The sequence below is a fragment of the Ranitomeya variabilis genome, chromosome 1, assembly GCF_051348905.1.
Source record: "Ranitomeya variabilis isolate aRanVar5 chromosome 1, aRanVar5.hap1, whole genome shotgun sequence".
Lineage (NCBI taxonomy): Eukaryota > Metazoa > Chordata > Amphibia > Anura > Dendrobatidae > Ranitomeya > Ranitomeya variabilis.
The window spans coordinates 175,816,992-175,889,080 of NC_135232.1; positions in this window are offsets into that span (position 1 = coordinate 175,816,992).

The following is a 72,089-nucleotide window of genomic DNA, read 5'->3' on the forward strand; positions in this document are numbered from 1 at the left end:
GACGGGATTATGTGTGTTAATGTGGTGGAGGGCGGGATTATGTGTGGTAATGTGGTGGGGGGCAGGATTATGTGTGGTAATGTGGTGGGGGATGGGATTATGTGTGGTAAAGTGGTGGGGGGCAGGATTATGTATTGTAATGTGGTTGGGGGCGGGATTATGTGTGGGAATGTGGTGGGCGGGCGGGACTATGTGTGTTAATGTGGTGGGGGGCGGGATTATTTGTAGTAATGTGGTCGGGGGCGGGATTATATGTGGTAATGTGGTGGGGGCGGGATTATTTGTGGTAATGTGGTGGGGGGGCAGGATTATGTGTGGTAATGTGGTGGGGGGCGGGATTATTTGTGTTTATGTGGTGGGCGGGATTATGTGTGTTAATGTGGTGGGGGGCATGATTATGTGTGGTAATGTGGTGGGGGCAGGATTTTGTGTGGTAATGTGGTGGGGTGGGATTATGTGTGGTTATATGGTGGGGGGGGCGGGATTATGTGTGGTAATGTGGTGGGGTGGGCGGCTTTATGTGTGGTAATGTGGTGGTGGGGCGGGATTAAGTGTGGTAATGTGGTGGGGGGTTTATGTGTGGTAATGTTGTGGAGGGCGGGATTATGTGTGGTAATGTGATGGGGGGCGGGATTATGCGTGGTAATGTGGTGGGGGTGGGGTAACGTGTGGTTATGTGGTGGGGGCAGGATTACGTGTGGTAATGTGGTGGGGGGTGGGATTATGTGTGGTAATGTGATGGGGGATGGGATTACGTGTGGAAATGTGGTGGGGTGGTGGGATTATGTGTGGTAATGTTGTGGGGGCGGGATTATGTGTGGTAATGTGGTGGGGGGGCGGGATTATGTGTGGTAATGTGTTGGGGGTGGGATTATGTGTGGCAATGTGGTGGGGGGGCGGGATTATGTGTGGTGATGAGGTGGGGGTGGAGCTACTGTGCAGGGGGCAGGACTACATGTGGTAATGTGGTGGGGGCAGGATTATGTGTGGTAATGTGGTGGGGGCAGGATTATGTGTGGTAATGTGGTGGGGGGCGGGATTATGTGAGGTAATGTGGTGGGGGAGCGGGATTATGTGTGGTAATGTGGTGGGGGGCGGGATTATGTGTTAATGTGGTGGGCGGGTGGGATTATGTGTGTTAATGTGGTGGGGGGCGGGATTATGTGTGGTAATGTGGTTGGGGGTGGGATTATGTGTGGTAAAGTGGAGGGGTGGGATTATGTGTGGTAATGTGGTGGGGGGGCGGGATTATGTGTGGTAATGTGGTGGGGGTGAGGTTATGTGTGGTACTGTGGTAAGGGGGCGAGATTATGTGTGATAATGTGTTGGGGGCGGGATTATGTTTGGCAATGTGGTGGGGGGCGGGATTATGTGTGGTAATGTGGTGGGGGGTGGGATTATGTGTGGTAATGTGGCGGGGGGCAGGATTACGTGTGATAATGTGGTGGGGGGCGGGATTACATGTGGTAATGTGGTGGGGGGCAGGATAACGTGTGGAAATGTGGTGGGTGGTGGGATTATGTGTGGTAATGTGGTGGGGGCGGGATTATATTTGGTAATGTGGTGGGGGGCGGGATTATGTGTGGTAATGTGGTGGGAGTGGGATTATGTGTGGTAATGAGGTGGGGGGCGGGATTATGTGTGGTGATGGGCTGGGGGCGGAGCTACTGTGCAGGGGACAGGATTATGTGTGGTAATGTGGTGGGGGGCCGGATTATGTGTGGTAATGTGGGGGGTTGGGAATATGTGTGGTAATGTGGTGGTGGGGCGGGATTAAGTGTGGTAATGTGGTGGGGGGTTTATGTGTGGTAATGTTGTGGAGGGCGGGATTATGTGTGGTAATGTGATGGGGGGCGGGATTATGCGTGGTAATGTGGTGGGGGTGGGGTAACGTGTGGTTATGTGGTGGGGGCAGGATTACGTGTGGTAATGTGGTGGGGGGGTGGGATTATGTGTGGTAATGTGATGGGGGATGGGATTACGTGTGGAAATGTGGTGGGGTGGTGGGATTATGTGTGGTAATGTTGTGGGGGCGGGATTATGTGTGGTAATGTGGTGGGGGGGCGGGATTATGTGTGGTAATGTGTTGGGGGTGGGATTATGTGTGGCAATGTGGTGGGGGGGCGGGATTATGTGTGGTGATGAGGTGGGGGTGGAGCTACTGTGCAGGGGGCAGGACTACATGTGGTAATGTGGTGGGGGCAGGATTATGTGTGGTAATGTGGTGGGGGCAGGATTATGTGTGGTAATGTGGTGGGGGGCGGGATTATGTGAGGTAATGTGGTGGGGGGGGCGGGATTATGTGTGGTAATGTGGTGGGGGGCGGGATTATGTGTTAATGTGGTGGGCGGGTGGGATTATGTGTGTTAATGTGGTGGGGGGCGGGATTATGTGTGGTAATGTGGTTGGGGGTGGGATTATGTGTGGTAAAGTGGAGGGGTGGGATTATGTGTGGTAATGTGGTGGGGGGGCGGGATTATGTGTGGTAATGTGGTGGGGGTGAGATTATGTGTGGTACTGTGGTAAGGGGGCGAGATTATGTGTGATGATGTGTTGGGGGCGGGATTATGTTTGGCAATGTGGTGGGGGGCGGGATTATGTGTGGTAATGTGGTGGGGGGTGGGATTATGTGTGGTAATGTGGCGGGGGGCAGGATTACGTGTGATAATGTGGTGGGGGGCGGGATTATGTGTGGTAATGTGGAGGGGGGCAGGATTTTGTGTGGTAATGTGGTGGGGGGCGGGATTATGTGTGGTAATGTGGGGGGGCGGGATTATGTGTTTTAATCTTGTGGGGGCGAGATTATGTGTGGTAATGTGGTGGGGGGTAAAATTATGTGTGATAATGTGGTGGAGGGCGGGATTATGTGTGGTAATGTGGTGGGGGCGGGATTATGTGTGGTAATGAGGTGGGGGCGGGATTATATGTGGTAAAGTGGTGGGGGGGCGCGATTATGTGTTGAAATGTGGTGGGGGCGGGATTATGTGTGGTAATGTGGTGGGGGCGGGATTATGTGTGGTAATGTGGTGGGGGGTGGGATTATGTGTGGTAATGTGGTGGGGGGCGGGATTATGTGTGGTAATGTTGTGGGGGGCGGGATTATGTGTGGTAAGGTGGTGGGGGAAGGGATTATGTGTTGTAATGTGGTGGGGGGCAGGATTATGTGTGGTATTGTGGTGGGGGGTGGTGGGGGGGCGGGATTATGTGTGGTAATATTGTGGGCGGTGGGATAATGTGTGGTAATGTGGTGGGGGGACGGGATTATGTGTGTTAATGTGGTGGAGGGCGGGATTATGTGTGGTAATGTGGTGGGGGGCAGGATTATGTGTGGTAATGTGGTGGGGGATGGGATTATGTGTGGTAAAGTGGTGGGGGGCAGGATTATGTATTGTAATGTGGTTGGGGGCGGGATTATGTGTGGGAATGTGGTGGGCGGGCGGGACTATGTGTGTTAATGTGGTGGGGGGCGGGATTATTTGTAGTAATGTGGTCGGGGGCGGGATTATATGTGGTAATGTGGTGGGGGCGGGATTATTTGTGGTAATGTGGTGGGGGGGCAGGATTATGTGTGGTAATGTGGTGGGGGGCGGGATTATTTGTGTTTATGTGGTGGGCGGGCGGGATTATGTGTGTTAATGTGGTGGGGGGCATGATTATGTGTGGTAATGTGGTGGGGGCAGGATTTTGTGTGGTAATGTGGTGGGGTGGGATTATGTGTGGTTATATGGTGGGGGGGGCGGGATTATGTGTGGTAATGTGGTGGGGTGGGCGGCTTTATGTGTGGTAATGTGGTGGTGGGGCGGGATTAAGTGTGGTAATGTGGTGGGGGGTTTATGTGTGGTAATGTTGTGGAGGGCGGGATTATGTGTGGTAATGTGATGGGGGGCGGGATTATGCGTGGTAATGTGGTGGGGGTGGGGTAACGTGTGGTTATGTGGTGGGGGCAGGATTACGTGTGGTAATGTGGTGGGGGGTGGGATTATGTGTGGTAATGTGATGGGGGATGGGATTACGTGTGGAAATGTGGTGGGGTGGTGGGATTATGTGTGGTAATGTTGTGGGGGCGGGATTATGTGTGGTAATGTGGTGGGGGGGCGGGATTATGTGTGGTAATGTGTTGGGGGTGGGATTATGTGTGGCAATGTGGTGGGGGGGCGGGATTATGTGTGGTGATGAGGTGGGGGTGGAGCTACTGTGCAGGGGGCAGGACTACATGTGGTAATGTGGTGGGGGCAGGATTATGTGTGGTAATGTGGTGGTGGCAGGATTATGTGTGGTAATGTGGTGGGGGGCGGGATTATGTGAGGTAATGTGGTGGGGGAGCGGGATTATGTGTGGTAATGTGGTGGGGGGCGGGATTATGTGTTAATGTGGTGGGCGGGTGGGATTATTTGTGTTAATGTGGTGGGGGGCGGGATTATGTGTGGTAATGTGGTTGGGGGTGGGATTATGTGTGGTAAAGTGGAGGGGTGGGATTATGTGTGGTAATGTGGTGGGGGGGCGGGATTATGTGTGGTAATGTGGTGGGGGTGAGATTATGTGTGGTACTGTGGTAAGGGGGCGAGATTATGTGTGATAATGTGTTGGGGGTGGGATTATGTTTGGCAATGTGGTGGGGGGCGGGATTATGTGTGGTAATGTGGTGGGGGGTGGGATTATGTGTGGTAATGTGGCGGGGGGCAGGATTACGTGTGATAATGTGGTGGGGGGCGGGATTACATGTGGTAATGTGGTGGGGGGCAGGATAACGTGTGGAAATGTGGTGGGTGGTGGGATTATGTGTGGTAATGTGGTGGGGGCGGGATTATATTTGGTAATGTGGTGGGGGGCGGGATTATGTGTGGTAATGTGGTGGGAGTGGGATTATGTGTGGTAATGAGGTGGGGGGCGGGATTATGTGTGGTGATGGGCTGGGGGCGGAGCTACTGTGCAGGGGACAGGATTATGTGTGGTAATGTGGTGGGGGGCCGGATTATGTGTGGTAATGTGGGGGGTTGGGAATATGTGTGGTAATGTGGTGGTGGGGCGGGATTAAGTGTGGTAATGTGGTGGGGGGTTTATGTGTGGTAATGTTGTGGAGGGCGGGATTATGTGTGGTAATGTGATGGGGGGCGGGATTATGCGTGGTAATGTGGTGGGGGTGGGGTAACGTGTGGTTATGTGGTGGGGGCAGGATTACGTGTGGTAATGTGGTGGGGGGGTGGGATTATGTGTGGTAATGTGATGGGGGATGGGATTACGTGTGGAAATGTGGTGGGGTGGTGGGATTATGTGTGGTAATGTTGTGGGGGCGGGATTATGTGTGGTAATGTGGTGGGGGGCGGGATTATGTGTGGTAATGTGTTGGGGGTGGGATTATGTGTGGCAATGTGGTGGGGGGGCGGGATTATGTGTGGTGATGAGGTGGGGGTGGAGCTACTGTGCAGGGGGCAGGACTACATGTGGTAATGTGGTGGGGGCAGGATTATGTGTGGTAATGTGGTGGGGGCAGGATTATGTGTGGTAATGTGGTGGGGGGCGGGATTATGTGAGGTAATGTGGTGGGGGGGGCGGGATTATGTGTGGTAATGTGGTGGGGGGCGGGATTATGTGTTAATGTGGTGGGCGGGTGGGATTATGTGTGTTAATGTGGTGGGGGGCGGGATTATGTGTGGTAATGTGGTTGGGGGTGGGATTATGTGTGGTAAAGTGGAGGGGTGGGATTATGTGTGGTAATGTGGTGGGGGGGCGGGATTATGTGTGGTAATGTGGTGGGGGTGAGATTATGTGTGGTACTGTGGTAAGGGGGCGAGATTATGTGTGATGATGTGTTGGGGGCGGGATTATGTTTGGCAATGTGGTGGGGGGCGGGATTATGTGTGGTAATGTGGTGGGGGGTGGGATTATGTGTGGTAATGTGGCGGGGGGCAGGATTACGTGTGATAATGTGGTGGGGGGCGGGATTACATGTGGTAATGTGGTGGGGGGGCAGGATAACGTGTGGAAATGTGGTGGGTGGTGGGATTATGTGTGGTAATGTGGTGGGGGCGGGATTATGTTTGGTAATGTGGTGGGGGGCGGGATTATGTGTGGTAATGTGGTGGGAGTGGGATTATGTGTGGTAATGAGGTGGGGGGCGGGATTATGTGTGGTGATGGGCTGGGGGCGGAGCTACTGTGCAGGGGACAGGATTATGTGTGGTAATGTGGTGGGGGGCCGGATTATGTGTGGTAATGTGGGGGGGTGGGAATATGTGTGGTAATGTGGTGGGGGGGCGAGATTGTGTGGTAATGTGGTGGGGGGCAGGATTATGTGTGGTAATGTGGGGGGGCGGGAATATGTGTAATAATGTGGTGGATGAACGAAATTATGTGTGGTAATGTGGTGGGGGGCGGGATTATGTATGGTAATGTGGTGGGGGGGATTATGTGTGGTAATGTGGTGGGGGCAGGATTATGTGTGGAAATGTGTTGGGGAGCGGGATTATATGTGGCAATGTGGTGGGGGGCGGGATTATGTGTGGTAATGTAGTGGGGGGCGGGATTATGTATGGTAATGTGGTGGGGGGGATTATGTGTGGTAATGTGGTGGGGGGTGGGATTATGTGTGGAAATGTGTTGGGGAGCGGGATTATATGTGGCAATGTGGTGGGGGGCGGGATTATGTGTGATAATGTAGTGGGGGGCGGGATTATGTGTGGTAATGTGGTGGGGGGCGGGATTATGTGTGGTAATGTGGTGGGGATGAGATTATGTGTGGTACTGTGGTAAGGGGGCGAGATTATGTGTGATAATGTGTTGGGGGCGGGATTATGTTTGGCAATGTGGTGGGGGGCGGGATTATGTGTGGTAATGTGGTGGGGGGTGGGATTATGTGTGGTAATGTGGCGGGGGGCAGGATTACGTGTGATAATGTGGTGGGGGGCGGGATTACATGTGGTAATGTGGTGGGGGGGCAGGATAACGTGTGGAAATGTGGTGGGTGGTGGGATTATGTGTGGTAATGTGGTGGGGGCGGGATTATGTTTGGTAATGTGGTGGGGGGCGGGATTATGTGTGGTAATGTGGTGGGAGTGGGATTATGTGTGGTAATGAGGTGGGGGGCGGGATTATGTGTGGTGATGGGCTGGGGGCGGAGCTACTGTGCAGGGGACAGGATTATGTGTGGTAATGTGGTGGGGGGCCGGATTATGTGTGGTAATGTGGGGGGGTGGGAATATGTGTGGTAATGTGGTGGGGGGGCGAGATTGTGTGGTAATGTGGTGGGGGGCAGGATTATGTGTGGTAATGTGGGGGGGCGGGAATATGTGTAATAATGTGGTGGATGAACGAAATTATGTGTGGTAATGTGGTGGGGGGATTATGTGTGGTAATGTGGTGGGGGCAGGATTATGTGTGGAAATGTGTTGGGGAGCGGGATTATATGTGGCAATGTGGTGGGGGGCGGGATTATGTGTGGTAATGTAGTGGGGGGCGGGATTATGTATGGTAATGTGGTGGGGGGGATTATGTGTGGTAATGTGGTGGGGGGTGGGATTATGTGTGGAAATGTGTTGGGGAGCGGGATTATATGTGGCAATGTGGTGGGGGGCGGGATTATGTGTGGTAATGTAGTGGGGGGCGGGATTATGTGTGGTAATGTGGTGGGGGGCGGGATTATGTGTGGTAATGTGGTGGGGATGAGATTATGTGTGATACTGTGGTAAGGGGGCGAGATTATGTGTGATAATGTGTTGGGGGCGGGATTATGTTTGGCAATGTGGTGGGGGGCGGGATTATGTGTGGTAATGTGGTGGGGGGTGGGATTATGTGTGGTAATGTGGCGGGGGGCAGGATTACGTGTGATAATGTGGTGGGGGGCGGGATTACATGTGGTAATGTGGTGGGGGGGCAGGATAACGTGTGGAAATGTGGTGGGTGGTGGGATTATGTGTGGTAATGTGGTGGGGGCGGGATTATGTTTGGTAATGTGGTGGGGGGCGGGATTATGTGTGGTAATGTGGTGGGAGTGGGATTATGTGTGGTAATGAGGTGGGGGGCGGGATTATGTGTGGTGATGGGCTGGGGGCGGAGCTACTGTGCAGGGGACAGGATTATGTGTGGTAATGTGGTGGGGGGCCGGATTATGTGTGGTAATGTGGGGGTTGGGAATATGTGTGGTAATGTGGTGGGGGGGCGAGATTGTGTGGTAATGTGGTGGGGGGCAGGATTATGTGTGGTAATGTGGGGGGGCGGGAATATGTGTAATAATGTGGTGGATGAACGAAATTATGTGTGGTAATGTGGTGGGGGGCGGGATTATGTATGGTAATGTGGTGGGGGGGATTATGTGTGGTAATGTGGTGGGGGGTGGGATTATGTGTGGAAATGTGTTGGGGAGCGGGATTATATGTGGCAATGTGGTGGGGGGCGGGATTATGTGTGGTAATGTAGTGGGGGGCGGGATTATGTATGGTAATGTGGTGGGGGGATTATGTGTGGTAATGTGGTGGGGGGTGGGATTATGTGTGGAAATGTGTTGGGGAGCGGGATTATATGTGGCAATGTGGTGGGGGGCGGGATTATGTGTGGTAATGTAGTGGGGGGCGGGATTATGTGTGGTAATGTGGTGGGGGGCGGGATTATGTGTGGTAATGTGGTGGGAGTGGGATTATGTGTGGTAATGAGGTGGGGGGCGGGATTATGTGTGGTGATGGGCTGGGGGCGGAGCTACTGTGCAGGGGACAGGATTATGTGTGGTAATGTGGTGGGGGGGCCGGATTATGTGTGGTAATGTGGGGGGGTGGGAATATGTGTGGTAATGTGGTGGGGGGGCGAGATTGTGTGGTAATGTGGTGGGGGGCAGGATTATGTGTGGTAATGTGGGGGGGCGGGAATATGTGTAATAATGTGGTGGATGAACGAAATTATGTGTGGTAATGTGGTGGGGGGCGGGATTATGTATGGTAATGTGGTGGGGGGGATTATGTGTGGTAATGTGGTGGGGGGTGGGATTATGTGTGGAAATGTGTTGGGGAGCGGGATTATATGTGGCAATGTGGTGGGGGGCGGGATTATGTGTGGTAATGTAGTGGGGGGCGGGATTATGTGTGGTAATGTGGTGGGGGGGCGAGATTACGTGTGGTAATGTGGTGGGGGGGCAAGATTACATGTGGTAATGTGGTGGGGGCAGGATTGCGTGTGGTAATGTGGTGGGGGGGCGGGATTATGTGTGGTAATGTGGTGGGGGGGCGGGATTATGTGTGGTAATGTGTTGGGGGTGGGATTATGTGTGGCAATGTGGTGGGGGGGCGGGATTATGTGTGGTGATGAGGTGGGGGTGGAGCTACTGTGCAGGGGGCAGGACTACATGTGGTAATGTGGTGGGGGCAGGATTATGTGTGGTAATGTGGTGGGGGCAGGATTATGTGTGGTAATGTGGTGGGGGGCGGGATTATGTGAGGTAATGTGGTGGGGGGGCGGGATTATGTGTGGTAATGTGGTGGGGGGCGGGATTATGTGTTAATGTGGTGGGCGGGTGGGATTATGTGTGTTAATGTGGTGGGGGGCGGGATTATGTGTGGTAATGTGGTGGGGGGCGGGATTATGTGTGGTAATGTGGTGGGGGTGAGATTATGTGTGGTACTGTGGTAAGGGGGCGAGATTATGTGTGATAATGTGTTGGGGGCGGGATTATGTTTGGCAATGTGGTGGGGGGGCGGGATTATGTGTGGTGATGAGGTGGGGGTGGAGCTACTGTGTAGGGGGCAGGACTACATGTGGTAATGTGGTGGGGGCAGGATTATGTGTGGTAATGTGGTGGGGGCAGGATTATGTGTGGTAATGTAGTGGGGGGCGGGATTATGTGAGGTAATGTGGTGGGGGGGCGGGATTATGTGTGGTAATGTGGTGGGGGGCGGGATTATGTGTTAATGTGGTGGGCGGGTGGGATTATGTGTGTTAATGTGGTGGGGGGCGGGATTATGTGTGGTAATGTGGTGGGGGGCGGGATTATGTGTGGTAATGTGGTGGGGGTGAGATTATGTGTGGTACTGTGGTAAGGGGGCGAGATTATGTGTGATAATGTGTTGGGGGCGGGATTATGTTTGGCAATGTGGTGGGGGGCGGGATTATGTGTGGTAATGTGGTGGGGGGTGGGATTATGTGTGGTAATGTGGCGGGGGGCAGGATTACGTGTGATAATGTGGTGGGGGGCGGGATTACATGTGGTAATGTGGTGGGGGGCAGGATAACGTGTGGAAATGTGGTGGGTGGTGGGATTATGTGTGGTAATGTGGTGGGGGCGGGATTATATTTGGTAATGTGGTGGGGGGCGGGATTATGTGTGGTAATGTGGTGGGAGTGGGATTATGTGTGGTAATGAGGTGGGGGGCGGGATTATGTGTGGTGATGGGCTGGGGGCGGAGCTACTGTGCAGGGGACAGGATTATGTGTGGTAATGTGGTGGGGGGCCGGATTATGTGTGGTAATGTGGGGGGTTGGGAATATGTGTGGTAATGTGGTGGTGGGGCGGGATTAAGTGTGGTAATGTGGTGGGGGGTTTATGTGTGGTAATGTTGTGGAGGGCGGGATTATGTGTGGTAATGTGATGGGGGGCGGGATTATGCGTGGTAATGTGGTGGGGGTGGGGTAACGTGTGGTTATGTGGTGGGGGCAGGATTACGTGTGGTAATGTGGTGGGGGGGTGGGATTATGTGTGGTAATGTGATGGGGGATGGGATTACATGTGGAAATGTGGTGGGGTGGTGGGATTATGTGTGGTAATGTTGTGGGGGCGGGATTATGTGTGGTAATGTGGTGGGGGGGCGGGATTATGTGTGGTAATGTGTTGGGGGTGGGATTATGTGTGGCAATGTGGTGGGGGGGCGGGATTATGTGTGGTGATGAGGTGGGGGTGGAGCTACTGTGCAGGGGGCAGGACTACATGTGGTAATGTGGTGGGGGCAGGATTATGTGTGGTAATGTGGTGGGGGCAGGATTATGTGTGGTAATGTTGTGGGGGGCGGGATTATGTGAGGTAATGTGGTGGGGGGGCGGGATTATGTGTGGTAATGTGGTGGGGGGCGGGATTATGTGTTAATGTGGTGGGCGGGTGGGATTATGTGTGTTAATGTGGTGGGGGGCGGGATTATGTGTGGTAATGTGGTTGGGGGTGGGATTATGTGTGGTAAAGTGGAGGGGTGGGATTATGTGTGGTAATGTGGTGGGGGGGCGGGATTATGTGTGGTAATGTGGTGGGGGTGAGATTATGTGTGGTACTGTGGTAAGGGGGCGAGATTATGTGTGATAATGTGTTGGGGGCGGGATTATGTTTGGCAATGTGGTGGGGGGCGGGATTATGTGTGGTAATGTGGTGGGGGGTGGGATTATGTGTGGTAATGTGGCGGGGGGCAGGATTACGTGTGATAATGTGGTGGGGGGCGGGATTACATGTGGTAATGTGGTGGGGGGGCAGGATAACGTGTGGAAATGTGGTGGGTGGTGGGATTATGTGTGGTAATGTGGTGGGGGCGGGATTATGTTTGGTAATGTGGTGGGGGGCGGGATTATGTGTGGTAATGTGGTGGGAGTGGGATTATGTGTGGTAATGAGGTGGGGGGCGGGATTATGTGTGGTGATGGGCTGGGGGCGGAGCTACTGTGCAGGGGACAGGATTATGTGTGGTAATGTGGTGGGGGGCCGGATTATGTGTGGTAATGTGGGGGGGTGGGAATATGTGTGGTAATGTGGTGGGGGGGCGAGATTGTGTGGTAATGTGGTGGGGGGCAGGATTATGTGTGGTAATGTGGGGGGGCGGGAATATGTGTAATAATGTGGTGGATGAACGAAATTATGTGTGGTAATGTGGTGGGGGGCGGGATTATGTATGGTAATGTGGTGGGGGGGATTATGTGTGGTAATGTGGTGGGGGCAGGATTATGTGTGGAAATGTGTTGGGGAGCGGGATTATATGTGGCAATGTGGTGGGGGGCGGGATTATGTGTGGTAATGTAGTGGGGGGCGGGATTATGTATGGTAATGTGGTGGGGGGGATTATGTGTGGTAATGTGGTGGGGGGTGGGATTATGTGTGGAAATGTGTTGGGGAGCGGGATTATATGTGGCAATGTGGTGGGGGGCGGGATTATGTGTGATAATGTAGTGGGGGGTGGGATTATGTGTGGTAATGTGGTGGGGGGCGGGATTATGTGTGGTAATGTGGTGGGGATGAGATTATGTGTGGTACTGTGGTAAGGGGGCGAGATTATGTGTGATAATGTGTTGGGGGCGGGATTATGTTTGGCAATGTGGTGGGGGGCGGGATTATGTGTGGTAATGTGGTGGGGGGTGGGATTATGTGTGGTAATGTGGCGGGGGGCAGGATTACGTGTGATAATGTGGTGGGGGGCGGGATTACATGTGGTAATGTGGTGGGGGGGCAGGATAACGTGTGGAAATGTGGTGGGTGGTGGGATTATGTGTGGTAATGTGGTGGGGGCGGGATTATGTTTGGTAATGTGGTGGGGGGCGGGATTATGTGTGGTAATGTGGTGGGAGTGGGATTATGTGTGGTAATGAGGTGGGGGGCGGGATTATGTGTGGTGATGGGCTGGGGGCGGAGCTACTGTGCAGGGGACAGGATTATGTGTGGTAATGTGGTGGGGGGCCGGATTATGTGTGGTAATGTGGGGGGGTGGGAATATGTGTGGTAATGTGGTGGATGAACGAAATTATGTGTGGTAATGTGGTGGGGGGGATTATGTGTGGTAATGTGGTGGGGGCAGGATTATGTGTGGAAATGTGTTGGGGAGCGGGATTATATGTGGCAATGTGGTGGGGGGCGGGATTATGTGTGGTAATGTAGTGGGGGGCGGGATTATGTATGGTAATGTGGTGGGGGGGATTATGTGTGGTAATGTGGTGGGGGGTGGGATTATGTGTGGAAATGTGTTGGGGAGCGGGATTATATGTGGCAATGTGGTGGGGGGCGGGATTATGTGTGGTAATGTAGTGGGGGGCGGGATTATGTGTGGTAATGTGGTGGGGGGCGGGATTATGTGTGGTAATGTGGTGGGGATGAGATTATGTGTGATACTGTGGTAAGGGGGCGAGATTATGTGTGATAATGTGTTGGGGGCGGGATTATGTTTGGCAATGTGGTGGGGGGCGGGATTATGTGTGGTAATGTGGTGGGGGGTGGGATTATGTGTGGTAATGTGGCGGGGGGCAGGATTACGTGTGATAATGTGGTGGGGGGCGGGATTACATGTGGTAATGTGGTGGGGGGGCAGGATAACGTGTGGAAATGTGGTGGGTGGTGGGATTATGTGTGGTAATGTGGTGGGGGCGGGATTATGTTTGGTAATGTGGTGGGGGGCGGGATTATGTGTGGTAATGTGGTGGGAGTGGGATTATGTGTGGTAATGAGGTGGGGGGCGGGATTATGTGTGGTGATGGGCTGGGGGCGGAGCTACTGTGCAGGGGACAGGATTATGTGTGGTAATGTGGTGGGGGGCCGGATTATGTGTGGTAATGTGGGGGTTGGGAATATGTGTGGTAATGTGGTGGGGGGGCGAGATTGTGTGGTAATGTGGTGGGGGGCAGGATTATGTGTGGTAATGTGGGGGGGCGGGAATATGTGTAATAATGTGGTGGATGAACGAAATTATGTGTGGTAATGTGGTGGGGGGCGGGATTATGTATGGTAATGTGGTGGGGGGGATTATGTGTGGTAATGTGGTGGGGGGTGGGATTATGTGTGGAAATGTGTTGGGGAGCGGGATTATATGTGGCAATGTGGTGGGGGGCGGGATTATGTGTGGTAATGTAGTGGGGGGCGGGATTATGTATGGTAATGTGGTGGGGGGGATTATGTGTGGTAATGTGGTGGGGGGTGGGATTATGTGTGGAAATGTGTTGGGGAGCGGGATTATATGTGGCAATGTGGTGGGGGGCGGGATTATGTGTGGTAATGTAGTGGGGGGCGGGATTATGTGTGGTAATGTGGTGGGGGGCGGGATTATGTGTGGTAATGTGGTGGGAGTGGGATTATGTGTGGTAATGAGGTGGGGGGCGGGATTATGTGTGGTGATGGGCTGGGGGCGGAGCTACTGTGCAGGGAACAGGATTATGTGTGGTAATGTGGTGGGGGGGCCGGATTATGTGTGGTAATGTGGGGGGGTGGGAATATGTGTGGTAATGTGGTGGGGGGGCGAGATTGTGTGGTAATGTGGTGGGGGGCAGGATTATGTGTGGTAATGTGGGGGGGCGGGAATATGTGTAATAATGTGGTGGATGAACGAAATTATGTGTGGTAATGTGGTGGGGGGCGGGATTATGTATGGTAATGTGGTGGGGGGGATTATGTGTGGTAATGTGGTGGGGGGTGGGATTATGTGTGGAAATGTGTTGGGGAGCGGGATTATATGTGGCAATGTGGTGGGGGGCGGGATTATGTGTGGTAATGTAGTGGGGGGCGGGATTATGTATGGTAATGTGGTGGGGGGGATTATGTGTGGTAATGTGGTGGGGGGTGGGATTATGTGTGGAAATGTGTTGGGGAGCGGGATTATATGTGGCAATGTGGTGGGGGGCGGGATTATGTGTGGTAATGTAGTGGGGGGCGGGATTATGTGTGGTAATGTGGTGGGGGGCGGGATTATGTGTGGTAATGTGGTGGGAGTGGGATTATGTGTGGTAATGAGGTGGGGGGCGGGATTATGTGTGGTGATGGGCTGGGGGCGGAGCTACTGTGCAGGGGACAGGATTATGTGTGGTAATGTGGTGGGGGGGCCGGATTATGTGTGGTAATGTGGGGGGGTGGGAATATGTGTGGTAATGTGGTGGGGGGGCGAGATTGTGTGGTAATGTGGTGGGGGGCAGGATTATGTGTGGTAATGTGGGGGGGCGGGAATATGTGTAATAATGTGGTGGATGAACGAAATTATGTGTGGTAATGTGGTGGGGGGCGGGATTATGTATGGTAATGTGGTGGGGGGGATTATGTGTGGTAATGTGGTGGGGGGTGGGATTATGTGTGGAAATGTGTTGGGGAGCGGGATTATATGTGGCAATGTGGTGGGGGGCGGGATTATGTGTGGTAATGTAGTGGGGGGCGGGATTATGTGTGGTAATGTGGTGGGGGGGCGAGATTACGTGTGGTAATGTGGTGGGGGGGCAAGATTACATGTGGTAATGTGGTGGGGGCAGGATTGCGTGTGGTAATGTGGTGGGGGGGCGGGATTATGTGTGGTAATGTGGTGGGGGGGCGGGATTATGTGTGGTAATGTGTTGGGGGTGGGATTATGTGTGGCAATGTGGTGGGGGGGCGGGATTATGTGTGGTGATGAGGTGGGGGTGGAGCTACTGTGCAGGGGGCAGGACTACATGTGGTAATGTGGTGGGGGCAGGATTATGTGTGGTAATGTGGTGGGGGCAGGATTATGTGTGGTAATGTGGTGGGGGGCGGGATTATGTGAGGTAATGTGGTGGGGGGGCGGGATTATGTGTGGTAATGTGGTGGGGGGCGGGATTATGTGTTAATGTGGTGGGCGGGTGGGATTATGTGTGTTAATGTGGTGGGGGGCGGGATTATGTGTGGTAATGTGGTTGGGGGTGGGATTATGTGTGGTAAAGTGGAGGGGTGGGATTATGTGTGGTAATGTGGTGGGGGGGCGGGATTATGTGTGGTAATGTGGTGGGGGTGAGATTATGTGTGGTACTGTGGTAAGGGGGCGAGATTATGTGTGATAATGTGTTGGGGGTGGGATTATGTTTGGCAATGTGGTGGGGGGCGGGATTATGTGTGGTAATGTGGTGGGGGGTGGGATTATGTGTGGTAATGTGGCAGGGGGCAGGATTACGTGTGATAATGTGGTGGGGGGCGGGATTACATGTGGTAATGTGGTGGGGGGGCAGGATAACGTGTGGAAATGTGGTGGGTGGTGGGATTATGTGTGGTAATGTGGTGGGGGCGGGATTATGTTTGGTAATGTGGTGGGGGGCGGGATTATGTGTGGTAATGTGGTGGGAGTGGGATTATGTGTGGTAATGAGGTGGGGGCGGGATTATGTGTGGTGATGGGTTGGGGGCGGAGCTACTGTGCAGGGGACAGGATTATGTGTGGTAATGTGGTGGGGGGCCGGATTATGTGTGGTAATGTGGGGGGGTGGGAATATGTGTGGTAATGTGGTGGTGGGGCGGGATTAAGTGTGGTAATGTGGTGGGGGGTTTATGTGTGGTAATGTTGTGGAGGGCGGGATTATGTGTGGTAATGTGATGGGGCGGGATTATGCGTGGTAATGTGGTGGGGGTGGGGTAACGTGTGGTTATGTGGTGGGGGCAGGATTACGTGTGGTAATGTGGTGGGGGGGTGGGATTATGTGTGGTAATGTGATGGGGGATGGGATTACGTGTGGAAATGTGGTGGGGTGGTGGGATTATGTGTGGTAATGCTGTGGGGGCGGGATTATGTGTGGTAATGTGGTGGGGGGGCGGGATTATGTGTGGTAATGTGTTGGGGGTGAGATTATGTGTGGCAATGTGGTGGGGGGGCGGGATTATGTGTGGTGATGAGGTGGGGGTGGAGCTACTGTGCAGGGGGCAGGACTACATGTGGTAATGTGGTGGGGGCAGGATTATGTGTGGTAATGTGGTGGGGGCAGGATTATGTGTGGTAATGTGGTGGGGGGCGGGATTATGTGTGGAAATGTGTTGGGGAGCGGGATTATATGTGGCAATGTGGTGGGGGGCGGGATTATGTGTGGTAATGTAGTGGGGGGCGGGATTATGTATGGTAATGTGGTGGGGGGGATTATGTGTGGTAATGTGGTGGGGGGTGGGATTATGTGTGGAAATGTGTTGGGGAGCGGGATTATATGTGGCAATGTGGTGGGGGGCGGGATTATGTGTGGTAATGTAGTGGGGGGCGGGATTATGTATGGTAATGTGGTGGGGGGGATTATGTGTGGTAATGTGGTGGGGGGTGGGATTATGTGTGGAAATGTGTTGGGGAGCGGGATTATATGTGGCAATGTGGTGGGGGGCGGGATTATGTGTGGTAATGTAGTGGGGGGCGGGATTATGTGTGGTAATGTGGTGGGGGGTGGGATTATGTGTGGTAATGTGGTGGGGATGAGATTATGTGTGGTACTGTGGTAAGGGGGCGAGATTATGTGTGATAATGTGTTGGGGGCGGGATTATGTTTGGCAATGTGGTGGGGGGCGGGATTATGTGTGGTAATGTGGTGGGGGGTGGGATTATGTGTGGTAATGTGGCGGGGGCAGGATTACGTGTGATAATGTGGTGGGGGGCGGGATTACATGTGGTAATGTGGTGGGGGGGCAGGATAACGTGTGGAAATGTGGTGGGTGGTGGGATTATGTGTGGTAATGTGGTGGGGGCGGGATTATGTTTGGTAATGTGGTGGGGGGGCGGGATTATGTGTGGTAATGTGGTGGGAGTGGGATTATGTGTGGTAATGAGGTGGGGGGCGGGATTATGTGTGGTGATGGGCTGGGGGCGGAGCTACTGTGCAGGGGACAGGATTATGTGTGGTAATGTGGTGGGGGGCCGGATTATGTGTGGTAATGTGGGGGGGCGGGAATATGTGTAATAATGTGGTGGATGAACGAAATTATGTGTGGTAATGTGGTGGGGGGCGGGATTATGTATGGTAATGTGGTGGGGGGGATTATGTGTGGTAATGTGGTGGGGGGTGGGATTATGTGTGGAAATGTGTTGGGGAGCGGGATTATATGTGGCAATGTGGTGGGGGGCGGGATTATGTGTGGTAATGTAGTGGGGGGCGGGATTATGTATGGTAATGTGGTGGGGGGGATTATGTGTGGTAATGTGGTGGGGGGTGGGATTATGTGTGGAAATGTGTTGGGGAGCGGGATTATATGTGGCAATGTGGTGGGGGGCGGGATTATGTGTGGTAATGTAGTGGGGGGCGGGATTATGTGTGGTAATGTGGTGGGGGGCGGGATTATGTGTGGTAATGTGGTGGGAGTGGGATTATGTGTGGTAATGAGGTGGGGGCGGGATTATGTGTGGTGATGGGCTGGGGGCGGAGCTACTGTGCAGGGGACAGGATTATGTGTGGTAATGTGGTGGGGGGGCCGGATTATGTGTGGTAATGTGGGGGGGTGGGAATATGTGTGGTAATGTGGTGGGGGGGCGAGATTGTGTGGTAATGTGGTGGGGGGCAGGATTATGTGTGGTAATGTGGGGGGGCGGGAATATGTGTAATAATGTGGTGGATGAACGAAATTATGTGTGGTAATGTGGTGGGGGGCGGGATTATGTATGGTAATGTGGTGGGGGGGATTATGTGTGGTAATGTGGTGGGGGGTGGGATTATGTGTGGAAATGTGTTGGGGAGCGGGATTATATGTGGCAATGTGGTGGGGGGCGGGATTATGTGTGGTAATGTGGTGGGGGGGGCAAGATTACATGTGGTAATGTGGTGGGGGCAGGATTGCGTGTGGTAATGTGGTGGGGGGGCAGGATTACGTGTGGTAATGTGGTGGGGGGGGCAAGATTACATGTGGTAATGTGGTGGGGGCAGGATTGCGTGTGGTAATGTGGTGGGGGGGCAGGATTACGTGTGGTCATGTGGTGGGGGGCAGGATTACATGTGGAAATGTGGTGGGGCGGGATTACGTGTGGTCATGTGGTGGGGGGTGGGATTACGTGTGGTAATGTGGTGGGGGGCAGGATTATGTGTGTAATGTGGTGGGGGGCGGGATTATGTGTGGTGATGGTGTGGGGGCGGAGCTACTGTGCAGGGGGCAGGATTATGTGTGGTAATGTGGTGGTGGAGGATTATGTGTGGTAATGTGGTGGGGGGGCGGGATTATGTGTGGTAATGTGGTGGGGGGTGGGATTATGTGTGGTAATTTGGTGGGGGGGCAGGATTATGTGTGGTAATGTGGTGTGGGGCGGGATTACTTGTGGAAATGTGGTGGGGGGCGGGATTACCTGTGGAAATGTGGTGGGGGGCGGGATTATGTGTGGTAATGTGGTGGGTGGCGGGATTATGTGTGCTAATGTGGTGGGGGGTGGGATTATGTGTGGTAATGTGGTGGGGGGCGGGATTATGTGTGCTAATGTGGTGAGGGGCGGGATTATGTGTGGTAATGTGGTGGGGGTGGGATTGTGTGTGGTAATGCTGTGGGGGGCGGGATTATGTGTGGTAATGTGGGGGGTGGGATTATGTGTGGTAATGTGGTGGGGGGCGGGATTATGTGTGGTAATGTGGTGGGGGCGGGATTATGTGTGGTAATGTGTGGGGCGGGATTATGTGTGGTAATGTGGTGGGGGGGCGGGATTATGTGTGATAATGTGTTGGGGCGGGATTATGTGTGATAATGTGTTGGGGCGGGATTATGTGTGATAATGTGTTGGGGCGGGATTATGTGTGGCAATGTGGTGGGGGGCAGGATTATGTGTGGTAATGTAGTGGCGGGGCGGGATTATGTGTGGTGATGTGGTGGGGGGACGGGATTACATGTGGTAATGTGGTGGGGGGCATATGGTGTGTTTGGTTGGGCCTACTAATGGTGTCTGCCGCTGCTTGTTGTTCTACTTCACTGAACAAAGCTGAGCCTCAATTTTCATCCTGTTTCAGATATTAAACTGCATTTGGCCTGCTTGTTTGGTTGGGCCTACTAACAGTGTCTGCCGCTCCTTGCTTTTCTCCTCCACTGAACAAAGCTGAGCCTCAATTTTCATCCTGTTTCGAATATTAAACTGCATTTGGCCTACTTGTTTGGTTGGGCCTACTAACGGCGTCTGCCGCTGCTTGTTGTTCTCCTTCACTGAACAAAGCTGAGCCTCAATTTTCATCCTGTTTTGGATATTAAACTGCATTTTGCCTACTTGCTTGGTTGGGCCTACTAACGGTGTCTGCCGCTCTTTGCTTTTCTCCTCCACTGAACAAAGCTGAGCCTCAATATTCATCCTGTTTTGAATATTAAACTGCATTTGGCCTACTTGTTTGGTTGGGCCTACTAAAGGCGTCTGCCGCTGCTTGTTGTTCTCCTCCACTGAACAAAGCTGAGCCTCAATTTTTTATCCTGTTTTGGATATTAAACTGCATTTGGCCTACTTGTTTGGTTGGGCCTACTAATGGTGTCTGCCGCTCCTTGCTTTTCTCCTCCACTGATCAAAGCTGAGCCTCAATTTTCATCCTGTTTTGAATATTAAACTGCATTTGGCCTACTTGTTTGGTTGGGCCTACTAATGGTGTCTGCCACTGCTTGTTGTTCTCCACTGAACAAAGCTGAGCCTCAATTTTCATCCTGTTTCGGATATTAAACTGCATTTGGCCTACTTGTTTGGTTGGGCCTACTAACGGTGTCTGTCGCTGCTTGTTGTTCTCCTCCACTGAACAAAGCAGTGCCGCCTGTTTACTCCTGTTACCAATTTTGAACTGCATTTAGCCTACTTTATTATTTGGGCCTGCTAACTGTGTTTCCTTCTCATCCTGCCCATCCTTCTCATCTAGCAGTTGCCCAGCCACTGCTAGATGAGTCTGCTGGTACATTGACCCAGAGCACTACATTCCCCTTGCACTCTACACAGCCAGAATCTGACCCTGCTGAAAGTCAAGTTCCCCTTCCCGCATACTATACCACCTTACACTGGGACAAAGAGGAAGGTGCAGATGAAAGTGCAGGTTCCTTCATCAGGTGGGGGGGGCATACTCATTGGCGACATCACTGGCACAGGGCCCCTCATAGTACACAAAAGTGTCTCTGCCGGTGGGAGGTGCCCCCGCCATCAAACACACAGCTGTACATTGAGGGGCCCTGTGCCAGTGTCAATGCCAACGAGTGCCCCCCCTGCTTGCTCAGGATCACAGCACTTGCAAAGTTTAAATACTGACCTCACCATGCTCCACCGCCACGATGTAGTCTGCGTTTCCTGGGCCCACAAAAAACTTGAACCAGCCCTACCCCCCCCACAACTTTAGCCAAATGACCCACAATTTTCAATGACTAACTATTATTATAAGGTAAATTAAGATTGACAAGCTTAAGTAACAAGAATTGATGTTTTTGGCATTAAAATGGGCACTGTAGGTGTTTTCCTGTCCTCCACTCACTGCCGACTTTGATTCCCCATTGACTTGCATTGGGTTTTGTGTTTCGGTCAGCCCCCGACTTTACGCAATAATCGGCCGATTTCACCCAACGCGAAACCCGACTTTCTCAAAAGTCGGGTTTCGCGAAACCCGACTCGATCCTAAAAAAGTAAAAGTCGCTCAACTCTAGTGCTAATTGTTTCTATGAATGGTGTGGTAACCAACGGCAACTGGTCAGAAGAGGACCAGAGTGTTTAGTTGCAGCAAATGGAAAATGCAATCCAATGATACAGTGTGTAAAGGACTATTTGTAAGCCGGTGATTTGTAACCTGGCTTACGGTGCGGTTCATGACTTGAAAATAAACCGTATGGACTGATTTGTGTTGAAAAATTTGTGCCCGTGTGCTTGAATCCCATGCCAAGCGAGTAATCTCCTACCCTTTAGTGAGTGCAATCTCACACTATATTTCTATCTATCTATCTATCTATCTATCTATCTATCTATCTATCTATCTATCTATCTATCTATCTGTCTGTCTGTCTGTCTGTCTATCTGTCTATCTATCTATCTGTGTGTGTAATGGAGTGTGGGTTGGACAAATGTAAAAGAGGAAGTTGCACAAGAAATGACATCACAATTTATTTTTGCTCAATAATACATCTTAAGGCTATGTGCACATGTTGCAGATTAGCCTCTGGAATTTTTTGTGCGGTTTCTGCATCTCTTGGCAGAAAACGCAGGTGCGGATTTGATGCCTTTTTTTATGCGGATTTTGTGTGAATTTGCTGCGGATTTACTGCGGATTTCTTGCATTTTAACCCCTGCGGATTTCTTTAATAGAATGGGTACAAAAACGCTGCAGATCCGCACAAAAGAAGTGACATGCTACTTATTTTAATCTGCAGCGTTTCTGCGTGGAAATTTCCACACCATTAGCACAGCATTTTTTTTCCATTGATTTACATTGTACTGTAAATCACTTGCAGATCTGCAGTGTTTCTGCACGGTAAAAAATGCTGCGGATCTGCAGGAAATCCGCAACATGTGCAAATAGCCTCATTTAGCTTTCAAAAACGCATACAAAAAAAGCATCAAAAGACACATAAAAAACGCGCAAAAAACGCATCAAAAATGCACCTGCATTTTCTGCCAAGAGCTGCGGAGTTAATGCAGAAAAATCCGCAGGCAAATCTGCAACATGTGCACATACAATAAAAGTTTCTCATGGCCGCGCGGCCATGCGCTAGTGTAAACCTGTTAACATGTGTGTGTGGATGTATGCCTATCAATCTATGAAAGCTCCGAATCATTCCCCTTCCTAGAGTTGTTGACTGCTGGCGAATGGTGGAGCTACCTAGCACCTGACAGTGCGATCCTGCACAATTAACAAAAGAGACAGTGTCTATTAGCAGCGACTGCCAGTGCGGCGCCCTGCGCAAATAGTGCGCTTTCCTGGCCCAAGTAAGGGTGATTAGTGGCGTCCGCCAGAGCGGCGCTGCATGCACTCTTGTGTGGTAAATCTTGAGTTCAGTTTATTCCCTGACACCACTGTAGCGGTGTTGAGCGCAAGAGGTCTAGAGGGAATCTTACCCTGAGTCTTGGGGCTGAGTTCTGTGACTTCTTGTTGCGCTCTCTGTGCGGTATTGCGGTCTTGTGATGCAACAGGGTTCACTACCTTCATACCAGGAGAAGCTAACCCGTGTGCGTCTTCTCTTAATACCGCCATATAGTCCATCATTACCAAGTAGCAGGGGACTTTTCTGCATGGTGGACCCTGGACTGCGAACATATCTTATATCACCTCTAATTAATATTTGGTGAATTCCGCCAGTCCTAACACATATAATGCTGCTGTGATTAAAAAAATTGACATACTCGCCTCTCATCGCTGCCCGCTGCTCCTCAGCATCGCCGGCTCTCTGTAGTGACTGTTCAGGCAGAGGGCACGCACTAGCCACGTCATCACGCCTTCTGATCTGAACTTCACAGCCAGAGGACCCAGAAGGCACAGAACGGCAGTGGAATGGGGACAGGTGAATATCACATGGCTCACCTTCCCCCAGTCCTACTCACCCTCCTGATGCTGCATGTCAGTCCCGGCATCTTGGGCGTTGGCATCTCTCTTCCGGTCTTCCTTCCTGTGCTGAGCAGTCAGTGATACCGCTCATTAAAGTAATGAATATGTGCTCCACCACTATAAGAGTGGGGACACGTGCATATTCATTACTTTAATGAGCGGTTTCACGTGACCGCTCAGCACAGGAAGGAAGACCGGAAGAGAGATCACCGTGCCCGAGATGCAGGGACTTATATGCAGCGATGACACCAGGAGGGTGAGTATGATGTCATTTGCTCCCCCACGTCCCTCCCCCGCTGGCAACGGCTCGTGTCTAAACTGAGAGGGGCGTTTTCATCAGAAAAAAAGTGCTGAAAATCTCAGCTTATACACGATTATATAAGGTAATTTGAATGTTCTTCATGACATTGTATCATAAATCTTAAATTCAGCAATTTAACACCCCATGCATTGGCATTTTCACTTAGATAATTTCCTGTGTATACATGTGTCCTGCTCCAGCTGACTTTTCTGTGTATATTTGGTTGGTTTGAGGCACCTTGTCTATGTTTTATTCATGTATTTATATGTATTTTAGCTGTTTACAATAAAGACATTTGTTTTTAAAATATCTATTGTGAACACTTCTTAATCTGACCATAGTGTATATAACTGTGGGATTAGTATGCTGCACTGTAAAAATAAGATATATATTACTGATTTTAGAGTTTGTAATTTATGTTATATCAAAAGATTTCTTCCTCTAAAAATTAATTTCCCTGTAGTAAAAGTTTAGAGGAATCCTTTTTTTATTACATTAATCAGTTAAAATCCATTCTTAGTTACAGAAAAAGATATGTTTTAGATCATCTCAATTTAGACATTGCTTTATAATCTGCTTTCCAAATAATAAACATTTCATTTGTCATAAACATTACATTATGAATAACATTAAAAGAAACAAGAGCGGTATTAACTTACAGATTGCTTGCAGGATTACTCAGTGTGAATATAGCACATTTTAATCTTTAGAAGACAATTGTTTTGTTGCTTTCTATTCTCAAATTCAAATCCAAATGCCCTAATTCATCATTTGCATTTTTTCAGTCACTTTCCTTTTTTGTCTTGTAGAATAAGCTGCTGTTTTGAGGCTTAAAATAAATCTATAAAAAATCTAAAAATTTTTTTGAGAAATAATAATGAGGAAAGGTACAATGCACTAAAATGCCTTTATTACATAAATATGTATTTATACAGGGCAACAATAGGCAACTCAAAAGTGTGCCTGTAACTGGAGGACAAAATGGTAAAATTAAACAGCAAAAATAGCACCAATATTGTAACGGACACCGAGAAGGCAGAATATAAAAGAGAAAAAGTTCATACATATATGTAAGAAAGTATAAAAACATATATATATGTATATATTATGTATATAAATAACAAATTTAGTAAAAAATCTGTATATAAAAAGATGGCCGTAAAAAAGGGGGGGAGGGGAGATATAAACACTGAGCAAAGCTGAATAAGATACGATCATAAAATATATATATGTGCAAAGACGTGTATAGTAAACACATACTACATATAAGGTGCACACAATGAGTAATAAGGTGCAAATGAAAGTGCAAAGTGTAATGCAAGCTGGTTGAAACAAAAAATATATATATATATAAAACAAAATGAGTGATAAGATACAATTGAACACACAAAGTGTTAAAGTGGTGAGGGATAAACCCTAAATCACGAAACTTGCTCAATGTGAAAATTACATACGGCCACAAAAAATATATATATATTTACCAATGCCCGCTAAGTGTCCAGGTCCAGGTCCAGGTCCAGGTCCTCCAGATACCGTGTGCGGTATCTGGAGGACCTGGACACTTAGCGGGCATTGGTAAATATATATATATTTTTTGTGGCCGTATGTAATTTTCACATTGAGCAAGTTTCGTGATTTAGGGTTTATCCCTCACCACTTTAACACTTTGTGTGTTCAATTGTATCTTATCACTCATTTTGTTTTATATATATATATATTTTTTGTTTCAACCAGCTTGCATTACACTTTGCACTTTCATTTGCACCTTATTACTCATTGTGTGCACCTTATATGTAGTATATGTTTACTATACACGTCTTTGCACATATATATATTTTATGATCGTATCTTATTCAGCTTTGCTCAGTGTTTATATCTCCCCTCCCCCCCTTTTTTACGGCCATCTTTTTATATACAGATTTTTTACTAAATTTGTTATTTATATACATAATATATACATATATATATGTTTTTATACTTTCTTACATATATGTATGAACTTTTTCTCTTTTATATTCTGCCTTCTCGGTGTCCGTTACAATATTGGTGCTATTTTTGCTGTTTAATTTTACCATTTTGTCCTCCAGTTACAGGCACACTTTTGAGTTGCCTATTGTTGCCCTGTATAAATACATATTTATGTAATAAAGGCATTTTAGTGCATTGTACCTTTCCTCATTATTATTTCTCAAAAAAATTTTTAGATTTTTTATAGATTTATTTTAAGTTTTATTATTTTTATATCTTGGATTCCATAGTTTTAGGATCTTTGTTTTACTCTTACACCGAATGGTTTGCCATTCATCTAATAAGTAGTGGTCTTCTTGTAATTGTACAATTTTACACAAATTATCATTGCAGCCCAATTGTGGCTTTATTATTTTTAGTTATTTGATTGACCACCACTTTTGTCCTGCTGTTTTGAGGGCCAAATTTTTCAAAATGGAGCACACGATTGATGACTTAGGCGCAAAGTCAAAAATGGTCATTTTTCTGTGCTAACCTGTTTTTGTGACATTTTGGCCCCAATAGTGATAAATTACACTGAATGGTACACAAATTGCATTACAATACTGAAATCCTCAAAAATTCACGAGGCGAGAACTGGAATGGGGTCTGCCAGATTTTACAACTTTGTAAAAACTTGATGAGCAGCAGTCAAATTGTCAAATTTATACTATATTGGTACAAAAAAATTGGCTTGCCCTATAAAAAGTAATATTTCATTCAGCTCCTATGATTAAAAATGAAAATGTTACAGGTCTCGGAAAACGGCAACACAATAAAATATATATTTTTTAACAAATTGCAAAAAACTTTTCTGATCACTAAAATTACAAAAAGAAAACCTTTTGGGCATCACTGTAATAATTCTGACCTGGAGATTCATTATACCAGGTAATTTTTACAGTACAATGTCAACATTTCAGTGTTTTTTTTTTTTTTTTGCAATTTCACCATATTTAGATTTTTTCCATTTGCCAATATACTATGAGGCAGATTTATGACACAAAAACTGTCTTTGTTGCCCATAGCAATTAATCAGAGCACAGGTTTAATTTTTCAATGATTTTTCAGCATGAAAGGCCTGTAAGCGTCATGGGTTTGCAGTAAGATGGCCATGGGATATTCCCTTAAAGGGGTTTTCAGAGCTTTAACATTCATCCGACACCCCCGTTGATCAGCTGTTCCTGATGTCGTCTATGGTGGTTGAAATTGCTCAGTTACAGAGTCAAACAATACAGCTACGTCAATGAAATATTGGTTACGGCCAGGTACTGCTCATTTGCTTGAAATTGACTTGAATTGGGGCTGATGTACAGTACTCGGCTGAGGCCACTCTACATCTGAGGGAGTTGTGCGGTGCAGCTCCATAACTGAACAATTCCAGTTACTACCAACATCCGGTACAAATTATCATCAGGGTTGCCGGGTGTTGCACCCCCATATAGCAGACATTGAGGACCTCTCCTAAGAATAAATGAAGGGAGGAAAAAAAAGGGGAGCGGATGCAGCAAGAAGGAGACAAGCCATATCTAACCAGGGTAAAAACCTTTTATTTCCCTATGATTTTCTTAGCCTGAGGATTGGCCACCAAGTTTAAAGTCCTGAACAACCCTTTTAATGTTCATATTGACACAGCCACTCGAAAGTACTTGAGGTTATTTCTAGTAGTTAATTTCAAGTGAAAATAGTTTGGTACAAAAGTAGGCTGTTAATTTACACTTACATAAAGCCCCTTTAAAGTTTTTTTTATCTCAACATTAATGGATTTTCCATAGTTCAGTCATAAATATCTGATATGCTCACAAACCTTCGATCTGCCAAACTAGGCAGCCAAAAAACTTGAAGAGATCCAGAGTACAATTAAAACAAGGCTTTATTAGTGGAAAACATATCCAGTGCCACAGTGCACAAGCACCTAAACAAGAGGTGGGGGACCACCACATATATCATGCTAAAAAGCATATCCTGCAATATGGAGCAGAATAACGCTGTATACACTTCAGGTACATAACACTAACTATTGCCTAAGCATATATATAGTGAAACTATTACAGTATAAGTACCAAATATAAAACAGCAATCACCATATCTACCTGTGGCTGGTCCAGCGTCCCACCTCAACCCCCTGATATATGTGGTGGTCCCCCACCTCTTGTTTAGGTGCTTGTGCACTGTGGCACTGGATATGTTTTCCACTAATAAAGCCTTGTTTTAATTGTACTCTGGATCTCTTCAAGTTTTTCGGCTGCCTAGTTTGGCAGATCGAAGGTTTGTGAGCATATGTTTTGGAAGTGCCAGTTATATAGTGGGGACAGTTGTTTAAAATATATATCTGATAGATGAGGGCCCTAATTTGGGGAATTACACCTATCTCTGGAACATAGTCCCATTTCACTTCTATGGGAGTTCTGAACATATCCTAGCAGGAGTGCACACCCACGCTTTTCTGGAACTTTTAGCTATCATATCCTTGGGATCATGGGATGTGCCACAAAAGGCTAAGAATGAAAATGAAGCTCCTTTAAAAGAATTGTGACATCTGTCTGTACCCTACACTAGATATTCTTGATTCAATTTTTTTATACATTGCAGTTTTTCTGTTTCTTGACATAGTGTATGTAATAAATATTTTGTTCAGTTTGTTTTAGTTGTGCCTTTTTTTACAAAACCTTAATAGAAGATAAAAGCAGAAGAGATATTAAGAGCTATTAAGTCAGCTTCTGTTTACATTTTAATCTAAACCTTCATAAGCTGCTTAACGTTTCACTTTGTACAAAATCGTTAATCAGGCTGATAACCCTTCCCTTGTTATAATACTAAAGAAACGATATTGTGTCTCATAAGCGTGGTGCAGTACACTAGTAATCATTGATTTATGTGATTGAAACCAACATTGTTTCTCAGTATGCTGTAATATATACAGTTGATCAGGTACTGCTGTTTTGTGTCATAATTAATGTTGAGACAGAAGTAAAAAAAAGTCCCCTCCTTTTTGAATAGCTTCAAAGAGAATGTGACTACAAAATAAAATGCAATAACTACACAGGGTGTATACATGAAACGATAGTCTATATCTTTGGAGCCGATGCCTAGAAAAATTATACTCTGTGTGCCTTTAGATATTTTCCCATAAAGTTGATAGAAAAAAAATATAATTATTTTTGTAATAACTTTCATTTTTAGATCAAACATGTGGAACACTATAAGAAATCACAGCAGGGAATGCAACAGAAACAGAGGCAATGAGAAAATGATATTCGAATTAAGGAAAAGTGATAAAAGTCATTAACTCATTTATCAGTATGATCAGTGTTATTAATAATATTCAACCGAAGCTGCAATATTTGGAAAATCATTTTTGAAAATGTTCATGCCGTTCAAGGCAAATCTAATATACTGCTGTGAGGAGCGAGCCTGGTTCTAAAGACTACTGGACCAATCCACGTAGAGCGGAATCCACGGCTGCAGACTTTTTCCAGCATGGAGCACTGGTTACATCGAACTCATTGTGTTTTATTGAAAATTTGCTTGCTGTGTTTTATTAGAAATTTGCTTGCTCATCATCAGTTTGAGTGCATCAATTTCAACTGGAAAGTGTTCAGCCTCTGGAATCAATGTTTTTATTCAGTGAAAGTAAGCATATGAAGACAAGGGGTCTGAATCATATCTATACATAAGATAAAGGTAAAGGTAAAAACAATAATTCCATCACTCTTGATAGTGTCTCAGTTTCATATGAGAATGTACGTTGATTCTGGTTGTATGTTAATTTGTGAATGCATGCTGATTAAGTATTGCATCAGACCACTCCAGTTTGGTAACCTACACATATAAATATTCAGATAATTTGAACAATCAAAAAATGAAGGATCACCTCCCCACACCTTTCTCCAATACTGTGGAAGAATGTCCTGAGTGGAAGCTGTGGATATAAAAATTTTCTGGTTCCCTCTGCACAGGGACCCTTTTCAGGAACAGCCCAAGGAACAATGGCTCCAAAATGTGGATTACCGGTCTGCTTTTCTGCCCATCACTGAACCTACAAAGACATTTGGAAAACCCCAGTTAAGAATGTGGTTGGTGGCTGCAGCTTGATACATGTGCTATGGTCGTGATATCTAACCTCTGGATGTGAGTGTCACGCTCGCGCCCAGACTGGTTGGCGCGGGCGTGCGGGGGTGTCGCCCCACTGGCCACAGACCAAACTTCCCTGGAAGGGGCGTAACTAAGTAGCTTCCTAGGTGTTCGCTGGAGCCTCTGATGGTGAGGTCAGACTTGTGCAATAGGAAGCTACCAGGTACCACTCCAGGGTGGTGTCTCGCTGTGGCTGCTGATCCCACCGGGGAACGGAACATAGACAGGTGAGCGGGCACAGCTGGCACTCAGGCAGACAGGCGGGCATGGCTGGGACACAGGCAGGCAGACGGGTACAACAGAGACACTGGCAGGCCGGCGGGCACGGCTGGCTCTCTGGTAGGCAGGCAGGTACGACTGGCTCTCTGGCAGGACAGGCGGACAAGACTGGAACACTGGAAGAACTGTTAGGGACCGGTCTGCAGGCAGGCATGTAAAACAGGTAAGAACCTGTTTAGACAGGAGGACTTAAGAATAGGTAGATAAAGACCGCAAGAGCAGATGCAGCGCGAAAGCACAGGAGCTAGAGCCAAGAACAGAAACGCAGGAGGCGGAGCCAAGAGCTGGAAGGGGAGCCAAGTGCAGAAACGCAGGAGGTGGAGCCAAGAGTGGGAGAAGTAGAACTGCAAGGAGCGGAGCCAGGTAGGACCGCAAGGAGCAGAGCCAGGTAGAACTGCAAGGAGCGGAGCCGCAGAGCGAGAGCTGAGCGGAGCCACAGGGCAGGACCACAGAGTGCAGAGCAAAGTCAGAGTACAGAGCAAAGTGCAGAGCAAAGCTACAGAGAGCAGAGCTGAGAGCAAAGCCATGGAGTGTGGAGCTGAGAGCAGAGCAAAGTCAGAGTGCAGAGCAAGACTCAGTGCAGAGCCGAGAGCAAAACCACAGAGTGCAGAGCAAGGTCACAGAATGCAGAGCAAGGAGCAAAGCAAGGTTGCAGAGAGCGGAGCCGAAAGCAGAGTAAAGCAAGACACAGAGGGCAGAGCAGGGCAAAGCAAGACACAGAGTACGCACAGCAGGGAAATGAAACCAAGGCAGGGATATAAATGGACATAGGAGCAAGACTAGGCTAAGACAAAGTCAGGAACTGGACAAGACACAAAGACATGGACACAAGCCAGGGTACTACACCCCTCTGGGTGGCAGACATAGGCAAGGGTACAAAGCCCCGCTGGGTGGCTACACAAGGACATAGACCAGGGTACTAAGCCCTCTGGGTGGCTACACAGGACACAGAGTTAACGAGACAGGGTCTGGCACCTCAGCAGCAAAGAACTGACTGAGGGAGTAAGTTGCACAGGCCCCCACCAATGGGTGGGGATGTCTTAAATACAGGAAGCCTCATGGCGATTGACCAGGGACACCTTAGCAAGGTGCACACAGTCTCTATAAGAAACAGGAGTTGCCGGCGCCGCCCCCCTATGCACACAGACAGAGCATGCACAGAGCAAACAGCAGACATGAGGCACACAGCATGGAGCTGGCAGCAGAGAGAAGTCACAACAAGGCCCAGAGAAGTGAGTTTGAGTGTAATGCAGGTGGGGGATGGGAGGCCATGCAGTGATGCCAGCAGAGTTGTTACAGTGAGAAACTTTCTTAAGGACTGTTGTTGCCGGATGGAACTTCATACATGTGCTACAGTCGTGATATCTATTGTCTGACTGTGGGGAACTATCTTAAGGACTGTTGTTGCCAGCTGGCACGGGAGACATATGCAACAGTCGTGATATGAAGCATGGACTGTGACAATAGACTATACTGGGATGACATACAAAAGCTGTGGGCCAACCAAACGTTGGGAGACTGTGGGTATCGCCTGGTACACGGGAAGTAGAACTATCAACCACAGGATGGGATCTTGCAGACTGGGGACATTGCTTCTAAACTGCATGCTCACAAATGCCAGAAACCTGACAAACAAGATGGAAGAACTAGAAGCAGAAATATCTACAGGTAGCTATGACATAGTGGGAATAACCGAGACATGGTTAGATGAAAGTTATGGCTTGGCAGTTAACTTACAGGGTTACAGTCTGTTTAGAAAGGATTGTAAAAATCAGAGAGGAAAAAGGGGTTTGCCTTTATGTAAAGTCTTGTCTAAAATCCACTTTATGGGAGGATATTAGTGAAGCGAATGAGGATGTCGAGTCCATTTGGGTTGAAATACATGGAGGGAAAAATAGTAACAAAATTCTCATTGAGGTCTGTTACAAACCCCCAAATATTGCTCCTTCCTTCCACCAGATCATATTGCTTTCAGGGTCCAGTGTATCCGCACTTGATGGGGGAGGATTTTATAAACATTCATACAATACCCTACTATGTCGACATATCTGAGGACCATGTACAATTTGTCCCCAAGGTTTGGCTCCCAACACGTTTCACTTGGCTAGGGTGATATACCATTCCTTTTAAGCACAGAAGTATTGAAGCAAGCATATTATAGGTGTATATATATCTCTCTCTCAATGGCGTATCTCCTATATAGAACTGAATCAAATATGCAGAAAGGGACTAATAAGGATCAGCTGGAAAGATACACAACAACAAAACACAAGAACAACAGCCATAATGATCCTATATATATATAATTTTATTAGAACAACATTAAAATACCAACCATGAACAGGTAAAAAAGCATAGGAGAGATGACACCCAGGCCACGGCCGGGCCACAATCACAGGACCAGCTGTCCACACACGAACCAGGTCAACAGCAAAGGTACAGCAAAATACCTAATCATGTGTAGCGCACGCCAATTTGGATAACATGACCATGATTACTAATAGATATTGGTATCATACATGGTGCACTACTACAAACAATTGTCATATTAAAAATGTACATAGTATAGCTGCATAACCGGTATAATCACCGGACAGATCATGCAAAACATTAGCCCACAAAAGATGAAGGACTATGCTTACAATTAGATATTTATATTAAGGGCAATGCAATGCTGCAATTAGTTACCATGTACAAATAAGCATACCTAAGCTGCACGACCGGTGCGCGCACAGGACAGCCGGGCCGAACCCCAACGCGCGTTTCGGAGCTACCGCAACGCTCCTTCCTCAGGGGGTGAAAGAATCAGAGCTGAATGTGTCTTATATGCCAACATGTACAAGTGAACTAGCCGCACCTGAACGTCCGCGGCACAGACCGCCCCCAACATGGCCGCCGGCAACAGGGAACACATGGGGCCCCATGTGACCAAGCGCCGGACGGCAAGTGGAAGCGTCCATGCCGCAGGGCAACAGGCGCATGCGCACAAGTCACGGCACACCAAGATGCCATATTAGAAAAGGGAAACAATGAGGGCACAACAAATATGTAAAGCAAGTAGCAATAACGTGAAATATACCAATGGGGACAACATATGAGGTACTGCAAATGTGAAACAGAACAGAACTATAACTACAAAACCATACAATATACAATAAACAATATACAATATACAATAACAAACAAATATATAATAAGAAATAACACATAAGTAAATAGCAGTGGAAAATAATAACCCATATATACGAATACACAGGATAAACTACAATACTCTACACCAACAGACATACACCATATATAACAGACAGCATATATGTTTCCATGTTCTATTTACATACCAAATGATCAAAAATGAAAACAATATAAGAAATAAAGAAAAAATAAAGGAAAAAATTAAGAATAATAAATAAATAAAAAATGAAATGTGAATACAAATAGATACAAATGTCACACAATGTATACTATAGTGCCCCAAAGACAATGACAAGAAATGACGAAAAAAAACCGACAGAAAACCCCCAAACAATGTCAAACTAGAATAACAACAGCCAAAATACAATGTTAACACGTAGCTGCTGGAACAGACTTGATAGATGGATCCATAGATGTTCATAGATGTTCCAATGTTCACGATTATTTCAGTACTAAACAGAACAGATGTAACAGTAAGCGCATAAAAAAAAGACACACACGCTAAAAGGCAAAGAATATATATAAAAAGGAATATATATAAAATGTGTTAAAATCAAAAGTCCAGGACATGGCCTAGGAAGCCACATGATGCACAGCAGAGAGATGAATCACAAAAATGGGGCAAAGGAAATATTCTCGTTCAGACCATCCGGATGGATGGTCCGTAGAGTCCACATCCACCTGGTTTCTAGTTGGGCTAGGCGTTTAGAGAGAGCACCCCCCCTAATGTTGATGTTAAGGAGATCAATGCCTCTAACCCTCAGCAGTGCTGCATCGCACGAGTGGAACTCCCTGAAGTGTCTAGGCAGTGTTTTGAGGGTAGTAATATCATCGCATTCAGCCGCCGCCAATATACCGAGAACGTGCTCCCTCACTCTAACTTTGAGCTGTCTAGTAGTTAGGCCAATGTATATCAGGTCACATGGGCACATGGCATAATATATCACGTACCTGGAGGTACATGATATATATTTTTTGATGGAATAGATCTTAGTGCCATCCGAGCTAGAGAAAGTGGAGCACCGCTCGATATTGGGGCAGGCAACACACTTACCACAGGGTGAACATCCACTCCGCGGAACAGCACTGCTGAGGAATGTAGTCGCCGGTTGCCCAACATAGTGGCTGCGAGTAAGCTGATCTCTTAAATTTTTAGCCCTTCGAAATGTCAATGACGGACAGGCTGGGAGAAACTTCTTTAAAATTAGATCAGCCTGCAGAATTGGCCAAGCTTTCCTTATTGCTGCCCGAATCTGATTATGTTGGGGATGAAAGGACGTGATGAATCTAATCTGATTGTCTCTCGTGGGCTTCGCCTTAGTCCTCCCATAGAGAAGGTCATCCCTGTCGGAGTATTTGGCTCTATGATACGCCTTTTTCAGGCTGCGTCCGCTGTATCCTCGAGAGAGGAAACGCATTCTTAATTCTTTAGCACGAGCCTCAAAATCCTGTTCATTAAAACAGATACGTTTAAGTCTTAAAAATTGACCGACAGGGATAGACCTAATCATATGGGAGGGATGGCATGATGAGGCATGCAGAAGAGAATTGGTAGCTGTAGGCTTCCTGAAAATATCAGTTTGGAGCATTCCCTCTGCATCCTTACAGATGGTAACATCCAGGAAATCAATCCTATTCTCATCACACACCGGGGTGAGGCGTATATTTAGGTCATTGTTGTTCAAATCGGAGACAAATTGCGCAAGATCGATGGAAGTGCCCTGCCAGACAAAGAAGATATCGTCGATGTAACGTGCCCACAATAGGACACGCTCAATCGACCCCTGTTTGTCTGACAGGAATATGTCCCTCTCCCACAGACCCAGGAACAGATTAGCATAGGAGGGCGCAAAGGCCGCCCCCATGGCTGTCCCCTGGATCTGTAGGTAGAAGGAACCTTTGAAAACAAAAAAGTTATGTGTGAGAGTGAACTCTAACAACTCCAGGATGAGATCCCTCAGGGGTCGAGCAAGAGTGGAAGAGTCCAAGAAAAACCGGACTGCTTGGATACCATCCTGATGTCTGATGCTGGTATAGAGGGATTCTACATCCACGGAAGCCAAAAGAGTATCACTCTCAAAGCACAATCCATCGATCCTGCGCAAAAAGTCCCCGGTGTCCTTCAAAAATGAAGGTAGGGAGGACACAAGAGGCTGTAAGTAGTAATCGATCCATGCATTAACATGTTCGAGGAAATTACCCCTCCCAGACACGATTGGTCGACCGGGTGGAACCAATGAGTTCTTATGTATTTTGGGAAGGAGATACAGGGTCGGAATCGTAGGCTCCTTTACCGACAGCGCCGAAGCCAAATCCTTAGTGACAACATCGTTGTCTAAAGCCCTTTTCAAGATGGAATCTAATTTTGCCACAAATGCAGAGAGGGGGTTATATGTCAACTTCCTATAACAAGCATTATCATTGAGTTGTTTGAATGCCTCCCTCTCATACATTTGTTTGGGCCAGACAACGATGTTGCCACCTTTATCGGCCGGCTTCAGCACTATATCTGGCAGCTCTTGAAGGAACCTCAGCCGAACCCTCTCCTCCCTAGTAAGGTTATCATTACCAGAAAATCTGGGGATATCCAGAAACTCATTGGATACCACCCGGACAAACAAATCGATGCTGGGACAAGATGAAAATGGGGGGAATCGAGTCGAACGAGGACGGATGGATGCAGGGATCTTACCTCCTGTATTGGCATGTTCCTCTGATAATTCCTCCAGAACTCTCACAGCCTCTTGTTCCTCCTCTGTAGGAAACAGTTTATGAAAATCATCATTATAGTAATGTCTTTTGAACAACAATGACCTAGCGAAAATATGTAAATCCTTGATGGCTCCAAAGGTATCAAACCCCGGCGTGGGAGAGAAGGAAAGACCCCTACCCAAGAGAGACAAATCAGACGTGGTAAGATTGTGATCACTAAGATTAATTACCTTATTATCACGTCTATTCATCCCAGGAGCAACAGATGGTCCTCTTTTATATGGGTGATATGCGTGATCACGTAATCGGTGTGAATCACCACAAGACGACATTGAAGCGGAAGAAACATCAGATTGCCCACTAATAGATACAATGGAGCTATTGGAAGAAACCTTATGAAGTTCAGGGTTAGTTCTCTTCCTCCAAAGGTACACTTTTTTGTGTTGGTAATCTTTGAGATCCCTATTAAATTTGGATGTATGACTTTCTTGGATCTTTTTAACACACTGATCCATGGTTTTATCCAATTCAGTCTCAAAACGTGTCATCTTGTCAACCAAACAGCCCCTTTTCATCTCTATTTGGGCAGCATCAATAATTTTGTCCAACTCTATAATATCCTCAGAATTAGAATCTATCAGGAGTTGTAAAAATGTCCTAGAGCAGGTATTACAGGCCTCTTCCCACTTGGCAATAAACTGTTCATTCTCAACAGTAAATGCAGGTATAGTCCTCACTCGCAGTCCACGTGGAATCATGTTGGAGGCTATATATTTCTCCAATAGTGATCGATTCCACCAGAGACGTGACCGTTTCAGTAGATATGTTTTCATCTGTGTACACTGTTGCTCCCAATCATGATCCACATTCCGCTGTGCATCAACATCCCCCACACTAAAAACCTGATCAAGTTGGTTGAGCCAGACTTTTTCTCTCGCTCTGTAGTCCATGATAGCCTCAACCAGCGAACCTGTGCATAACACAGAAAAAATATAGCACAGAAGTATTGAAGCAAGCATATTATAGGTGTATATATATCTCTCTCTCAATGGCGTATCTCCTATATAGAACTGAATCAAATATGCAGAAAGGGACTAATAAGGATCAGCTGGAAAGATACACAACAACAAAACACAAGAACAACAGCCATAATGATCCTATATATATATAATTTTATTAGAACAACATTAAAATACCAACCATGAACAGGTAAAAAAGCATAGGAGAGATGACACCCAGGCCACGGCCGGGCCACAATCACAGGACCAGCTGTCCACACACGAACCAGGTCAACAGCAAAGGTACAGCAAAATACCTAATCATGTGTAGCGCACGCCAATTTGGATAACATGACCATGATTACTAATAGATATTGGTATCATACATGGTGCACTACTACAAACAATTGTCATATTAAAAATGTACATAGTATAGCTGCATAACCGGTATAATCACCGGACAGATCATGCAAAACATTAGCCCACAAAAGATGAAGGACTATGCTTACAATTAGATATTTATATTAAGGGCAATGCAATGCTGCAATTAGTTACCATGTACAAATAAGCATACCTAAGCTGCACGACCGGTGCGCGCACAGGACAGCCAGGCCGAACCCCAACGCGCGTTTCGGAGCTACCGCAACGCTCCTTCCTCAGGGGGTGAAAGAATCAGAGCTGAATGTGTCTTATATGCCAACATGTACAAGTGAACTAGCCGCACCTGAACGTCCGCGGCACAGACCGCCCCCAACATGGCCGCCGGCAACAGGGAACACATGGGGCCCCATGTGACCAAGTGCCGGACGGCAAGTGGAAGCGTCCATGCCGCAGGGCAACAGGCGCATGCACACAAGTCACGGCACACCAAGATGCCATATTAGAAAAGGGAAACAATGAGGGCACAACAAATATGTAAAGCAAGTAGCAATAACGTGAAATATACCAATGGGGACAACATATGAGGTACTGCAAATGTGAAACAGAACAGAACTATAACTACAAAACCATGCAATATACAATAAACAATATACAATATACAATAACAAACAAATATATAATAAGAAATAACACATAAGTAAATAGCAGTGCAAAATAATAACCCATATATACGAATACACAGGATAAACTACAATACTCTACACCAACAGACATACACCATATATAACAGACAGCATATATGTTTCCATGTTCTATTTACATACCAAATGATCAAAAATGAAAACAATATAAGAAATAAAGAAAAAATAAAGGAAAAAATTAAGAATAATAAATAAATAAAAAATGAAATGTGAATACAAATAGATACAAATGTCACACAATGTATACTATAGTGCCCCAAAGACAATGACAAGAAATGACGAAAAAAAACCGACAGAAAACCCCCACACAATGTCAAACTAGAATAACAACAGCCAAAATACAATGTTAACACGTAGCTGCTGGAACAGACTTGATAGATGGATCCATAGATGTTCATAGATGTTCCAATGTTCACGATTATTTCAGTACTAAACAGAACAGATGTAACAGTAAGCGCATAAAAAAAGACACACACGCTAAAAGGCAAAGAATATATATAAAAAGGAATATATATAAAATGTGTTAAAATCAAAAGTCCAGGACATGGCCTAGGAAGCCACATGATGCACAGCAGAGAGATGAATCACAAAAATGGGGCAAAGGAAATATTCTCGTTCAGACCATCCGGATGGATGGTCCGTAGAGTCCACATCCACCTGGTTTCTAGTTGGGCTAGGCGTTTAGAGAGAGCACCCCCCCTAATGTTGATGTTAAGGAGATCAATGCCTCTAACCCTCAGCAGTGCTGCATCGCACGAGTGGAACTCCCTGAAGTGTCTAGGCAGTGTTTTGAGGGTAGTAATATCATCGCATTCAGCCGCCGCCAATATACCGAGAACGTGCTCCCTCACTCTAACTTTGAGCTGTCTAGTAGTTAGGCCAATGTATATCAGGTCACATGGGCACATGGCATAATATATCACGTACCTGGAGGTACATGATATATATTTTTTGATGGAATAGATCTTAGTGCCATCCGAGCTAGAGAAAGTGGAGCACCGCTCGATATTGGGGCAGGCAACACACTTACCACAGGGTGAACATCCACTCCGCGGAACAGCACTGCTGAGGAATGTAGTCGCCGGTTGCCCAACATAGTGGCTGCGAGTAAGCTGATCTCTTAAATTTTTAGCCCTTCGAAATGTCAATGACGGACAGGCTGGGAGAAACTTCTTTAAAATTAGATCAGCCTGCAGAATTGGCCAAGCTTTCCTTATTGCTGCCCGAATCTGATTATGTTGGGGATGAAAGGACGTGATGAATCTAATCTGATTGTCTCTCGTGGGCTTCGCCTTAGTCCTCCCATAGAGAAGGTCATCCCTGTCGGAGTATTTGGCTCTATGATACGCCTTTTTCAGGCTGCGTCCGCTGTATCCTCGAGAGAGGAAACGCATTCTTAATTCTTTAGCACGAGCCTCAAAATCCTGTTCATTAAAACAGATACGTTTAAGTCTTAAAAATTGACCGACAGGGATAGACCTAATCATATGGGAGGGATGGCATGATGAGGCATGCAGAAGAGAATTGGTAGCTGTAGGCTTCCTGAAAATATCAGTTTGGAGCATTCCCTCTGCATCCTTACAGATGGTAACATCCAGGAAATCAATCCTATTCTCATCACACACCGGGGTGAGGCGTATATTTAGGTCATTGTTGTTCAAATCGGAGACAAATTGCGCAAGATCGATGGAAGTGCCCTGCCAGACAAAGAAGATATCGTCGATGTAACGTGCCCACAATAGGACACGCTCAATCGACCCCTGTTTGTCTGACAGGAATATGTCCCTCTCCCACAGACCCAGGAACAGATTAGCATAGGAGGGCGCAAAGGCCGCCCCCATGGCTGTCCCCTGGATCTGTAGGTAGAAGGAACCTTTGAAAACAAAAAAGTTATGTGTGAGAGTGAACTCTAACAACTCCAGGATGAGATCCCTCAGGGGTCGAGCAAGAGTGGAAGAGTCCAAGAAAAACCGGACTGCTTGGATACCATCCTGATGTCTGATGCTGGTATAGAGGGATTCTACATCCACGGAAGCCAAAAGAGTATCACTCTCAAAGCACAATCCATCGATCCTGCGCAAAAAGTCCCCGGTGTCCTTCAAAAATGAAGGTAGGGAGGACACAAGAGGCTGTAAGTAGTAATCGATCCATGCATTAACATGTTCGAGGAAATTACCCCTCCCAGACACGATTGGTCGACCGGGTGGAACCAATGAGTTCTTATGTATTTTGGGAAGGAGATACAGGGTCGGAATCGTAGGCTCCTTTACCGACAGCGCCGAAGCCAAATCCTTAGTGACAACATCGTTGTCTAAAGCCCTTTTCAAGATGGAATCTAATTTTGCCACAAATGCAGAGAGGGGGTTATATGTCAACTTCCTATAACAAGCATTATCATTGAGTTGTTTGAATGCCTCCCTCTCATACATTTGTTTGGGCCAGACAACGATGTTGCCACCTTTATCGGCCGGCTTCAGCACTATATCTGGCAGCTCTTGAAGGAACCTCAGCCGAACCCTCTCCTCCCTAGTAAGGTTATCATTACCAGAAAATCTGGGGATATCCAGAAACTCATTGGATACCACCCGGACAAACAAATCGATGCTGGGACAAGATGAAAATGGGGGGAATCGAGTCGAACGAGGACGGATGGATGCAGGGATCTTACCTCCTGTATTGGCATGTTCCTCTGATAATTCCTCCAGAACTCTCACAGCCTCTTGTTCCTCCTCTGTAGGAAACAGTTTATGAAAATCATCATTATAGTAATGTCTTTTGAACAACAATGACCTAGCGAAAATATGTAAATCCTTGATGGCTCCAAAGGTATCAAACCCCGGCGTGGGAGAGAAGGAAAGACCCCTACCCAAGAGAGACAAATCAGACGTGGTAAGATTGTGATCACTAAGATTAATTACCTTATTATCACGTCTATTCATCCCAGGAGCAACAGATGGTCCTCTTTTATATGGGTGATATGCGTGATCACGTAATCGGTGTGAATCACCACAAGACGACATTGAAGCGGAAGAAACATCAGATTGCCCACTAATAGATACAATGGAGCTATTGGAAGAAACCTTATGAAGTTCAGGGTTAGTTCTCTTCCTCCAAAGGTACACTTTTTTGTGTTGGTAATCTTTGAGATCCCTATTAAATTTGGATGTATGACTTTCTTGGATCTTTTTAACACACTGATCCATGGTTTTATCCAATTCAGTCTCAAAACGTGTCATCTTGTCAACCAAACAGCCCCTTTTCATCTCTATTTGGGCAGCATCAATAATTTTGTCCAACTCTATAATATCCTCAGAATTAGAATCTATCAGGAGTTGTAAAAATGTCCTAGAGCAGGTATTACAGGCCTCTTCCCACTTGGCAATAAACTGTTCATTCTCAACAGTAAATGCAGGTATAGTCCTCACTCGCAGTCCACGTGGAATCATGTTGGAGGCTATATATTTCTCCAATAGTGATCGATTCCACCAGAGACGTGACCGTTTCAGTAGATATGTTTTCATCTGTGTACACTGTTGCTCCCAATCATGATCCACATTCCGCTGTGCATCAACATCCCCCACACTAAAAACCTGATCAAGTTGGTTGAGCCAGACTTTTTCTCTCGCTCTGTAGTCCATGATAGCCTCAACCAGCGAACCTGTGCATAACACAGAAAAAATATAGCACAGAAGTATTGAAGCAAGCATATTATAGGTGTATATATATCTCTCTCTCAATGGCGTATCTCCTATATAGAACTGAATCAAATATGCAGAAAGGGACTAATAAGGATCAGCTGGAAAGATACACAACAACAAAACACAAGAACAACAGCCATAATGATCCTATATATATATAATTTTATTAGAACAACATTAAAATACCAACCATGAACAGGTAAAAAAGCATAGGAGAGATGACACCCAGGCCACGGCCGGGCCACAATCACAGGACCAGCTGTCCACACACGAACCAGGTCAACAGCAAAGGTACAGCAAAATACCTAATCATGTGTAGCGCACGCCAATTTGGATAACATGACCATGATTACTAATAGATATTGGTATCATACATGGTGCACTACTACAAACAATTGTCATATTAAAAATGTACATAGTATAGCTGCATAACCGGTATAATCACCGGACAGATCATGCAAAACATTAGCCCACAAAAGATGAAGGACTATGCTTACAATTAGATATTTATATTAAGGGCAATGCAATGCTGCAATTAGTTACCATGTACAAATAAGCATACCTAAGCTGCACGACCGGTGCGCGCACAGGACAGCCAGGCCGAACCCCAACGCGCGTTTCGGAGCTACCGCAACGCTCCTTCCTCAGGGGGTGAAAGAATCAGAGCTGAATGTGTCTTATATGCCAACATGTACAAGTGAACTAGCCGCACCTGAACGTCCGCGGCACAGACCGCCCCCAACATGGCCGCCGGCAACAGGGAACACATGGGGCCCCATGTGACCAAGTGCCGGACGGCAAGTGGAAGCGTCCATGCCGCAGGGCAACAGGCGCATGCACACAAGTCACGGCACACCAAGATGCCATATTAGAAAAGGGAAACAATGAGGGCACAACAAATATGTAAAGCAAGTAGCAATAACGTGAAATATACCAATGGGGACAACATATGAGGTACTGCAAATGTGAAACAGAACAGAACTATAACTACAAAACCATGCAATATACAATAAACAATATACAATATACAATAACAAACAAATATATAATAAGAAATAACACATAAGTAAATAGCAGTGCAAAATAATAACCCATATATACGAATACACAGGATAAACTACAATACTCTACACCAACAGACATACACCATATATAACAGACAGCATATATGTTTCCATGTTCTATTTACATACCAAATGATCAAAAATGAAAACAATATAAGAAATAAAGAAAAAATAAAGGAAAAAATTAAGAATAATAAATAAATAAAAAATGAAATGTGAATACAAATAGATACAAATGTCACACAATGTATACTATAGTGCCCCAAAGACAATGACAAGAAATGACGAAAAAAAACCGACAGAAAACCCCCACACAATGTCAAACTAGAATAACAACAGCCAAAATACAATGTTAACACGTAGCTGCTGGAACAGACTTGATAGATGGATCCATAGATGTTCATAGATGTTCCAATGTTCACGATTATTTCAGTACTAAACAGAACAGATGTAACAGTAAGCGCATAAAAAAAGACACACACGCTAAAAGGCAAAGAATATATATAAAAAGGAATATATATAAAATGTGTTAAAATCAAAAGTCCAGGACATGGCCTAGGAAGCCACATGATGCACAGCAGAGAGATGAATCACAAAAATGGGGCAAAGGAAATATTCTCGTTCAGACCATCCGGATGGATGGTCCGTAGAGTCCACATCCACCTGGTTTCTAGTTGGGCTAGGCGTTTAGAGAGAGCACCCCCCCTAATGTTGATGTTAAGGAGATCAATGCCTCTAACCCTCAGCAGTGCTGCATCGCACGAGTGGAACTCCCTGAAGTGTCTAGGCAGTGTTTTGAGGGTAGTAATATCATCGCATTCAGCCGCCGCCAATATACCGAGAACGTGCTCCCTCACTCTAACTTTGAGCTGTCTAGTAGTTAGGCCAATGTATATCAGGTCACATGGGCACATGGCATAATATATCACGTACCTGGAGGTACATGATATATATTTTTTGATGGAATAGATCTTAGTGCCATCCGAGCTAGAGAAAGTGGAGCACCGCTCGATATTGGGGCAGGCAACACACTTACCACAGGGTGAACATCCACTCCGCGGAACAGCACTGCTGAGGAATGTAGTCGCCGGTTGCCCAACATAGTGGCTGCGAGTAAGCTGATCTCTTAAATTTTTAGCCCTTCGAAATGTCAATGACGGACAGGCTGGGAGAAACTTCTTTAAAATTAGATCAGCCTGCAGAATTGGCCAAGCTTTCCTTATTGCTGCCCGAATCTGATTATGTTGGGGATGAAAGGACGTGATGAATCTAATCTGATTGTCTCTTGTGGGCTTCGCCTTAGTCCTCCCATAGAGAAGGTCATCCCTGTCAGAGTATTTGGCTCTATGATACGCCTTTTTCAGGCTGCGTCCGCTGTATCCTCGAGAGAGGAAACGCATTCTTAATTCTTTAGCACGAGCCTCAAAATCCTGTTCATTAGAACAGATACGTTTAAGTCTTAAAAATTGACCGACAGGGATAGACCTAATCATATGGGAGGGATGGCATGATGAGGCATGCAGAAGAGAATTGGTAGCTGTAGGCTTCCTGAAAATATCAGTTTGGAGCATTCCCTCTGCATCCTTACAGATGGTAACATCCAGGAAATCAATCCTATTCTCATCACACACCGGGGTGAGGCGTATATTTAGGTCATTGTTGTTCAAATCGGAGACAAATTGCGCAAGATCGATGGAAGTGCCCTGCCAGACAAAGAAGATATCGTCGATGTAACGTGCCCACAATAGGACACGCTCAATCGACCCCTGTTTGTCTGACAGGAATATGTCCCTCTCCCACAGACCCAGGAACAGATTAGCATAGGAGGGCGCAAAGGCCGCCCCCATGGCTGTCCCCTGGATCTGTAGGTAGAAGGAACCTTTGAAAACAAAAAAGTTATGTGTGAGAGTGAACTCTAACAACTCCAGGATGAGATCCCTCAGGGGTCGAGCAAGAGTGGAAGAGTCCAAGAAAAACCGGACTGCTTGGATACCATCCTGATGTCTGATGCTGGTATAGAGGGATTCTACATCCACGGAAGCCAAAAGAGTATCACTCTCAAAGCACAATCCATCGATCCTGCGCAAAAAGTCCCCGGTGTCCTTCAAAAATGAAGGTAGGGAGGACACAAGAGGCTGTAAGTAGTAATCGATCCATGCATTAACATGTTCGAGGAAATTACCCCTCCCAGACACGATTGGTCGACCGGGTGGAACCAATGAGTTCTTATGTATTTTGGGAAGGAGATACAGGGTCGGAATCGTAGGCTCCTTTACCGACAGCGCCGAAGCCAAATCCTTAGTGACAACATCGTTGTCTAAAGCCCTTTTCAAGATGGAATCTAATTTTGCCACAAATGCAGAGAGGGGGTTATATGTCAACTTCCTATAACAAGCATTATCATTGAGTTGTTTGAATGCCTCCCTCTCATACATTTGTTTGGGCCAGACAACGATGTTGCCACCTTTATCGGCCGGCTTCAGCACTATATCTGGCAGCTCTTGAAGGAACCTCAGCCGAACCCTCTCCTCCCTAGTAAGGTTATCATTACCAGAAAATCTGGGGATATCCAGAAACTCATTGGATACCACCCGGACAAACAAATCGATGCTGGGACAAGATGAAAATGGGGGGAATCGAGTCGAACGAGGACGGATGGATGCAGGGATCTTACCTCCTGTATTGGCATGTTCCTCTGATAATTCCTCCAGAACTCTCACAGCCTCTTGTTCCTCCTCTGTAGGAAACAGTTTATGAAAATCATCATTATAGTAATGTCTTTTGAACAACAATGACCTAGCGAAAATATGTAAATCCTTGATGGCTCCAAAGGTATCAAACCCCGGCGTGGGAGAGAAGGAAAGACCCCTACCCAAGAGAGACAAATCAGACGTGGTAAGATTGTGATCACTAAGATTAATTACCTTATTATCACGTCTATTCATCCCAGGAGCAACAGATGGTCCTCTTTTATATGGGTGATATGCGTGATCACGTAATCGGTGTGAATCACCACAAGACGACATTGAAGCGGAAGAAACATCAGATTGCCCACTAATAGATACAATGGAGCTATTGGAAGAAACCTTATGAAGTTCAGGGTTAGTTCTCTTCCTCCAAAGGTACACTTTTTTGTGTTGGTAATCTTTGAGATCCCTATTAAATTTGGATGTATGACTTTCTTGGATCTTTTTAACACACTGATCCATGGTTTTATCCAATTCAGTCTCAAAACGTGTCATCTTGTCAACCAAACAGCCCCTTTTCATCTCTATTTGGGCAGCATCAATAATTTTGTCCAACTCTATAATATCCTCAGAATTAGAATCTATCAGGAGTTGTAAAAATGTCCTAGAGCAGGTATTACAGGCCTCTTCCCACTTGGCAATAAACTGTTCATTCTCAACAGTAAATGCAGGTATAGTCCTCACTCGCAGTCCACGTGGAATCATGTTGGAGGCTATATATTTCTCCAATAGTGATCAATTCCACCAGAGACCTGACCGTTTCAGTAGATATGTTTTCATCTGTGTACACTGTTGCTCCCAATCATGATCCACATTCCGCTGTGCATCAACATCCCCCACACTAAAAACCTGATCAAGTTGGTTGAGCCAGACTTTTTCTCTCGCTCTGTAGTCCATGATAGCCTCAACCAGCGAACCTGTGCATAACACAGAAAAAATATAGCACAGAAGTATTGAAGCAAGCATATTATAGGTGTATATATATCTCTCTCTCAATGGCGTATCTCCTATATAGAACTGAATCAAATATGCAGAAAGGGACTAATAAGGATCAGCTGGAAAGATACACAACAAAACACAAGAACAACAGCCATAATGATTAGTGTTGAGCGATACTTTCCGATATCGGAAAGTATCGGTATCGGAAAGTATCGGCCGATACCGTCACAGTATCGGAATCCAATCCGATACCGATACCCGATCCCAATGCAAGTCAATGGGACGAAAATATCGGAATTAAAATAAACCCTTTCTTTCCTTGTAGGTTAATTCTACATGAAGGAAAACAACTAAGAATAATGTAGGATGTATTGGGGGAGGTGGCGGAGACATTAAAGGCACAGGGGTTTATCCCAATCAAATAGAATAGCAGTATTTTTAATTTTTTTATGACGTTCGGCGTTAGAAAGAATTTGACTATGTTAATTTTTTATTTATTTTGTCAGATATTGATGTTTCACTACTTCCACGCCCTTCACCCTATTTTTTACTTCTCCCACACTTTCTTCTTCATTATCCTCATCATCAGCTTCTGTGACATCAACTTCTTCACCTTATTCATCTTCTTCTTTTCTACGTATATATATATTTTTTTTTTTACATTGTTCATATTCTTTTTATTTAACTATTATCTTTTTTATATTCAACTTCTTCATCATATTCTTATTTGTGACAGGCATTCCCGTAGTTGTTATCTATAAAAGTTTGAAGATTACACCTTCCGTTCTGCCTGTCACAAAACAGTTACATTTGTCCGCGTTCAGTTTGGCCTGCAGCATCAGGCTTTATCCAGGGGCACCACGAGGAGGAACGGACTCACCCCCATACACTGCTTAGTCTTCTTCTGCTTATAATTTAGATAATATCTTTTGCTCTGATATTTAGTCTTATGCTTAATGTTCTTCTGCTCTTTGTTCTGCAGCCTCTTGTTCTTCTGCTTCTCGGTCTTCCAGGTTGTCGTCGTCATCTCCAGGGTCGTCATCTCCAGGGTCGTCGTCATCGGGGTCGTCGTCATCGGGGTCGTCGTCATCGGGGTCGTCTTCAGGGTCATCGTCTCCAGGGTCGTCGTCATCTCGGTGGTTGTCGTCTCTGGTGTCGTCATCATCTTAGGGGTGGTCTTCCGGGTCATCGTCTTTCGGGTCTTGAACTTGGAAATGTAGCAGAAGGTACAAGAAGGCTGAGAAAATGCCGAGAAACAGCTGATGGAACTGGAACTCGGATGGCTACCCGAAGGTCCAAGAGCCAATGGAACTACCGAGGACCAGCTGACGTTACTGGAACCCGGTTACTAAGCAGGAGGTACCCGTGCCTGAAAGCACTACCAAGGACCACCTGACGTTGGTGGAACTCGGATACCCAGAGGGAGGCACCTAAGCCAAAGGCTCTGCCCGGAACCAGCTGACGGTACTGGAACCAGGATGGGGAGCAGAAGGTACAAGAGCAAAAGACACTGCCGAGAACCAGCTGACGGTACTGGAACCCGGATGGGTAGCCGAAGGTCCAAGAGCCAATGGAACTACCGAGGACCAGCTGACGTTACTGGAACCCGGTTACTAAGCAGGAGGTACCCGTGCCTGAAAGCACTACCAAGGACCACCTGACGTTGGTGGAACTCGGATACCCAGAGGGAGGCACCTAAGCCAAAGGCTCTGCCCGGAACCAGCTGACGGTACTGGAACCAGGATGGGGAGCAGAAGGTACAAGAGCAAAAGACACTGCCGAGAACCAGCTGACGGTACTGGAACCCGGATGGGGACCTATTCAAGCTTGTCTTCCTAGGGCCCCAACTGGCGGTGTGTTAGAGCCCAGGGACAGCAGGAGGAGGAGCAGGGGGAGGGGAGTGTAGGCCGAAGCCTGCACTGGCGGCAGCTTTGGGTGTGTTGTGTCTGCGTGGCTTTTGCAGGACACGTTGCCGGCTACACAGCAGGGGAACAGCTGGCGGTGCTGGACCCCACTGACACATTGGCGAGGTGTTTGGCTCTGTGCAGCCAGCACTTCCGGACAGCAACTAGCGTTGTTGGAGCCCGGGCTCTGCAGGTGGAGCAGAGTGTAGGCCGAAGCCTAATTGAACCGATTTCAAAAGTCACCTTTAACCCCCCCTCAGGGGTTACAAAGTAGAAGAGCCACAGCTTATGCAGCAGCAGTGCTGCGCAAGTCAAAGGTTGCTCTTGTAATTTTTCTCCTTGCACACGCTGAATGGAACACGTATAACATTTAGCCCTTTATACAGTCAAACTGTGTAATGGAGGCGAGAGTTCCCTTTGTAATGAGACGCAGCACAGGTGTCAAGAATCCCACCTTGGTGCTGGGTGCAGCCTCCCGAGCGTTGTTATTTGCTGTACAGGAGTCTGCGCTGTCGTGTTATCCCCTGGCCTAGCGCCGTTAGCGCTGCCCATCTTCTGGCATCATGTAATGTCGGCCGGTGCGGTTCGCGATGCCCATGAATCCCAGCCCCGCAGTGTCTTAACATTGTTAAAACACTGCGGGGCTGGGATTCAGGGCCTGGCGCAGCACATATGTTTGCCTCTCACACTCGGGTCCTTACACCCGCTTCAGACTGTGCGGCGTCATCTGATCCCTTATCGCATGCCACGGCCATGAAGCCGCACAGTCCGAAGAAGGCGGAAGGAGAGGAGGGACAGGCGAACTGATGCACTGATCCTGCCCATGAATCACACCCTCGCAGTCCAAATAAATAAGACACCGAGGGGCGTTGTGTGGGTCAGGGCGGCCGCAGAGGCGCAGCCAGCCAAACAATGATGCCAGAAGACGGGCAGCGCTACCAAGGGGGTTGCAGCGTGTCATTACAAAGGAAAGTCACACCACCGGGACGGTTAAATGGTCACACAGAGGACACATTTCAGACGTGTTTTCAGTTCCACATGTGCGAGGAGAATACGTTTCTGAGCCACCTTGCACACATGCAGCATTACCGCTGTACAAGGTGGCTGGATAACGTAAAAACGCCTGGGGCAGGGGGGACAGGTTCCCTTCAATTTCAGTTCTTGTGTCTGCGTGGCTTTTGCAGGACACGTTGCCGGCTGCACAGCAGGGGAACAGCTGGCGGTGCTGGACCCCACTGACACATTGGCTGGTGTTTTTCTCTGTGCAGCTAGCACATCTGGGCCCCAACTGGCGGTGTGTTAGAGCCCAGGGACAGCAGGAGGAGGAGCAGGAGGAGGAGGAGCAGGGGGAGGGGAGTGTAGGCCGAAGCCTGCACAGGCGGCAGCTTTGGGTGTGTTGTGTCTGCGTGGCTTTTGCAGGACACGTTGCCGGCTACACAGCAGGGGAACAGCTGGCGGTGCTGGACCCCACTGACACATTGGCGAGGTGTTTGGCTCTGTGCAGCCAGCACTTCCGGACAGCAACTAGCGTTGTTGGAGCCCGGGCTCTGCAGGTGGAGCAGAGTGTAGGCCGAAGCCTAATTGAACCGATTTCAAAAGTCACCTTTAACCCCCCCTCAGGGGTTACAAAGTAGAAGAGCCACAGCTTATGCAGCAGCAGTGCTGCGCAAGTCAAAGGTTGCTCTTGTAATTTTTCTCCTTGCACACGCTGAATGGAACACGTATAACATTTAGCCCTTTATACAGTCAAACTGTGTAATGGAGGCGAGAGTTCCCTTTGTAATGAGACGCAGCACAGGTGTCAAGAATCCCACCTTGGTGCTGGGTGCAGCCTCCCGAGCGTTGTTATTTGCTGTACAGGAGTCTGCGCTGTCGTGTTATCCCCTGGCCTAGCGCCGTTAGCGCTGCCCATCTTCTGGCATCATGTAATGTCGGCCGGTGCGGTTCGCGATGCCCATGAATCCCAGCCCCGCAGTGTCTTAACATTGTTAAAACACTGCGGGGCTGGGATTCAGGGCCTGGCGCAGCACATATGTTCGCCTCTCACACTCGGGTCCTTACACCCGCTTCAGACTGTGCGGCGTCATCTGATCCCTTATCGCATGCCACGGCCATGAAGCCGCACAGTCCGAAGAAGGCGGAAGGAGAGGAGGGACAGGCGAACTGATGCACTGATCCTGCCCATGAATCACACCCTCGCAGTCCAAATAAATAAGACACCGAGGGGCGTTGTGTGGGTCAGGGCGGCCGCAGAGGCGCAGCCAGCCAAACAATGATGCCAGAAGACGGGCAGCGCTACCAAGGGGGTTGCAGCGTGTCATTACAAAGGAAAGTCACACCACCGGGACGGTTAAATGGTCACACAGAGGACACATTTCGGACGTGTTTTCAGTTCCACATGTGCGAGGAGAATACGTTTCTGAGCCACCTTGCACACATGCAGCATTACCGCTGTACAAGGTGGCTGGATAACGTAAAAACGCCTGGGGGAGGGGGGACAGGTTCCCTTCAATTTCAGTTCTTGTGTCTGCGTGGCTTTTGCAGGACACGTTGCCGGCTGCACAGCAGGGGAACAGCTGGCGGTGCTGGACCCCACTGACACATTGGCTGGTGTTTTTCTCTGTGCAGCTAGCACATCTGGGCCCCAACTGGCGGTGTGTTAGAGCCCAGGGACAGCAGGAGGAGGAGCAGGAGGAGGAGGAGCAGGGGGAGGGGAGTGTAGGCCGAAGCCTGCACAGGCGGCAGCTTTGGGTGTGTTGTGTCTGCGTGGCTTTTGCAGGACACGTTGCCGGCTACACAGCAGGGGAACAGCTGGCGGTGCTGGACCCCACTGACACATTGGCGAGGTGTTTGGCTCTGTGCAGCCAGCACTTCCGGACAGCAACTAGCGTTGTTGGAGCCCGGGCTCTGCAGGTGGAGCAGAGTGTAGGCCGAAGCCTAATTGAACCGATTTCAAAAGTCACCTTTAACCCCCCCTCAGGGGTTACAAAGTAGAAGAGCCACAGCTTATGCAGCAGCAGTGCTGCGCAAGTCAAAGGTTGCTCTTGTAATTTTTCTCCTTGCACACGCTGAATGGAACACGTATAACATTTAGCCCTTTATACAGTCAAACTGTGTAATGGAGGCGAGAGTTCCCTTTGTAATGAGACGCAGCACAGGTGTCAAGAATCCCACCTTGGTGCTGGGTGCAGCCTCCCGAGCGTTGTTATTTGCTGTACAGGAGTCTGCGCTGTCGTGTTATCCCCTGGCCTAGCGCCGTTAGCGCTGCCCATCTTCTGGCATCATGTAATGTCGGCCGGTGCGGTTCGCGATGCCCATGAATCCCAGCCCCGCAGTGTCTTAACATTGTTAAAACACTGCGGGGCTGGGATTCAGGGCCTGGCGCAGCACATATGTTCGCCTCTCACACTCGGGTCCTTACACCCGCTTCAGACTGTGCGGCGTCATCTGATCCCTTATCGCATGCCACGGCCATGAAGCCGCACAGTCCGAAGAAGGCGGAAGGAGAGGAGGGACAGGCGAACTGATGCACTGATCCTGCCCATGAATCACACCCTCGCAGTCCAAATAAATAAGACACCGAGGGGCGTTGTGTGGGTCAGGGCGGCCGCAGAGGCGCAGCCAGCCAAACAATGATGCCAGAAGACAGGCAGCGCTACCAAGGGGGTTGCAGCGTGTCATTACAAAGGAAAGTCACACCACCGGGACGGTTAAATGGTCACACAGAGGACACATTTCAGACGTGTTTTCAGTTCCACATGTGCGAGGAGAATACGTTTCTGAGCCACCTTGCACACATGCAGCATTACCGCTGTACAAGGTGGCTGGATAACGTAAAAACGCCTGGGGGAGGGGGGACAGGTTCCCTTCAATTTCAGTTCTTGTGTCTGCGTGGCTTTTGCAGGACACGTTGCCGGCTGCACAGCAGGGGAACAGCTGGCGGTGCTGGACCCCACTGACACATTGGCTGGTGTTTTTCTCTGTGCAGCTAGCACATCTGGGCCCCAACTGGCGGTGTGTTAGAGCCCAGGGACAGCAGGAGGAGGAGCAGGAGGAGGAGGAGCAGGGGGAGGGGAGTGTAGGCCGAAGCCTGCACAGGCGGCAGCTTTGGGTGTGTTGTGTCTGCGTGGCTTTTGCAGGACACGTTGCCGGCTACACAGCAGGGGAACAGCTGGCGGTGCTGGACCCCACTGACACATTGGCGAGGTGTTTGGCTCTGTGCAGCCAGCACTTCCGGACAGCAACTAGCGTTGTTGGAGCCCGGGCTCTGCAGGTGGAGCAGAGTGTAGGCCGAAGCCTAATTGAACCGATTTCAAAAGTCACCTTTAACCCCCCCTCAGGGGTTACAAAGTAGAAGAGCCACAGCTTATGCAGCAGCAGTGCTGCGCAAGTCAAAGGTTGCTCTTGTAATTTTTCTCCTTGCACACGCTGAATGGAACACGTATAACATTTAGCCCTTTATACAGTCAAACTGTGTAATGGAGGCGAGAGTTCCCTTTGTAATGAGACGCAGCACAGGTGTCAAGAATCCCACCTTGGTGCTGGGTGCAGCCTCCCGAGCGTTGTTATTTGCTGTACAGGAGTCTGCGCTGTCGTGTTATCCCCTGGCCTAGCGCCGTTAGCGCTGCCCATCTTCTGGCATCATGTAATGTCGGCCGGTGCGGTTCGCGATGCCCATGAATCCCAGCCCCGCAGTGTCTTAACATTGTTAAAACACTGCGGGGCTGGGATTCAGGGCCTGGCGCAGCACATATGTTCGCCTCTCACACTCGGGTCCTTACACCCGCTTCAGACTGTGCGGCGTCATCTGATCCCTTATCGCATGCCACGGCCATGAAGCCGCACAGTCCGAAGAAGGCGGAAGGAGAGGAGGGACAGGCGAACTGATGCACTGATCCTGCCCATCAATCACACCCTCGCAGTCCCATTAAATAAGACAACGAGGGCTGTTGTGTGGGTCAGGGCGGCCGCAGAGGCGCAGCCAGCCAAACAATGATGCCAGAAGACGGGCAGCGTTACCAAGGAGCTTGTTGCGTGTGTCAATACAAAGTCAAATCACACCTGAGGGACGTTTTAATGGTCACAGAGGACACATTTTAGACGTGTTCACTTCAACATGGGCAAGGAGAATAAGTTTCTGAGCCACCTTGAACACATGCAGCATTACTGCTGTTCAAGGTAGCTGTAAAACATAGAAACACCTGGGGGAGGGGGGACAGGTTCCCTTCAATTTCAGTTCTTGTGTCTGCGTGGCGGTCGCAGGACACGTTGCCGGCTACACAGCAGGGGAACAGCTGGCGGTGCTGAACCCCACTGACACATTGGCTGGTGTTTTTCTCTGTGCAGCTAGCACATCTGGGCAAAAACTGGCGGTGTTAGAGCCCAGGGTCAGCAGGAGGAGCAGGGGGAGCGGAGTGTAGGCCGAAGCCTGCACTCGAGCAAGTTGAAAGGAAACCTTTAACCCCCCCCCCCCCCCAGGCGTTTGTAGCTGAAAGAGCCATTGTGTACAGCACTAATGCTGGAAAAGGTAAACTTAGCTCTTTTAATTATGGTCCTTGTACATGCGGAACCTAACATTTATGAAATGTGTCTCCTCACAGCGTTAAACCGTCCGGTAGGTGGAACTTTCCTTTGTCGTGTGACGCAGCACAGCCATCATTTTTACCCCCTTGGCGCCGTGCGCCGCCTCCTCAGCGTTGTTTGAATCTGTCCCGGAGCCTGCGCTGTTAGGTTAGCCCTTGGCCATGCACACATGTTGCGCTGCCCGTCTTCTGACCTCATTTGGTGTCAGGCTGGCTGCGCCTGTGCGGGTGCGCTGGCCGAGATCCCGCCTCGCAGTGTCGTCTAATGTAATCCCACCGCGGGCCTGTGATCCGTGCCCGTGCGCAGTGCATATCCTCTCCTCTCACTCCCCTCCCTACGGCTTTTTCAGACTGTGCGGTGTCACGGCCGTGGCATGCTATTAGGGACCAGCTGACATCGCACAGTCTGAAGAAGCCGTAGGGAGGGGAGTGAGAGGAGAGGATATGCACTGCGCACGGGCACGGATCACAGGCCCGCGGTGGGATTACATTAGACGACACTGCGAGGCGGGATCTCGGCCAGCGCACCCGCACAGGCGCAGCCAGCCTGACACCAAATGAGGTCAGAAGACGGGCAGCGCAACATGTGTGCATGGCCAAGGGCTAACCTAACAGCGCAGGCTCCGGGACAGATTCAAACAACGCTGAGGAGGGGGCGCACGGCGCCAAGGGGGTAAAAATGATGGCTGTGCTGCGTCACACGACAAAGGAAAGTTCCACCTACCGGACGGTTTAACGCTGTGTGGGGACACATTTCACAAGTGTTTGGTTCAGCATGTGCAAGGAGCATCACGAAAAGAGGCACTTTTTCCCTTTGCATCATTACTGCTGCACAAGGTGGCTCCTTCAGTAACAAACGCCTGGGGGGGGGGGGGGTCAGGTTCCCTTACATTTAACTTGTTGTGCCTGCGTGGCGGTCGCAGTACACGTTGCCGTATACACAGCAGGGGAACAGCTGGCGGTGCTGAACCCCAATAACAGAGGAGGGACTGTTGACTGTGCGTACAGCACTTCTGGACGGCAACTGGCGGTGTTGGAGCCCAGGGACAGGTGGAGGAGGAGGAGGTTGGAGGAGGTTGGAGGAGGTAGGAGGGATTGCCACACACACAGCAGGGGAACAGCTGACGTTACTGAACCCCAATAACAGAGGAGGGACTGTTGACTGTGCGTACAGCACTTCTGGACGGCAACTGGCGGTGTTGGAGCCCAGGGACAGGTGGAGGAGGAGGAGGTTGGAGGAGGTAGGAGGGATTGCCACACACACAGCAGGGGAACAGCTGACGTTACTGAACCCCAATAACAGAGGAGGGACTGTTGACTGTGCGTACAGCACTTCTGGACGGCAACTGGCGGTGTTGGAGCCCAGGGACAGGTGGAGGAGGAGGAGGTTGGAGGAGGTAGGAGGGATTGCCACACACACAGCAGGGGAACAGCTGACGTTACTGAACCCCAATAACAGAGGAGGGACTGTTGACTGTGCGTACAGCACTTCTGGACGGCAACTGGCGGTGTTGGAGCCCAGGGACAGGTGGAGGAGGAGGAGGTTGGAGGAGGTTGGAGGAGGTAGGAGGGATTGCCACACACACAGCAGGGGAACAGCTGACGTTACTGAACCCCAATAACAGAGGAGGGACTGTTGACTGTGCGTACAGCACTTCTGGACGGCAACTGGCGGTGTTGGAGCCCAGGGACAGGTGGAGGAGGAGGAGGTTGGAGAAGGTTGGAGGAGGTAGGAGGGATTGCCACACACACAGCAGGGGAACAGCTGACGTTACTGAACCCCAATAACAGAGGAGGGACTGTTGACTGTGCGTACAGCACTTCTGGACGGCAACTGGCGGTGTTGGAGCCCAGGGACAGGTGGAGGAGGAGGAGGTTGGAGGAGGTAGGAGGGATTGCCACACACACAGCAGGGGAACAGCTGACGTTACTGAACCCCAATAACAGAGGAGGGACTGTTGACTGTGCGTACAGCACTTCTGGACGGCAACTGGCGGTGTTGGAGCCCAGGGACAGGTGGAGGAGGAGGAGGTTGGAGGAGGTTGGAGGAGGTAGGAGGGATTGCCACACACACAGCAGGGGAACAGCTGACGTTACTGAACCCCAATAACAGAGGAGGGACTGTTGACTGTGCGTACAGCACTTCTGGACGGCAACTGGCGGTGTTGGAGCCCAGGGACAGGTGGAGGAGGAGGAGGTTGGAGGAGGTTGGAGGAGGTAGGAGGGATTGCCACACACACAGCAGGGGAACAGCTGACGTTACTGAACCCCAATAACAGAGGAGGGACTGTTGACTGTGCGTACAGCACTTCTGGACGGCAACTGGCGGTGTTGGAGCCCAGGGACAGGTGGAGGAGGAGGAGGTTGGAGGAGGTAGGAGGGATTGCCACACACACAGCAGGGGAACAGCTGACGTTACTGAACCCCAATAACAGAGGAGGGACTGTTGACTGTGCGTACAGCACTTCTGGACGGCAACTGGCGGTGTTGGAGCCCAGGGACAGGTGGAGGAGGAGGAGGTTGGAGGAGGTAGGAGGGATTGCCACACACACAGCAGGGGAACAGCTGACGTTACTGAACCCCAATAACAGAGGAGGGACTGTTGACTGTGCGTACAGCACTTCTGGACGGCAACTGGCGGTGTTGGAGCCCAGGGACAGGTGGAGGAGGAGGAGGTTGGAGGAGGTAGGAGGGATTGCCACACACACAGCAGGGGAACAGCTGACGTTACTGAACCCCAATAACAGAGGAGGGACTGTTGACTGTGCGTACAGCACTTCTGGACGGCAACTGGCGGTGTTGGAGCCCAGGGACAGGTGGAGGAGGAGGAGGTTGGAGGAGGTAGGAGGGATTGCCACACACACAGCAGGGGAACAGCTGACGTTACTGAACCCCAATAACAGAGGAGGGACTGTTGACTGTGCGTACAGCACTTCTGGACGGCAACTGGCGGTGTTGGAGCCCAGGGACAGGTGGAGGAGGAGGAGGTTGGAGGAGGTAGGAGGGATTGCCACACACAAAGCAGGGGAACAGCTGACGTTACTGAACCCCAATAACAGAGGAGGGACTGTTGACTGTGCGTACAGCACTTCTGGACGGCAACTGGCGGTGTTGGAGCCCAGGGACAGGTGGAGGAGGAGGAGGTTGGAGGAGGTTGGAGGAGGTAGGAGGGATTGCCACACACACAGCAGGGGAACAGCTGACGTTACTGAACCCCAATAACAGAGGAGGGACTGTTGACTGTGCGTACAGCACTTCTGGACGGCAACTGGCGGTGTTGGAGCCCAGGGACAGGTGGAGGAGGAGGAGGTTGGAGGAGGTTGGAGGAGGTAGGAGGGATTGCCACACACACAGCAGGGGAACAGCTGACGTTACTGAACCCCAATAACAGAGGAGGGACTGTTGACTGTGCGTACAGCACTTCTGGACGGCAACTGGCGGTGTTGGAGCCCAGGGACAGGTGGAGGAGGAGGAGGTTGGAGGAGGTAGGAGGGATTGCCACACACACAGCAGGGGAACAGCTGACGTTACTGAACCCCAATAACAGAGGAGGGACTGTTGACTGTGCGTACAGCACTTCTGGACGGCAACTGGCGGTGTTGGAGCCCAGGGACAGGTGGAGGAGGAGGAGGTTGGAGGAGGTAGGAGGGATTGCCACACACACAGCAGGGGAACAGCTGACGTTACTGAACCCCAATAACAGAGGAGGGACTGTTGACTGTGCGTACAGCACTTCTGGACGGCAACTGGCGGTGTTGGAGCCCAGGGACAGGTGGAGGAGGAGGAGGTTGGAGGAGGTAGGAGGGATTGCCACACACACAGCAGGGGAACAGCTGACGTTACTGAACCCCAATAACAGAGGAGGGACTGTTGACTGTGCGTACAGCACTTCTGGACGGCAACTGGCGGTGTTGGAGCCCAGGGACAGGTGGAGGAGGAGGAGGTTGGAGGAGGTAGGAGGGATTGCCACACACACAGCAGGGGAACAGCTGACGTTACTGAACCCCAATAACAGAGGAGGGACTGTTGACTGTGCGTACAGCACTTCTGGACGGCAACTGGCGGTGTTGGAGCCCAGGGACAGGTGGAGGAGGAGGAGGTTGGAGGAGGTAGGAGGGATTGCCACACACACAGCAGGGGAACAGCTGACGTTACTGAACCCCAATAACAGAGGAGGGACTGTTGACTGTGCGTACAGCACTTCTGGACGGCAACTGGCGGTGTTGGAGCCCAGGGACAGGTGGAGGAGGAGGAGGTTGGAGGAGGTTGGAGGAGGTAGGAGGGATTGCCACACACACAGCAGGGGAACAGCTGACGTTACTGAACCCCAATAACAGAGGAGGGACTGTTGACTGTGCGTACAGCACTTCTGGACGGCAACTGGCGGTGTTGGAGCCCAGGGACAGGTGGAGGAGGAGGAGGTTGGAGGAGGTAGGAGGGATTGCCACACACACAGCAGGGGAACAGCTGACGTTACTGAACCCCAATAACAGAGGAGGGACTGTTGACTGTGCGTACAGCACTTCTGGACGGCAACTGGCGGTGTTGGAGCCCAGGGACAGGTGGAGGAGGAGGAGGTTGGAGGAGGTAGGAGGGATTGCCACACACACAGCAGGGGAACAGCTGACGTTACTGAACCCCAATAACAGAGGAGGGACTGTTGACTGTGCGTACAGCACTTCTGGACGGCAACTGGCGGTGTTGGAGCCCAGGGACAGGTGGAGGAGGAGGAGGTTGGAGGAGGTTGGAGGAGGTAGGAGGGATTGCCACACACACAGCAGGGGAACAGCTGACGTTACTGAACCCCAATAACAGAGGAGGGACTGTTGACTGTGCGTACAGCACTTCTGGACGGCAACTAGCGGTGTTGGAGCCCAGGGGCAGGTGGAAAAGCAGAGGAACACAATGTAGGCCGAAGCCTGAGAAAGTCGAAAGGGAACCTTTAACCCCCCCCCAAGGCGTTTGTAGCTGAAAGAGCCAGCTTGTGCAGCACAAAAGATGCAAAAGGAAAAGGTGGCTCTTTTCATCATGCTCCTTGCAAACACAGAACTAAACACTTTTAAAATGTGTCCCCTGAAGCCGTAAAACCGTCCCGGAGGTGGGACTTTCCTTCGTAATATGACGCAGCACAGCCATCATTACTACCCCCCCGCCGCCGTGCTCCGGCTCCTCAGCGTTGTTTGATTCCGTCCCGGAGCCTGCGCTGTTATGTTATCCCGTGGCCAGGCACACTTAGCGCTGCCCATCTTCTGACATCATTTGGTGTCAGGCTGGCTGCGCCTGTGCGGCCGCGCTGGCCGAGAGCCCGCCTCGCAGTGTCTTCTGATGTAATCCCACTGGGGGCCTGGGATCCATGGCCATGCGCAGTGCATATCCTCGCCTCTCACTCCCCTCCCTACGGCTTCTTTTTCAGACTGTGCGGTGTCACGGCCGTGGCATGCTATTAGGGACCAGCTGACACCGAACAGTCTGAAGAAGCCATAGGGAGATGAGTGAGAGGTGGAGGTTCAGATATGCACTGCGCATGTCCATAGATCCCAGGCCCCCAGTGGGATTAAATCAGAAGACACTGCGAGGCGGGCTCTCGGCCAGCGTGGCCGCACAGGCGCAGCCAGCCTGACACCAAATGATGCCAGAAGACGGGCAGCGCTAAGTGTGCCTGGCCACGGGATAACATAACAGTGCAGGCTCCGGGACGGAATCAAACAACGCTGAGGAGCCGGGGCGCGGCGCCGGGGGGGTAGGAATGACGGCTGTGCTGCGTCATATTACGAAGGAAAGTCCCACCTCCGGGACGGTTTTACGGTATCAGTGGACACATTTTATAAGTGTTAAGTTTTGCGTGTGCAAGGAGCAAAACCAAAATAGCTACCTTTTTCCTTGTGCAGCATTACTGCTGCACAAGGTGGCTCTTTCAGTAACAAACGCCTTGGGGGGGGGGGGACAGATTCCCTTACATTTCAGTTGTTGTGTCAGCGTGGCGGTCGCATGACACATTGCCGGCTACACAGCTGGGGATCAGCTGACGTTACTGAAACCCAATAACACTGGGTCGTATGTTTTGACTGTGCAGACGGCACATCTGAGCCTCAACTGGCGGTGTTGGAGCCCAGGAATTTAAGTTCAGGTGGTAGAAAGATGAACACAACAGGAGACCTGGATAACGTATACAGTGACCTAATTATTTAATCAGGAGGAGGAGTGGCAAATTCCTGCGAGATCCAGGCCTTGTTCATTTTCAGGAAAGTAAGCCGGTCAACGTTATCGGAGGATAGTCGCATGCGACGGTCAGTTAGTACACCACCTGCAGCACTAAAGACACGTTCCGATAATACACTGGCCGCAGGGCAAGACAGCACCTCCAATGCATACTGGCTTAGCTCTGGCCATGTATCCAGCTTTGAGACCCAAAACTTGAAAGGGGAAGAGCCGTCTGGGAGTACAGCAAGAGGGCAAGACATGTAGTCTGTCACCATCTGACGGAACCGTTGCCTCCTGCTGACTGGAGCCGTCTGTGATGGTGTAGACTTTTGTGGCGGGCACAGAAAACTGTGCCACAGTTCGGCCATACTGGTCTTGCCTTGGGCAGAGGCACTGCTTCTGCTCCCTCTTTGTGCAGAGCCTCCACCACTGCCTGGACGCACTGAGCTGCTTTGGAATGCACTAGCAGCACTTCTCTCAGTTGGAATGGAGAAGATGATGGAACTGACCAGTGTGTCTTGGTACTCCCGCATTTTTCGCTCCCGGTTCAACGGTGTGATGAGGCTTTCTACGTTGTCCCGGTAGCGAGGATCGAGGAGGGTGAACACCCAATAATCAGACATGTTGAGAATGTGGTCGATGCGGCGGTCGTTTCTCAGGCACTGCAGCATGTAATCCACCATGTGCTGCAGACTGCCAACTGCCCAAGAAACGCTGTCCCCAGCTGGAGGCGTGATCTCTGCCCGCTCGTCATCACCCCACCCTCGCTGTACACACTGAGTACTGGACAATTCGGGAACTCCCTCCTCTGGACGGATGTCTTCCTCCTCCATTGACTCCTCCTCATCCTCCTCACAAACTGTCCCCTGCCTACGCGTTTGTGAGGAACCACGTGGCGCTGACTGTCCAGAAGATGATGGAAGTGGTGAATCCTCATCCTCCACCTCTTCCACAACATCATCCCTTAGCGCTTGCAGTGATTTTTCAAGCAGGCAGATAAGGGGGACAGTCATGCTGACTAGTGCATCATCTGCACTCGCCATCCGCGTGGAATAATCAAAGGGACGCAAAACCTGGCAGACATCCTTCATAGTGGCCCACTCTGTGGTTGTGAAGTCTGTACGGCGCTGACTGCGACTTTTTTGCGCCTGATACAGCTGGTACTCCATTACAGCTTGCTGCTGCTCACACAACCGCTCCAACATATGTAACGTGGAATTCCACCTGGTAGGTAGGTCACATATGATGCGATGTTCCGGCAGGCGGTGTCGGCGCTGCAGAGCCGCAATGCGCGCTTTTGCCGTGCTGGAACGCCGCAAGTGAGCACACTCTAGGCGGACCTTGTGCAGCAGTGCATCAAGATCCGGATAGTCCCTCAAAAAACTCTGCACGACCAAATTGAGCACATGTGCCAGACATGGGATGTGAGTGAGGTTGCCGAGGCCCAGGGCTGCCACCAGATTTCGGCCATTATCACACACTACCATGCCTGGCTGGAGATTCGCTGGCTCAAACCACACATCGCTCTCCTGCTTGATGGCATTCCAGAGCTCCTGCGCTGTGTGGCTACGATTCCCCAAAAAAATTAATTTCAAGACGGCCTGTTGACGTTTGGCCACGGCTGTGCTCATGTCGGTCGTAACAGGTACACGTTCATCACGGGTCCATGTGGAGGTGGACTGTGACGGCTCCTGCAGCGATGATTCTGAGGAACTGGTGTAAGAGGAGGAGTCAATGCGTACAGAATGGATTCCTGCAATCCTTGGAGTGGGCAGGACACGTCCTGCGCCACTCGCACGGTCTGTACCCGGCTCAACGACATTAACCCAATGGGCAGTGAGGGAAAGGTATCGCCCCTGTCCATGTTGACTGGTCCACGCATCGGTGGTGAGGTGGACCTTGCTACTGACGGCGTTCAGTAGCGCGTGTTTTATGTGTCCCTCCACATGCTTGTGCAGGGCAGGGACGGCTTGCCTGCTGAAGTAAAAGCGGCTGGGCACACTGTACTGTGGGACTGCCAATGACATCAAGTCACGGAAGCTGTCAGTCTCCACCAGCCTGAATGACAGCATTTCCAGTGACAGAAGTTTGGCAATGCCTGCAGTCAGAGCCTGTGCTCGTGGGTGGTTTGACGAGAAAGGCCGCCTTTTCTCCCATGCCTGTACTACCGATGGCTGTAGACTGGGCTGGGAGTGTGTGGTTGACTGGGAAAGTGGTGCTGCGGGTGGAATGACAGCGGGTCTCTGGACAACAGGGCCAGAGGTTCTTCCACGGCGATCCTGGGAGGAAGCCGAACCAGCTGCGTGTGAGCTAGAGGAAGAGGCAACACGAGCTGAAGAGGTGGTAGCTGCCGCTGTTGGTTGGCCTAGCTCTTCAGTGTGTTTGTCTAACTCCGCCGGGTGCCTGTTGCGCACATGTTTCCACATGTTGGAGGTATTGAGGTTGGCGACTTTTTGACCTCTTTTGATTTTTTGATGACACACCTTGCATCTGACATAGCAAATGTCATCTGCAACTGTGTCAAAAAAGGACCAGGCACTGCAAGTCTTGGGAGCCCCCCTTTTGACTTTTGGAAGAGACATGCTCCTTACGGGTGCCAAAGCGGAGGCTGCAGGATCCGCAGTCTTCCCCCTCCCTCTCCCTCTTTGGGCCGTACGGGGAATCTCTTCCTCAGAGCTGCTCCCACCACCTTCCTGTCCCTGACGCCAAGATGGGTCAAGGACCTCATCATCTACACTACCCTCTGCCCCCAACTGCTCCTCCTGGGTAGTCTCAGCAGCAGAGCACGCACCAGTAAGTGGCACCTGAGTGTCATCATCAGCTGATGCGGCCTGCGAGGTGGTGACCGGAGCCACTGGCCCACCCGCCTCTTCAGAGGAAGACAGAAAAAGCTGTTGGGCATCACTGCACCCTGCCTCTTCTTCCATTTCTCCAATGCTGCTTGGCTGGCCCCCTGTTTCCAAGCCAAGAGATGATTCAGAGAACAGAAGTAGAGACTGCTCCTGTCCTGGGATCTCTGTCTGCCTGGGCAATTTTGCAGGTGGTGAAGAGACAGATGGCTGCTCTCCAGTGCTCTGTGTCTGAGAGGATGTGGCACTAATGGAAGTTGATGCATTAGCTGCCATCCATCCCACAACGGCTTCAATTTGGTCTTCACGCAGCAGCGGTGTACGGCGCTCGGCGACAAAGCTGCGCATGAACGACTGTTCCCTTGTGAAAGTGGGTGCTGATGACTCACCGGTGCCCGCAGCAGGCACAGAATCCCTACGTCCCCTCCCTGCTCCGCGCCCACGCCCACGCCCACGTGCCTTACTCACTGCCTTCTTCATCTTGGTTGACTGATAAAGATAAGCAGAAAAGTACTAACGGCTTTGTGTGCTTATTCCTGAGCAACTCCTCCTAACAGGTATAAGACACACTTATTTTCTAAAGTGTGGACTAGACTTGAATATGAGCTAATGTGGCCTACACAAATGTAAAGTGGTGTAACTGGTGTGTTTGGTGAACTTTATTATTTATTTATTTTTTTGGGGCTGAACTGACAACGGATAGAGCTGCAATCACACGGAGACCGTGCAGACAGCCGTAAACGGCGCTGCAAGGCCCAAAAACCCTCCTCTACTTTATCCTATCTAGTGTTTTTCCACAAATTAGCTGGAGACGGGTGGAAAGACACTAATAGGATTTTTTAAAATAAATTAGCAGCAGACTACACTACTTTGAAAAAAAAGAAAATTGATTTGGCGGTATGACGCAGTGAAAAACCCTGAGCTGCAGACAACCAGGCTACGGCTGCTCACAGACTACAGGGCGAGCTGCAGTCACACGGAGACCGTGCAGACAGCCGTAAACGGCGCTGCAAGGCCCAAAAACCCTCCTCTACTTTATCCTATGTAGTGTTTTTCCACAAATTAGCTGGAGACGGGTGGAAAGACACTAATAGGATTTTTTAAAATAAATTAGCAGCAGACTACACTACTTTGAAAAAAAAGAAAATTGATTTGGCGGTATGACGCAGTGAAAAACCCTGAGCTGGAGACAACCAGGCTATAGCTGCTCACAGATTACAGGGCGAGCTGCAGTCACACGGAGACCGTGCAGACAGCCGTAAACGGCGCTGCAAGGCCCAAAAACCCTCCTCTACTTTATCCTATGTAGTGTTTTTCCACAAATTAGCTGGAGACGGGTGGAAAGACACTAATAGGAATTTTTGGAAAAAATGTGCAGCAGCCTGCACTACTTCAAAAAAAAAAAAAAAAAGGACAGTATGAGGCAATGAACCACCCTCCCTGAACTGAATACAACCAGCTATGGATGGCCTATGTGGCTGCACTCAGACTAGAGAGTGGGCTGCACTCACACACACACACAGAGAGACCTTGCAGATCGCTGTGAAAACAGCGCTACAAGGCAAAAGGAAGGTGAATAGTAGGTGAACACAGCGGTTGCTAAATTAGCCTTTGGAAAGCACAAAGAAGCAAATCGCTATCTCTAAACTGTCCCTCAGTCAGCAAACAGCGTCCTGTCACTAACTGAATTCACAGCAGAGTGATCGCAAAATGGCGCCAGCGACTTTTAAACTGCATCATGACATCATTTCAGCAGCCAATCACAGCCTTGCCAGTAGTTTCATGCCCTCCATGCTAAACAGGATGTGCCCACACTTGGAATCTTTCTCATTGGCTGAATTTCTGAATTTTGAATCATTGAACTTCCGATTCCGGTATCCGATACGCGCCAAGTATCGGAATCCCGGTATCGGAATTCCGATACCGCTAGTATCGGCCGATACCCGATACTTGCGGTATCGGAATGCTCAACACTAATAATGATCCTATATATATATAATTTTATTAGAACAACATTAAAATACCAACCATGAACAGGTAAAAAAGCATAGGAGAGATGACACCCAGGCCACGGCCGGGCCACAATCACAGGACCAGCTGTCCACACACGAACCAGGTCAACAGCAAAGGTACAGCAAAATACCTAATCATGTGTAGCGCACGCCAATTTGGATAACATGACCATGATTACTAATAGATATTGGTATCATACATGGTGCACTACTACAAACAATTGTCATATTAAAAATGTACATAGTATAGCTGCATAACCGGTATAATCACCGGACAGATCATGCAAAACATTAGCCCACAAAAGATGAAGGACTATGCTTACAATTAGATATTTATATTAAGGGCAATGCAATGCTGCAATTAGTTACCATGTACAAATAAGCATACCTAAGCTGCACGACCGGTGCGCGCACAGGACAGCCGGGCCGAACCCCAACGCGCGTTTCGGAGCTACCGCAACGCTCCTTCCTCAGGGGGTGAAAGAATCAGAGCTGAATGTGTCTTATATGCCAACATGTACAAGTGAACTAGCCGCACCTGAACGTCCGCGGCACAGACCGCCCCCGACATGGCCGCCGGCAACAGGGAACACATGGGGCCCCATGTGACCAAGCGCCGGACGGCAAGTGGAAGCGTCCATGCCGCAGGGCAACAGGCGCATGCGCACAAGTCACGGCACACCAAGATGCCATATTAGAAAAGGGAAACAATGAGGGCACAACAAATATGTAAAGCAAGTAGCAATAACGTGAAATATACCAATGGGGACAACATATGAGGTACTGCAAATGTGAAACAGAACAGAACTATAACTACAAAACCATACAATATACAATAAACAATATACAATATACAATAACAAACAAATATATAATAAGAAATAACACATAAGTAAATAGCAGTGCAAAATAATAACCCATATATACGAATACACAGGATAAACTACAATACTCTACACCAACAGACATACACCATATATAACAGACAGCATATATGTTTCCATGTTCTATTTACATACCAAATGATCAAAAATGAAAACAATATAAGAAATAAAGAAAAAATAAAGGAAAAAATTAAGAATAATAAATAAATAAAAAATGAAATATGAATACAAATAGATACAAATGTCACACAATGTATACTATAGTGCCCCAAAGACAATGACAAGAAATGACGAAAAAAAACCGACAGAAAACCCCCAAACAATGTCAAACTAGAATAACAACAGCCAAAATACAATGTTAACACGTAGCTGCTGGAACAGACTTGATTTTTATGCGCTTACTGTTACATCTGTTCTGTTTAGTACTGAAATAATCGTGAACATTGGAACATCTATGAACATCTATGGATCCATCTATCAAGTCTGTTCCAGCAGCTACGTGTTAACATTGTATTTTGGCTGTTGTTAATCTAGTTTGACATTGTTTGGGGGTTTTCTGTCGGTTTTTTTTTCGTCATTTCTTGTCATTGTCTTTGGGGCACTATAGTATACATTGTGTGACATTTGTATCTATTTGTATTCACATTTCATTTTTTATTTATTTATTATTCTTAATTTTTTCCTTTATTTTTTCTTTATTTCTTATATTGTTTTCATTTTTGATCATTTGGTATGTAAATAGAACATGGAAACATATATGCTGTCTGTTATATATGGTGTATGTCTGTTGGTGTAGAGTATTGTAGTTTATCCTGTGTATTCGTATATATGGGTTATTATTTTGCACTGCTATTTACTTATGTGTTATTTCTTATTATATATTTGTTTGTTATTGTATATTGTATATTGTTTATTGTATATTGTATGGTTTTGTAGTTATAGTTCTGTTCTGTTTCACATTTGCAGTACCTCATATGTTGTCCCCATTGGTATATTTCACGTTATTGCTACTTGCTTTACATATTTGTTGTGCCCTCATTGTTTCCCTTTTCTAATATGGCATCTTGGTGTGCCGTGACTTGTGCGCATGCGCCTGTTGCCCTGCGGCATGGACGCTTCCACTTGCCGTCCGGCGCTTGGTCACATGGGGCCCCATGTGTTCCCTGTTGCCGGCGGCCATGTTGGGGGCGGTCTGTGCCGCGGACGTTCAGGTGCGGCTAGTTCACTTGTACATGTTGGCATATAAGACACATTCAGCTCTGATTCTTTCACCCCCTGAGGAAGGAGCGTTGCGGTAGCTCCGAAACGCGCGTTGGGGTTCGGCCCGGCTGTCCTGTGCGCGCACCGGTCGTGCAGCTTAGGTATGCTTATTTGTACATGGTAACTAATTGCAGCATTGCATTGCCCTTAATATAAATATCTAATTGTAAGCATAGTCCTTCATCTTTTGTGGGCTAATGTTTTGCATGATCTGTCCGGTGATTATACCGGTTATGCAGCTATACTATGTACATTTTTAATATGACAATTGTTTGTAGTAGTGCACCATGTATGATACCAATATCTATTAGTAATCATGGTCATGTTATCCAAATTGGCGTGCGCTACACATGATTAGGTATTTTGCTGTACCTTTGCTGTTGACCTGGTTCGTGTGTGGACAGCTGGTCCTGTGATTGTGGCCCGGCCGTGGCCTGGGTGTCATCTCTCCTATGCTTTTTTACCTGTTCATGGTTGGTATTTTAATGTTGTTCTAATAAAATTATATATATATAGGATCATTATGGCTGTTGTTCTTGTGTTTTGTTGTTGCATTCCTTTTAAGGTATCTTGCCTACTGGTTGTTTATTAGGGTTTTAGGGTTGAAACCTTTATTTTTCTTATTCCCTTACCCATATCTCTGTACACTGCATCACTAGAGTGAGTGATATTTTATATGTGATTTTTCGGTGTGGCATTTTTTATAGGTTTGTTTGCTTATGAACCCTTTTGGTTCTTTTACTGTGGAATATTAAAAGTTAATCTTTATCTGTACATCTACCTTGCTTTCCTACATGAAAGGGAGAAGATACAGATTAGATATTAGAAAAACTTTTTGGCAGTGAGGGCTTTCAAAGAGTGGAACAGGATGCCATGAGAGGTGGTGAGTTCTCGTTCAATGGAAGCCTTCAAACAGAGGTTGGACAAACATCTGTCTGAGATGGTTTAGTGAATTCTCCATTGAGCAGGAAGTTGGATATGATGACTCTTGAGGTCCCTTCCAACTTTAGCATTCTATGATTCTATGATTCTTTGGCCTTCTCACTTTGAGTCATGACTTACAGTACAACAAGGTCTCAGATGATCCTGTGTGCTGTGACGCCAAAGTACATGAGCGTCCTCCGAAGCACTGACTAAGCAAAAAGTTCTGGCCCAGAGTACAGCAGGCTGAAAAGTAGTGTTCTACAGGGGAAGGTGAAAATAAGAGGAATGGAGTATGGAACAAGTGTACAGTGAGGTGAGTATTATTATTATTTTTTTAATCATACACTTATTTTAACTTTTGGGTCTGTAAAGACCCCAAAGCACATTATGAAACATTAAATTTGCATCAAATAAGTTTGAATTTCGCTGATATATTTGAGGAATTTGACAAACATATATGTCCGCAGATTAGATCATCTCTAGTGTTGAGCGATACCGTCCGATACTTGAAAGTATCGGTATCGGAAAGTATCGGCCGATACCGGCAAAGTATCGGATCCAATCCGATACCGATACCCGATACCAATACAAGTCAATGGGACTCAAGTATCGGACGGTATTCCTGATGGTTCCCAGGGTCTGAAGGAGAGGAAACTCTCCTTCAGGCCCTGGGAACCATATAAATGTGTAAAAGAAAGAATTAAAATAAAAAATATCGCTATACTCACCTGTCCGACGCAGCCGGGACTTCAGCGAGGGAACCGGCAGCGTTGTTTGTTTAAAATTCGCGCTATTACTTGGTTACGTGAATTCCCGGCTTGTGATTGGTCAGGTCGGCCATGTTGCCGGGACGCGGACCAATCACAGCAAGCCGTGACGAAATTACGTCACGGCTTGCTGTGATTGGTCCGCGTCCCGGCAATATGGCCGCCCTGACCAATCACAAGCCGTGACGTCACGGGAGGCTGGACACGCGCCCATTTTAAAATGAGCGCGTCCAGCCTCCCGTGACGTCACGGCTTGTGATTGGTTGCGCCGCGGTCAACCAATCACAAGCAGGGAGGCTGGACGCGCTCATTTTAAAATGGGCGCGTGTCCAGCCTCCCGTGACGTCACGGCTTGTGATTGGTCAGGGCGGCCATATTTCCGGGACGCGGACCAATCACAGCAAGCCGTGACGTAATTTCGTCACGGCTTGCTGTGATTGGTCCGCGTCCCGGCAACATGGCCGACCTGACCAATCACAAGCCGGGAATTCACGTAACCAAGTAATAGCGCGAATTTTAAACAAACAACGCTGCCGGTTCCCTCGCTGAAGTCCCGGCTGCGTCGGACAGGTGAGTATAGCGATATTTTTTATTTTAATTCTCTCTTTTACACATTTTAACATTAATGTTGTTGCGATACCCGATATCCGATACCACAAGAGTATCGGAATCCCGGTATCGGAATTCCGATACAGCAAGTATCGGCCGATACCCGATACTTGCAGCATCGGAATGCTCAACACTAATCATCTCTAATGTTAAAAGATTTTCTGTCTTGACTCAAGACCATTCTTTATTTTTGTCTATACAATTTATTTTACAAAAATTGTTGCATTAATTTAACTTCACAATTAATGAATATAATGTACTTTAGTCTTTGAAAAGTACATATTGTTAAAAAAAAGTTTAAAAAGATAAGTAAAAGTTAAAAAAGGAGTACAAGGTTAATGAATATGCTATGCACCATTAAACCAAAGGTACTACCATTAAGAGTACGAAGGACACTACTTTACAGGTAGAAAAGAAGGGTCATGCTTGAATAAATGTACTGCTCACTTAAGCACGGTTATTAAAGTGTTAGGCAGACATATTGGCCTTGTCTTGTAAAATAAAATAAAAGATGGAAATAGAAGGTAATGTAGCTGTATACTTTTCTCCAACTTAAAAACCATTGAGATTTCAGCATCTTCTGACTGTAAGAAATGGTAATTGGCAATAACTACCATATTCTACAATGCTATGTCACAAATGTTGGTATGGTTTTAATGACCTGTTAATGGCATATATGAGAGAGCTTTAAAATATTAAAAAACTACTAGTAAAAAAATCTATTCAATCAATTTAGAACGGAAAATTACTGACTACAGTAAAAATATTTTTTTGTAGGATCTGTTTTACTGTCTCATTCCAATATTGAGACTCCACAGCCACTGAGTGCCATATAGTGTATGACCGCTCACATTCAAATATGTCTAAATCATTTAAATATGATAATAAGAACTTTTTTACTTGAACAATCTTGGTCTATTAGTGTATACATTTATAAAGGAGAGACACCCACTATGGTCAGTGCAATTAAATGATGAACTATTCATTTACTGTATTTTTTGGCCTATATGATGCTTTTTTTACAAGAAAAACTATTGTTAAAAAGTGTTTGCATCTTATAGTCCGGAGGCAGCTTCCTGTGAAGAGGAAAATGTTTACATTGTGTCCTTCTCAATCACACCGAGCTGCAGTCTTTCCTTGTGTCTGACACTAATATATGTGATCAAATATAGAGAGAAGAAAGAACGGCACTAGGGTCATATGCACTATTTATATGGTGGATCCGTAAGTTAGACCAGCATGCAGTTTTGCAAAATGATGGGTAGTAGGTGCTCAGCATAAAACAATGAATGAATTAAATAGAGGTTGAAGGAGAAATGCGGCACTCACCCTTTTGCATAGATATCGTAGTCTTTATTACACCATAAAAGGTTAAACTAATTCAGTCCATGGGAACGGCAGGTTTTCCAAGGGGTGCGGGGAGAAGAAAGTGGAGGACGGCCGTTTCACGCACAAAGACCTGGACCCGTTGAATCTTTGTGCGCGAAACGGCCGTCGTCCACTTTCTTCTCCCCGCACCCCTCGGAAAACCTGCCGTTCCCATGGACTGAATTCGTTTAACCTTTTATGGTGTAATAAAGACTACGATATCTATGCAAAATGGTGAGTGCCGCATTTTTCCTTCAACCACTAATATATGTGATGTGTGCAGAGCAGGAGAGGAAACTACCAGGAATGAATGGAGGCTGCAGATGCTAGGCAGCTGCAGGACCTTCTGCAAAAGTAATTTCAGGACCTTTCAGGTCATGTGACTGATCATATGACTTGAAAGTGGCTTGTGTTAATTAAGTGAAAGGTCCTGCAAATGCTTTACTGCTGTAGCCTTTGTACAGGTTCCAATTACTAACTGTAGGATGTGGTAATGTATAGTGTGTGTTTGTATGGTTGGTTTTGCATGTAGCAGAGATGTGTATATCTATATATGCATGCAGCAGAGCCGTGTGTGTATGTACATATGTGCATATGTAGCAGACCTGTGAGTCTATATATGCATATGTAGCAGACCTGTGTGTATCTATATATGTACATATAGCAGAGATCTGTGTCTATACAGTATATGCATGTAACAGAGTTGTGTGTTTATATGTGCATGTAGCAGAGATGTGCGTATATGTATATGTGCATATGTAGCAGAGCTGTGTTGTGTGTATAACACTGCAGAGAGACAAAAATAATAGATTTATTACCTCCTATTCTAACCTAGTACATTAAAATTAGTGATAATGACCTCTCCACTTTACACCACAAATGAAGTTTTTATTAATAAAAAATGAATGCTTTTCCTTTTTTTCTAATGTTTAACCTGGGGTGCATAGTATGGTAAGTTGGGTCTTATAGTCCAAAAACTAAGGTATTTGAATAGGTATCATCTTAATTTGTCACAATGATTTCATTGAACTCCTGGAAAAGTTCAGCTGTTTTCAAAGTGAAAAAGCAATAGCTTGTTAGTAGAGATGAGTGGATCAAATTTTCTAAAATCCGCAGTACTACATGAATTCATAAAATGAAAATGCTTGGCACCATTTCACACAAGCTGCATATCCACTGAGATAATGCCCTAAAGAAATCACATCACATTTTATAGTCCAGCCAATCAGGGGGATGTATAAAATGCAGGGGCTGGCAAAGGGGCTTGTACTTTGTATGGGTAGAAGAGATCCAAGCATATAGCATGATGGTAGAAAAAAGCCACATATGATTGTAACTTATTACTTCAGTGCTGATTTACATTATTGAAAATGGGACCGGTTGTCTTAGTCTATGAATAGAAGTCCAAAAGTCAAATGGTTTACAGTGAACTGTTTCAGCAGTTGTTGT